At 44.8% G+C, this 71,279-nt stretch overlaps 2 protein-coding genes across 2 annotated transcripts in view; one reads left to right on the top strand and one right to left on the bottom strand.

The window, feature by feature from the left end:
• LOC125085553 (major histocompatibility complex class I-related gene protein) overlaps nucleotides 1-1,700 on the bottom strand; it is a 6,946-nt gene extending 5,246 nt beyond the window's left edge. Inside the window, 1 exon segment of the mRNA XM_047704038.1 lies at nucleotides 1,682-1,700. Coding sequence (XP_047559994.1) covers nucleotides 1,682-1,700 — 19 coding nt within the window.
• Nucleotides 1,701-17,356: 15,656 nt separating this feature from the next.
• On the top strand, nucleotides 17,357-68,220 carry STX6 (syntaxin 6). Its single transcript, XM_047704654.1, has 8 exons — nucleotides 17,357-17,629; nucleotides 37,440-37,609; nucleotides 40,112-40,206; nucleotides 48,253-48,315; nucleotides 52,191-52,316; nucleotides 53,559-53,665; nucleotides 57,734-57,828; nucleotides 62,273-68,220. The coding sequence occupies exons 1-8, from the start codon at nucleotides 17,595-17,597 to the stop codon at nucleotides 62,347-62,349; spliced, it is 768 nt and encodes a 255-aa protein (XP_047560610.1). The 5' UTR covers nucleotides 17,357-17,594; the 3' UTR covers nucleotides 62,350-68,220.
• Nucleotides 68,221-71,279: the final 3,059 nt, after the last annotated feature.

Genomic DNA, 71,279 nt, shown 5'->3' with positions numbered 1-71,279 from the left:
AACCCCAGGAACTGGACCTTGGAAAGGACCTAAGAGCTCCAGCCCAAGACCTGGAGGCTTTTTTGTCCTGGTCTGGAAACCTTAGGATGAAATTTTACAGGTAATCTCAACTCGTAAGTGAAGTGGAAAGCAGTGTGACTCTGGACTTTGTGGGGGAAGGACCTGGGACCACACACTGGTCCCCTGGGGGTTGCTGTCAGAGGGCTTCATAACCCTATTACCCATGCCCTTGTTTTGTTTGTTTGTTTGTTTGTTTGTTTTTAAAGATTTTATTTATTTGACACAGAGAGAGAGAGATCACAAGCAGGCAGAGAGGCAGGCAGAGAGAGAGGGGGAAGCAGACTCCCCGCCAAGCAGAGAGCCCAATGTGGGGCTCAATCTCAGGACCCTGGGATCATGACCTGAGCCGAAGGCAGAGGCTTTAGCCCACTGAGCCACCCCGGCTCCTCCCATGCCCTTGTTTTATGAATGAAGGCTCTTAGTGGGTAAATGAGGGCTCCTACCTTATCCTGTGCAAATACACACATACACACACACCCACACACACACACATACCCCAGATCAGCCAGAGAACCCACATTAGGACTCAGGCCTCCTGAGAAAACGTTTTAAAAGCACAGTGCTTTTCCTTGTCCCATGGGGAAGGCGGTGGATGAGTAGGTGATGGGGGCCCTCTGTCGTGTGGGGACCACGTCCACATCCGGGGACTGTACTAGACACACTCCCCATAGTGTTTCCTGATTGCCCAGCCAAATGCTCTTGACCCTTTGGGAACTCCCCTAGCACTCAGATCGTTTTCGCAAGTGGCCCTTGCCATGGCAGGGAACCCTGGACTGCATCGGGCTCCCATTCCCCAGGCTGAATACTACTTAATGATGTTGACTCCTCCCTCTTTATTTATAAACTTATATTTAAGAAAGAAATATGAAAAAAAATCATCTCACCAAACAGTTCAGTCGGCTTTTGGCTTTGGTGTACACAAGTCTGTCTATACTTCCCTTTTCTCTAAAACTGTTTCTGAAAACATTCATTACGTGGAGATTGTCTTTGGGAATGGGCCACTGCAAGGCCAGGCTACCGTTACCTTAACCTCGAAGGAAGACAGGAGTCCCTGAGACTGAACCAGGTCCTGCCAGGGCCCCTCCTGCCTGACTGTACCAGGTCTATAAAAGCAGAACTGTCCTCTCCTCTCTCCCTGCTCCTCTAGCTGGGGTGGGGGGTGGTGAGGCCAGGTTCAGAGTAGGCACCCAGCCCTGTGGGCCCCTCCATGGAGTGCGGTCCAGCACATCAGCTGCCTCGTTGAGCAAGATGGCGGAGTCTGGTCTTCCCCAGGCTTAGGCAGAACGTAAGGCCTCAAGGCCCTTTTCATTGTTTTCAGCTTTTTTCTTCCCCCTTTTCCTTCCCGGGGCAGGGAGGTGGGGGGATCTGGGTTGGGATAAGGAAGCAACCAGTGGAAGGCTCTCAGTTGGGACATAAGAGGCTCTCATCATGGAAGTGTTGGTTCTTATAAAACTAAGAGTGAGACTGAGCAGCAGTATAAATACTACGCTGAAATCAGTAGTTATCATATTCTGCCTTCCATTCTCTTTATCTTTGCTTACCTTCTACTCCCTTCTGGATCCTAAGGCACTTGAGGACTGGGACTTCACTTCTCTCCTTTGTGGTTCCTGCCAAGGCCTACCGGAGGGAGCTTGGCACATGGTAGGAGCTTTGTAAATATTTGTGAATTAAGTTGTTGGCAAAGCATTTGATTTCTCTGCTTGGAAAGATGCTGAAATGAATATGCATCTATTTAACCTGGAATGTATACTTTTCAAGTTACTTTTCAGAACGTGCAGGCTGGCGAATGGGGAGCAGAGCTGAAATCTCATTTACACCTAGTCTGGAATCTGCACAATGTGTAGATGCTTGGATCTGTAACCAGTTTTGAAATTCTTCCATTTCTCCACATCTGGAAAGGTTTTGTGGCTACTCTGCAGATACCCAACTGTTTTAGAGAGGGAGGCAGAAGGAAGAAAAGTCCTCACGCCTTCTTAGTATCCGTCTGTGTGTTCAACAAACATGTGAGTGCCAGGCACGGTTCTAGGTTCTGAGCACACAGCAGACGAAACAGATAAAAATGTCTGCCCTTGGGGGCTTACACCCTAGTAGATGGAGGGAAGGAAGACAGACAACACAAAAAATGTCTTCTGAAAAGTGCAATGGAGAAAAACAGAGCGGCAAAGGGACAAAGCAAGGCAATTTAAAACAGCAGTGCTTAAGAAAGACCTCTCCTTTCAAGAACCTGCTGGGGATGAGGGAGCCAGGCAGCTATCTGGGGACACCAGTCCAGGCAGGGGGACTATACAAACACTTGGAGGAAAGGACAGGCTTGGCTCCAGGAGCAGCAAGAAGGCTCGTGACTGGAGCTGAGGGAATGAGGGGGAATGAAATAGGTACGAATTGCTACCATATTATTCATAAGGAAAAAACCTCACAGAAATCAAATTCCAGGCAAAGAATGGGAGAGGAGAAGGAAGAAGGGATTTGAAAAGAGACTGTGTTTCTGAGCGAACCTGGATTGGTATAGAATTTCCCTTGGAATCTGGGGTTCTTCTTATGACATCTGAGGTCTACATCCCTAGGACATGCCAACAAGCAAAAAACAAAACAAAACAAAACAAAACAACCCAAAAAAGTATTAATAACTTCTGGCATAACAGTATAATGGGAGGATTTTGTCTAATATGAGTGTCATTGACACTATTTCCACACATAATATTTATAATTGTTATACTGTCAGTTTTTTTTGAATTTTTAAAAAAGATTTTACTTATTTATTTGTCAGAAAGAGAGAGAGAGCATGTGTGAGCATAAGCAGGGTGAGAGGCAGACAGAGGAAGAAGCAGACTCCCCACTGAGCAGGGAGTCCATGTGGGGCTCAATCCCAGGACCCTGGGACCATAACCTGAGCTGAAGGCAGATGCTTAATGGACTGAGCCACCCAGGCATCCCTAATTTCATTTTCTTACCAAAATATAACCTCATAAAAATCTGCATTGTCTGGAGTTCATAGGAGGGAAATAGAAACATGGTCTGTTGACAATACTGTCCAAGTACTGTGTAATGTCCCTTTTGCCAACCTCGATCTCAATCCAGTTCCTGATTTCAGAGCATTTTGTCTCCACCAGCCAGCCCTGACTTCAAAGGCTGCTCAGCCCCTGAAGGCTGGCCTCCATCTGCCCATCATCTGTTGTCTCCCCTCGTGCAGCTGCGACGTGGCTCTGCTCCAGGGGCATCACGGTCCTGTCCCATTGGTTTGCCATGGGCCCACTTATCCATCTGCTGTGTCCACAAGTACAAGTCAAGCTTGCTCCTTAGTTGGGCTTCCAAAATGCTATCTCAGTCGTGATGGGAAGTTGATTGACAGATGTGAAGTCTGTAACGCAGAATGGAGAAGAGGGGAAAATCCATGTACCCTTTCTCTGGTGGCACATTAGTCCTTAGGATGCTTTCTATCCTATCAAAACATAGCCCAGATGATCAGATTTCTAGTATGATTATGCAGGTTGAATCATTTGAAGAAGCCTATCTCTGACCATTTTTGGTTTCATACAATTCAATTTCAGCTTTCGATTCTCTCCTCCTGCTCCAATCATTATGAAATTAAATCTTCATCTCCCTTTTCATGACCAGAGTATCAGCATCAACTCACTTATTGAACTAAAATCTGCAAGTTAGAATTTAGTCTTCTGTCCAGGCCAGTCCAACGGCCTCTTAAGGGACATTGGCTGCCCCATCCCAGCAGCCTCTGATAGACATTGCTGGAAAGTCTGAACAACGCAATCAAACAGCCCTTAGACCAGAGGCAGTGGTTACTTCACATTCTAAATCATGTCCCCTTTAACCTGTAGATGACCCGTTGGGACCATTTTTACAAAAGACTGTGAAAAATCACTGGATTATAAAATAATTGATCAAGGGTTTACAGATATTCATCCGTGGGGCAATTTATATTTATTGGTTATCTGTGATGTACAAGAAATCGTGAGGCAATGTCAGGAACGGTAAAATCAGATACCATCTGATTATTATCGGAGTATTATCAATATCATCGGAGTATTATCGGAGAACTAAAGCATGAAAAATAAATAAATATAACGCACAAGTAAACACATGGCAGCAAGCAGTAGGTGCGATGAAGGAAGTACCAGCCGCGTGCTCTACCAGCTCAGTACATGGAGAGACCCTGTTCTCATACGAAGGAATCCAGAAACGCTCCAAGAAGGAGGTGGCCAACCTTCTGAGAAGCTGGGCCTCCAATGAGGCCTGAAGGGCAGGCGCATTGGAAACATAACCGTCCGAACTGCCATTTGTTTACTGAGTACATGCCCTGTGTTAGTACCAAGCTAAGTCCTCCATAAACAGGAGTCTCGTTTACTTCTCACAGCAGCCCTTCGAGGTAGGTCTTATAATTCCCATCTTGCAGACAGAAAATAGGTGCAGAGAGGCGAAGAAAATTGCTCAAGATCACCCCTAGAATCTGTAAGTGGAAGAGCCAGGAATCACACTCCTGTGGCCTGTGAGGTCTCCCCGCCTGAGCTTACCCAAGTGGCCGGAACAGTCGGGGCACTTTCCCAGCCCAGGTTCTGTTCCGGTCTTCTCCTTGCCTGGTCATCCCTGCTCTCTCCCGCCCCCTTGTGTCACAATGACTCATTATCCCTGATTTCCCAGTCCCTGGGGGCTCAGGCTCCACATCTTCCTACAAGTGGCAGTGCGTCATGATTGGATAACCAGGTCAACACAGTTCTGATTATAACTCGTTACTTCTCCCAAATGGCCCAGTGCCTTAATACCATCAAAATGATTATGATTTCTGGGAACTACTTGTTGGAATTTCAGGCATTGTGGGAATGAGGAGAAGTGGATGGTGATATTTTTAGTTATGAGGCTCTTTGGATGCTTCTCAAACCATGCAGTCGTGTGGACATTTCTATCCCTAACAAGAACCGCTAGTCTCTCTCCTAACCACTCACTTAACTACGGGAACTTATAGCGCTGTGTGTGCTGACTGTGGCAATTTGAATTTTTTAACTACTCTTTTGAGGCTACCCTTTTTGGAGGTTACTGATGTCTACTTTCATATAAATCTTATTCTTTTGTGAATTTCCAGAAGGCACGGTCCTAGCTGCTAGGGATACAGCAATGAACACATCAAAGTCCCTTTCTCTGATCTAATTTCTATGAGGACAACTGACATTAATACATATATTATATTATAAATATAAATATATATATCATATATATATTTATATAAAATATAAATATATAAAACAAGATTAAGTGGTGACCAAGTGTGTGAAGAAAAATAAAGCAGAGGAAGGAGACAGTGTAAAGAGAGCTGATCTTTTAGATAGAGTGACTAGGAAAGGCCTTTCTGAGCAGGTGTCATTTGAGAAGAAATTTGGATCCAGGAAGGAAGGGAGTCATGGGTGGGGAACCTTCCAGAGAGAGCAGCAAGTCCAAGCCTACTAGGAGGGTGTCCACTCCGAGTGTTTGAAGAATAACAAGGAAAACACTGCAGGGACACATAGAGCTCTAGAGAATGAATGACTGAGCTCTGATAGGTTTTTTTCTTAGTATTCTCTGCATACGATGATGACCATATGTCTCATATTTCCCAGAAGAATTCTAATTTATGAGTTTCCTCCTTTTTACATGATTCATTGAAGTTGTAACAAAATGTGATTTGATACCCATACTCATAAAAGGTTTTCCAGAATAAATATACATTTGGACATCGGAAAGAATGTCCTTTGTCACCTGTCTCAATCTGGGTTTCACAAAACTAGTGTGTCAAGAGCCATGTGCTTCATCTTTACCTTAGGCCTCCCCTCCAGTTGCTGGTAACCCCCTCGAGTAAGAGGATTGAGGTCAAGGGGATTTAAGAAAGAATAGGCAGATATTCCAACTAGTCAGAAGAAAAAGCTACAAATGGGTTGAATTTCTCAGATGTAGATAGTCTCAATGTCAACCAGGAAGAAGAGGGCCTTAGGGGAGAGTATCATTGTCTTAGAGAAATGTCTTCGGTTGCACGTACCTTGGCAACAGCTCCATGGAAACAGACTGAAGTCTAATACAGTCTATAGTTAAGGCTCACATTTTCTCATGTTAACTGTTTTTGAACTCTAGGCTTTTTCTAAGCAGATATCTCCAAATCTGCCTTCTAACACCAACCTGGTTGACAACGCAGGGGGCTTCTCCATCATCAGTCCTTGTCTGTGAGGGATTCAACCATTTGTGAAGCAGATTGATATAACAGATTGATATATCCATAGAATTGTGAGTAATACCAAGAGACTGACCTTGGTTATTTCAAGGTTAAACACACAAAGCACATATGGCTGTGCAAGAGGGATCCCATGTATGCCCCCCCACACCAGATCACAAGTTCCCATAAGCTGAAGTGAAGAACAGGATGGGTTGTAAAGTGTGAAACATCTGGTTTTGGTTTTGTTTTTGAGACAAATTCTACAACGACAGTAAACCACCTGTGCAATTGTGTAGTCATTGTTGCTGCCCAAATTCTCTATGGCTCATCGTAGTTGGATAACTTCAGTTGCTTAGGGATATTACCTTTGAACATAGATTCACTTGGCAAGCATTTATTAAGTGCCTGTTGGTCACTAGGTAGTGCCTGGGAAATAAAGAAGAGGGAAATGAGGAGATCTCTCCCTGCCTTCAAGGGAAGAATTTCGCAAGTAGAACCTAGAACTGTGTGTGGGCAGGCACTATGGGACTACAGAGGAGGAGCAGTCTACCTCAGACTATGGAATCAAGGAAAGCAACACAGTGGAGGTGGCATTGAAGTTATCTTGAGAATTCCTGGCCCCAAACACTCTGGTATCTCTTCCCTGTATTTTCCCATCTAGAAGTGCTTACTCAGGGCCTACATTAGGCACAAACATCAAGTAGACCAAGTCTTTTTCATAACCCTGCCTCCCTTCTTTGTCAGCATCCCTCTGTGCTCAAGAATACTCAGTCAGTGTTGGGGCAGGAAACTTCGCCTGAAGGAAGGGACTCTTTGCATAGGCATGGGCAAGTTTAAGGGAATTAATGAGGGATAATGGGGCACGCAGAAACTAGTAATCATGGAAAGCCTGTTACTGCCCCTAGAGTTGCAGAGGTAAGAGTAGCAAACAGTTTTACTGAGGCTCACTGGGAGCTAGAACCATGGGGAAGGGACTGTTTAGGGAAAACTGCATAGCAGAGGCACACAGCTACCACCAGAGGCATTACAGAATGAGGGCAAGGAGGAAGAAGGAAATACTCTAACCTCTCTTTCTTCCCTGCTCTCTAATCTCTCTCCTCTCAGGGCCTCCCATTGGGTGTACCCAAACAGATATCAGCCTACAAGAGCAATGAGGTGATGCAGTCTGTAGCCATCAGCTTCTCAGGGCATAAGATAGGACAGAGAAAGGTTGGAGTCTAAGGAGTCAGAAGGAAAATAGCCAGCGGAAAGCGACCTTTCCTGTCCTTTATGACTGACTGGTTTTATTTCATTTTCTACCAACGATCAGCATGTCAAATATCCACATCCAAAAGTGCTGTGACATTGTGGAAAGCCTGGGACTACGGGCTTGAGGACCTGTGTCAACTTTGGACTTTGTTCATTACGTGAACTGAGTCAGCCTCCCTACTCTAGGCCTCGGTTTCCTTATCTTGAAATGGGGATATATTCTTAGCCTACCACAAAGGGTTGTGAGACTATCACATGAAAGACTATGTGTAGAGTAGGTATTATGTGATATATAAGCTTTGAGCTTCTAGAAATATCACCCGTTTCCTCCTTCCTCCCTTCCTCTTTCCATCATTTGTCTCTTATCCTCACCCCTAGTCTTTCCCCTTTCTGACTTGAATGGTGGGACTTTTCTGGATTAAATTTCTGTAGAAGCAGGAACTATGTCTGCCTTAGTCACTGTCGTATCTCCCAAAGTGTTTTGCATATAGTAGCTCATCAACCAACATTTGTGGAATTAATATACAGATGATGGGAAAGAGCTTTTGACTGTCAAGTACATGAGCCCAGACTGATTTCTAGACATTGCCTGCCAAACCACTCTGGAGGACCAGCCCCTTGCTGGGTGAGCAGTTGCTTAAGACAGAGAAGCCTGGTGCTTCCCACCCGTGGGCCCTCTCATGTACTGCAGACAACAGATGGCATGTGCTTTCCCAGTGACATGGATCCCCTAAAAAATAGAAAAAAGAATCCTCCTACTCAGTTGATATCTCTTTACACCCGATAAACAAGTCCAGAACCATCGTTTTTATCTTTCTGGGATCTTTTGTGACAAGTAGGGCTTATGGTGAAGAGAAAACAAACAAACAAAAAACAGAAATAAACCTGAGCAATGGATCTGCCCCACTATTCAGCACCCATGAAACTCAGGAAAGTGAGGAATTTGCCAGGAGGGTATTTCCAGAATGGCTTCTACCCCTCGGAAGGCTGATGACATCAAAAGTCTCCACTGGCTCCACCAAATCTTGCTCTGCAGCAACTCAACAACCTAGCAACACCCTGGGCCCTCTCCTAATAAAAACAGGGAGAAATACTGAGTGTCATCAGTTGCTAGGTAGAATAGAGAGGCAAAATGGCAGTGCCCACGGCCTTCCAAGGTGACTTTTAACCCTTTATTGGTCTCACACACTGCTTCATCCTTTTAGTGTGCCTGTCTTGACCCTATTCCCAATTTTTAATTATTTTTGGAGCACAGCGATGTGCAAGACGCAGAAAGACCAACAATACCTCGTCCCTTAAGGAGCTCAAAAGAAAATAAGCCTTTGGTTCTTCACTGGAGCTTAGTTATCACCCAGGGTCAAGGTAGAAGATTCACACAAAGCTCCCAGGACTTGGAACTCCCTCCTCTGGCTTCCTGCAATCTTAGACCCCTTTTGTCTGAGACAGTATGTATCACTGACTGTCTGGTTATTTTTAGCTTAGGTCTATCATTCCTTGCTACTTTAGCACCCAGCACAATAAGCTCAAAAAATGCTTGTTGAATAAAGGAGGGCAAGAAAAAGTCCTAAAAGAAGATCCCGAGAGGCAGCCACTTGACTTGCTTGATTAGAAATCCCTACGATCAAGCTGACTCTACCACGGTTGGTTGTCAGGAGAGCATATCAAGTTGGGAAACAGCAGCTTAAGCTTGTCCAGGAAGCTGGGGGATGGGCCCAGATAGGGAAGAGGAAGTAGAGGTGAATGGGAGAGTAGAGTGGAGGCAGGGCCCTGAAGAAGGCTGGTTTGTGCTGGGGTTCGGGTATCTGGGTCTGTGTCCCAGCTGCTTGACCTTGGGCAGACTCCCACATTGCACCAAGGCTCAGTCTCTTCAGCATTAAAAGCAAATCGTGGCATATGTTGCACAAGGTTGTTGAAGTATCAGATGTGGTTCTGTTTATGATGCCCCTTGTAGGCAGCAGAACTGTGAACATTGGCTTCCTTCTGTGGTAGGCGGGATAATGTCCTCCCCCCCATCACCCTAAAGATATCCACATCCTAATCTCCAGAACCTGTGAAAATGTTATCTTACATGGGATTTAACAGATATGATTAAATTAAGAATCTTGAGATAGAAGGTTATCCTGGATTATCTGGTGGGCCCAATGTGATCACAAGAGTCCTTTTAAAAGGAAGGCAAAGGGGTCAGATTCAGAGAAGGTGTTGACAATGGAAGCAAGGGAGGCCATTGTTGAAAGGAGACCTAAGCCAAGGAATGCAGGCAGCCTCTAGAATGATAAAGAGAAGAAACAGATTCTACCCTAAAACCGGAAGAAGGAATGCAACTCTCCCAGCACTTTGATTTTAGCTCATGAAACCCACTTTCAAACTTCTGACCTCCAGATCTGTAAAAGAATACACTGTGTCACTCTAGGTCACTAAGTTTATGATCATTTGTTACAGCAGCAGTGGGAAACTATATGTCTTTCATTTCCCCAAAGAAAAAAGAAGCCAAGTAATGAAATCAATATTTGGGAACCTTTCAGCCCCTCCTAACACTTTCTCTTCTCAGATCTTTATGTTTCTTTCTTTCTTTCCTTCTTCTTTTTCTCCTCTGTTCTTCCCTTTGTTCTTCTTTTAACAGTGGATTTCAAAAAGGAGAATCACAACAATCAATTTGGGAACACTGAAAAAAAATTTAATTTAATTTAAAAAAATAAAAAATAAAAATAAAAAGGAGAATTGCCTTAACGGTCCCTAAATTCTTAAATAAATAGATTTGATGATAATCAAGATCGTAAAGGACAAGTGAAGCCTGCCACACCCGCTAAGCTGGGAATCCCTCCGGTAGGTAAGAGCTCTGTGAATTCTCCTTGGGAAGAACAAGCCCTCCCTCTGAGCAATTGTCTATCCTTAAATCTCAGGCTGTACTTTTCAGTGTCCTGTACTTATCTTGTTCGCTATGGATCCCTTTAATTTTACCTTGGCTTTGTGTGTGTGTGTGTGTGTGTGTCCTGGCTTTTAATATCTATGTATCAAAAAGCCCATCTGAAGAATCTGACGCAAAAGGACAGGTCACCCTCAAAAACCAAAAGACAAATTATCAAATTAGCAGGAGAGTCTGTTTGTTAAATAATGCTGTTTTTCATACAATGTAGTTTATCACAGTCAATAAATAGTTTCCTCTTGGCTATTTTTAAAAACTCAGTAGGTGTGCATGTGCTCAAGCACGTGAGTGCATGGGGGCGTGTGCGTGTGCATGGGTGTGTGTGTGTGTGTGAAGTCTGATCTGAACTATTAGGTACCATTACCTAATCTGAACCATTAGGTGCTTAGGTAAAATCCATTTGCTAATTTTTGGGGAAGACTAGCCCTTGTGCAAATGGGCAGTAGAATACTGTAGCAAAGAACATGGGTTTAGGAATCAGACAAACTTGTATTCCAATGGGGCTCTGCCATTTCCTACCTATAAGACCGGGGGCAAATTATCAACCTCTCAGAGCCTCATATTTCTCATGTGGAAGAGGAGGATAATGACAGTATCCTCCTTGCAGAGTTGTTGTGAGGATTCAGTGAGATCCCTGGTGATGGAACCAAGAGGTGACCAGTTACTTGTTGGGACATTAGAGCACTAGCATCACACACACAATCACCATCGGCCCTCTTGAGCCTTCCCAAATAAACCTGCAGTTTAAGAAAAGACAGTGGGTCTATCTTGTAACCTTAATTCAAGCCTCCTTGCCCTGGCATACAAACAAGTTCTAAAACCTGCCCTATGTAGAAATTCTGGAGCCACTTCTGAAGATTGTGCATGGATTAGCACAATGTCTGCTATATAGTAAGTCAATGTTAGCAATCATTGTTACTATGTTTAGGATTCTCTTGTTTTCCAGGAGAGATTCCCTGTACCCTGACAAATTCAGGAAATTGTCAGAAAATGGTAAAGGTCAACCTGTCCTCCTACAATGATTCAAATTCACTGTTTTGTCAAGGAGGTCACTGAATTCCAATAACACATTTTAACTTTTTTTTTTTTTTAAGATTTTATTTATTTATTTGACAGAGAGAGATCACAAGCAGGCAGAGAGGCAGGCAGAGAGAGAGGAGGAAGCAGGCTCCCTGCCGAGCAGAGAGCCCGACTCGGGGCTCGATCCCAGGACCCTGAGATCATGACCTGAGCCGAAGGCAGCGGCTTAACCCACTGAGCCACCCAGGCGCCCACACATTTTAACTTTTAATAGTATCAATATCCATTCATTCATACATGCTTAACTTGCCTTATTCTAGAAACAATCTGGGGATCGAGTTCCACATGGGGCTCCCTGCTCAGCGGAGAGCCTACTTTGCCCTCTCCCTCTGCCCTTGTGCTCTCTACCTCTCTGTCAAATAAATAAATAAAATCTTAAAAAAAAAAACAAAACTGCTAACTTTTGATGTAGTTTTTGAATATATGGTCACTTGGCTTTCTCACTTCTCTTTTTTAAAATTTTTTTTAACTTTCTGTATTTCTGATTATCCAAGTAAAAATTATGAAATTTTAAATACATTTCCTTTTTTGTACATATAAAATTTTTCTATGTATAAAAACATTTGTATATATGATAAATATGTATATAAAATGAAAGAATGTATATATGTTTAAATGTATACATAAAAATGAACAGTGTATATAAAAATGTATATCATAGGGGCACCTGGGTGGCCCAGTGGGTTAAGCCTCTGCCTTTGGCTCAGGTCATGGTCTCAGGGTCCTGAGAGAGCCTGCTTCCCTCTCTCTCTCTGCCTGCCTCTCTGTGTACTTGTGATCTCTCTCTCTCTGTTACATAAATAAATAAAATCTTTTTTAAAAAAATGTGTATCATATATACAATGTTGTGTCTTGCTGTTTTCCATACTTGTCATTACACACTTTAAAACATCTCTAATAATCATCAAATGTATATTCTATAAATTCTTAAACACTGGGGCACCTGAGTGGCTCAGTCAGTCAAGCATCCAGCTCTTGATCTCAGCTCAGGTCTTGATCTCAGGGTTGTGAGTTCGAGCCCTGCTTTGGGCTCCACACCGGGCCTGGCTCGTACTTAAAAAAAAAATTCTTAATCACTTCTTTTTTTTTTTTTTTAAGATTTTATTCATTTGACAGAGATCACAAGTAGGCAGAGAGGCAGGCAGAGAGAGGAGGAAGCAGGCTTCCCACTGAGCAGAGAGCCCGACGCGGGGCTCGATCCCAGGACCCTGAGATCATGACCTGAGCCGAAGGCAGAGGCTTGAACCCACTGAGCCACCCAGGCGCTCCTCTCAATCACTTCTTAATGTTGGTATATATGAGTTGAATAGAATTCCTCCTTATTTATTTTAAACCAATATGTAGAGAGTAAGAGTGGGAGATGCTGATAACATCCAAGGAGAGGAAAGAAAATAACCACTGTGTGTATATTTCCCGTGTCTGGGACTGGGAAACATAGCCATTGCTGGATCAATGGAAACCAACATAAGTGAATGTTTCCTGGAGTATTCTAGAACACAGGGTTTTTAAAAAATTGGGAAAATGATGAAGAATGTAATACCTAACGTGTATGTAACACTTTTCTCCCTTACTCTGTGCTGTTTCAAAAAGGATTGAGAGTGAACTCAGCAATGAAAAACAACTCAACAAATGAGCAAAGAATTTGAAGGGAGCCTGCTGGCTCAGTTGGTAGAGCATGTGACTCTTGATCTTGGGTCAAGATCCCAAGCCTCACATTGGGTGTAGAGATTACTTAAAAATAAAATCTTTAAAAAAAAAAAAAGAATTTGAATAGACATTTTGCCAAAGAAAATACACAAATGATCAACAAGCACACAAAAAGATGCTCCACATCACTAACCATCAGGGAACTGTAAATCAAAACCACAATGAGATATTGCATCACCCGTTAGGTGATGGGTACCGTTAGGATGGGTACTATTAAAAACAAACAAACAAACAAACAAAATAACAAGTGTTGGAAAGGATGTGGAGAAATCAAAACGCTTGTGCACTGTAAGTGGGATTGTAAAATGGTGCAGCCACTGTGGAGGCACTCTGGTGGTTTCTTGAAAAATTAAAACTAGAATTAACATACAATCCAGGAATTTCATTTCTCGTTATATACCCAAAAGAAATGAAAGCAGGGTCTTGAACCAGTATTTGTGCACCTATGTTCATGCATCATGATTCACGATGGCCAAAAGAGAGAAGGAAGCCAAGTGACTATGGATAAATGAATAGATAAACAAAATATTGTATGTACACACACGAATATTATCCAACATTAAAAAAAAAAAGGAAATTCTGACACATGCTACAACATGAATGAACCTTGGGGACCTTACGCTAAGTGAAATAAGCCAATCATAAGAAGACAAATACTGCATGTTTTTGGTTAGGGGATTCCTACAGTAGTCAAATTCACAGATGCAGAAAGTAGAATGGTGGTTGCCAGGGGATGGGGGGAGGGTAGAAGAGAGTTGTTGAGTTGGTACAGAGTTTTGTTTTTGCAAAGATGAAAAGAGTTCTGGACATTGGTTAAGCCAACACTGTGAGTGTATCTATCACTACCGAATTAAATGCTTAAAAATGGTTAAGATGATAAATTGTTACTTATATTTTATCACAAGGAAAATATTTTTAAATTACTCTTTAAAAAGGATTAGGGGCACTTACAGCAACCCGTTGATCCTTAAAACAATCCAGTGAGGGAACAGGTTGGGTATTTTTATTCCCATTTTAGAGTAGAAGAGATTCCTTTGCAGGGGTGTCATGGAGCCCCCACAGCCTTTAGGGGAAAGCAATGGCCCCGGTCTGCCCTGGAATCCTTAATGATAGGATGTGATTCTATACTTTCTGATTCTCATTCTCATCCAATCCCTGACCTAGTGACCTGTGCTTGGCCCCCAGCAGGCTCCCTCCATCACCCACTCTTCTAACTTTGCAGACTCACGCAGGGACTGGAAGTTCTCCTGGACGCCCTCTCAGGACTGCACAGAAAACTCAGAGGTGGCATGGCAGCCTCTTCCGGTGAAATGAACAGAATCTAAATGTTACAGTTTCATGAGGTCTAACAAAGGCGTTCAACTGTATAAGCCACACTCCTATCAGGATATACAACATCCATCCCTCAGAAAATTTCCTTTCCCAGTCAATACTCCCACGTCAAGGCAACTACTGTTTTTATTTTATTTTTTTTTATTCCATAAGAATTTTTAAGGTTTTTTGTTTGTTTGTTTGTTTGTTTTTGGCAGGGAAATAAGGGGAGATGGTTTTTTGCTGAGATTTTTTTCTGAGTAATTGTGTATGCCAGGACCTGAGGCATGTTAAAGTTAAAAGAAAGAAAGAAAGAAAGAAAGAAAAGAAAAGAAAAGAAAAGAAAAGAAAAGAAAAAAGAAGTAGCTTCCTTTGTTTCTCCCTCATTTTAATTATAGCTTTCCTTTCCATGGGGCCTGTCTGTCCCACCAATCTGAGAGTCCCTTGAAGGCAAGGTCCAAGACTATTTATGTCTGTGTCCTCACTGCCTAGCACACAGTAAGAGCACAGCAGGTGCTGGGCATTGTTAAGCACCTTTCACACATTAATTCATTTAATTCTTGTGATACTCTGTGAGGAAGGTGTTAGGATGCAGTCCATTTCACAGATGAGGACAAAGAGAAATTTAATAGCTTGCCCAGGACACCATAGTGGGGAAGCAGCAGAACTGAAATTTGAACTCGAGCAATGTGGCTCTTAATCAGTATTAAGAGTATGGCTCTTAATCAGTATTCTCATCTGCCCCTCAATGACATGTGTTTGTTGAATGAATGAACAATGATCCTTTTCACCTTCCCATCTCAATATGCCCATAGCCAAATTGAATGGTTCTCTCTCCAAAGTTCTTTTTCCCACATCTGACCTCGCTGTTCCTCCTGGGTCTCAGAAGCATGGAGACCTTCTTTTCTTCCCTCAGATCTTATTTATTTATTTGTCAGAGAGAAAAAGAGAGAGCACAAGCAGGGGGAGCAGCAGACAGAGGGAGAAGCAGCCTTCCCGCTGAGCAAGGAGCCAGATGCAGGATTCAATCCCAGGACTCTGGGATCATGCCCTGAGTAGAAGGTAGACACTTAACTTGACTGGCAGACACTGAGCCATCCAGGCATCCCAGAATGGAGATTTTCACCTCTCTCCTCCCCAACCTCATTGACTGCCTACATGCCTACCTGCTTGTACTCACTAATCTTTGTCTTACATCTTGCCTTAAGCTCTTCTTTCCACTTACCTCTCAACTCAGGCACAGGAAACCCAAAACGACCTCTTAGGTGATGGTGAAGGCCCTGATAAGGCCTCCCACCAGCCCAGACCACCTGTACCCCCACTCATGACTTCGCAGATGGACCATGGAGTGACCTTTGGAATGACCTACACTACCTTTACTTCATTATAATACATCTGCCTGAGGAGGAGACTTAGACTCATTCACATAACGTACAACGCATGTATAGGCATGTTTCCTTAAGGCACTGGGCAAACTTATGCCTGCCTCTACATAGGAACAAGGCTCCCTTATCTAACTATTCATCCTAACCCTAAACAAAAGGTACCCATCCACCCTCTGTTGGGGAGTCAAGGCTTTGGAAGTCATTCCCTATGATCTCCTTATTTGCTGAAAATAAAAGTTTTCTTTGTGCCACGACTCAACATGGTTCAGTTTCTGACTCACCAAAGAGCAAACTCATGTTGGTTTAGTTGCACCTTTGCAATTGCTGCCCCATTGTTTGGGGGCCTTGGGGTTTACATGCATTATTATTTAACCTTCACGATAATCCACAGGCTAAATATTATTATTCATGTTTTGTAGAGGAGAAATCAAATAATAGAATCCAGGTTCATATGGGTTTTGTCTGGCTCTGAGGACTCTTCCATCTCCAAAAGGACTGGTGACCTTGAGCAAGTCACTTAACCTCCAAGAATCTCAGATTTCTCATTCTGAAAATGGGCATAATAATGATAATTATCTCATTATGAGAGCAACTGAGAAAACGGTACAGTGCCTGACACACAGTTAAGTGCTCAGTGGTCATCAGCAGTTAAAGTTCACAAAGCCTATAGCATACATAGCACCAGAGCTGGCTAATTGTTTTGACCAAAATGCTTTCTGGAAGGGCTCTTGAACTACAGCGGGGAAGAAATTGCCATAACTGGTCCCTTCTTAGTCTCTTAAAGGAGCTCTCTCCAGGGAAGCCTGGTGTGCTGTATGAGAAAAATTACCTTACTGCTCACTTGCAGGGTGCACGGCAATAGAAAATACATCCAGTTTAGTGGAGAGCGCATAGAATCTGTGACTCTGCCCGGTCGAGGGTGTGTGACCACAGGCAGTCTTGAAACCTCTGAACTTTTGTCATTTACAAATTGGAAATAATACCTTACCCCCAGGAAAATTGCGATAATGCACATTCAGCCTTGAGGGCATTGCAGGACACATAGTAAGACCTACATAAAGGAGTTGTGCAACATTATCATAGTCAGATAATGTATATGAGCGTGCTTTATTGCATGGACAAGACGAACTTATAAATCTTGTCATCAAAATAAAGTGTTAAAAGTACAGGAAAGGTAAAAGGATCATACAGATCAGGTACTAGGGTATTGCCCTCCGGGAGGGAACAAGCCTGAGTCGGCAAGGGAGTAACTGTAGCCCTCGCCCACCCGCCTCCGAGCCCCGCCTCCAGGGTTGAGTGACGTGGCGCCCAAGCCCCGCCGATGGGGGGCGGGGCTGGCCTTGGTCACGTGAGAGCGGGTACGGAAGTGGTGCAGCGGGCCGCGTCTGTGGTTGGTCGCGGCCGCGGGGCTGGGGGCGGGGTCAAGCCGGCCAGACGCGCTGGGAGGAGCCGGGGGAGGAGGCGGGCGCGGGGGTCGGCGTCAGAGTCGGGGGTTCGGTCTGCGGGGCCATCGAGTGCTGGACCGGCGGCGGTCCCGTGCGACCCGGCCTGCGCGCGCCAGCTGCTCTGGGTTCCTCGGGCCGAGGCCCCGGCGGCTGCGGCAGACTGGTGGGGTGGGCAGGAGGAGGTTCGGAGGGCGCGGGCGCCCTGTGCGCGGAGCGGGCGTGAGGCAGCCGGGCTCCGGGACGCCATGTCCATGGAGGACCCCTTCTTTGTGGTGAAAGGGTGAGTGTCTCCGTGGGCTCCACTGGAGGAGGAGGTGGCCGTGCTGCCAGCCCGCACCTCCCCGCTTTTCTCTCTGGAGGGGGAGGGGAGACAAGTGGAGGCTAGGGAGGGGACAGTGAGGACGGCTTAGCTTGCAGGGCCAGGAGCAAGCGTCCAGAGACCTCCCCTCTCCGTCCTACCTGGACTGTGAAAACCGTACCCCCAACCAAGCCCCTGGGGAAGGGGATCCCTTTTGGGCTGTGCGCGGAGATGTAACTTACTTGGGGTGCGAGGGGATCAGCAGCTCTGCAGGTGGGGAGGGGAACACGCGTCCCAGCCCACACTGGGGCTCTAGTGGAGCACGGGGCCCTACTTCGAAGGAGGGAAAACAGCATCTGGGCAGGAAAAGGGAAATGGCCCTCCTGAGCTTTGTAGTTGGCGTTGATGGGGGTGAGCTCCCATTGTCCATTGAGTTTGGAGCGCCGGCCCGCAGAGTGGTGAGACCACAACACGCCCAGAGGCGTCTGAGCACGTTTGCAGGCTGGGCTGCGGGGGAGCAGGGCTCCGGAAGACAACTCAATTCAGTGGGGGCGTTTTTACTGAGTAATGTGAGGGGAGAAAAGCAGTCGTTCGAACTCGGCGGTGATGTTGGAAGGAAAACAAAATGAAATCAGCCAAACTAAACTTTCCTCAGCTTTCTATTAGCAACTGGGATTTTCCCACAGTGCTAAAGGAAGTGAGTGCTTTCTTTTTAACTCCCTGATTTCATCCAGGCTCTTTGACAGGTTTCCCCCATTTCTTATCCAGCCTTTCAGAACAGAAGAACTGCCTTAACTTATTTTTTTCCTAGGAGCTGTCCTGACTCCATCTTTGATTGCTCGATTGTTTGGAGATAGAAACTTTATTTGCACTTTGTTATATTATCTTTGTAGCCATTAAACAAATCCCCCCCCCCCAAAAAAAAGGTCGATTTTCATGCTGTTGTAACTTGTCAGCTTTATGTTTTAAATGTCAGACATAATAAAATCTGACAACTCCATAGTTCCCAGATCAGGGCTAATAACCACAAAGTGTCCCTTTGCTTCCAACTAGTTGCTGCTAGCTTCTTATTAATGCTGACCAGTTGCTTGAGTGTTTGTGTTTTTTAAGGATTCGTCTAAGAAAATTTACATGGTACTTTAGGTGAAGTACTTTGTTGTCCATGATAAAGTAAAATATGTATTTCTTAACATTTTCCTTAAAGGTCTCTTTCTTCATCCTACTTAAAGGTAGATGGAAAAATGCTGAGTTGCAGTTTGATTAGTAATATGTGGCTCTCTACCTGGAAAATGTGTTATTTGTTAGAAGGATTAGTTTAGGGGTTAATTTTTAAATGTTAAAGCCATGTGTCTTTCCCTCGAATGAAAGTTCTTAATGCTCAGGTTGCAAAGGTTATCATCTCTGGCAGTGGAAACCAGGGATAATCAGAAATTTTTTGTTTGATTTTTAATGGAATCTGTGAAAATGCTGAATTGCGGCACCATCTTGGCTTTTTTTTCCCCTGATAGTATCCTATAGAGTCTACTAGTGCTTGCTCACTGATGAGATATCACTGCTGTATCGGAACATTGGCCTGGATTCTTGGTTGACTTTTTTATCATTTTAGCTTGTGTCCTTAAGGTGTCTGAAGGAAGAGATTGGTGTTACCTTCTGCCATAGAAGGTAAAGTTAGCCATAAGGGTGTATCCAGATTGTGACAGAATATTTGGGGAACTGTGTACCTCTGTTTATTGGAAGTATTGAAAATGCATCGCACAAAGTGGAAAATTAGATGCCTACGTTTTGGCCCTTAGCCTAGCAGCTGATGGTTCTGAGAAACAACTCACCCCAAAATTAAGTAGAAATGACAGGTGATAAATTGAGTGCTAAAACAAATGTTACAGAAGATTAACTGCCCCAGTAGTTCTGAGAAAAGCAACTCATTAGAATTGGTTATGATTGGAAAAGTTTTTAGAAGTAGTAGTAGGTCTTGAATTAGGTTATGAAGATGGGTAGAATTGAGATAATTCAGGCCTGTGTCTCATCTGGACTCTTATTAAAGAGTCTCTTATTTGGTTTGCCTGCTTCTAGTCATCTGCCTTTGGTTCTTTTGGGTTAGTGCTATCTAAAATATAATGTGAGCCATATATGCCATTTTCCTAGTAGCCATCTTATTTATTTATTTATTTATTTATTTGACAGACAGAGAGGCAGGCAGAAACAGGCTTCCTGCGGAGCAGAGAGCCCGATGTGGGGTTTGATCTCAGGACTCTGAGATCATGACCTGAGCTGAAGGCAGAGGCTTAACCCGCTGAGCCACCCAGGCACGCCCTAGTAGCCATCTTAAAAAGTAAAAAGAGGGGCATTTGGCTGGCTTAGTTGGTGGAGCATGTGACTCTTGATCTCCATGGCATGAGTTCAAGCCCCACAGTGGGTGTAGAGCTCACTTCAAAAAAAAAAAAAAAAAAAGTAAAAAGAAACTAGTGAAATTTTAATTTCATCCTTAATGTATTCAAAATATTTCAGCAGATGGCTAATATGAAGATTATAATAGTATATTTTACTTTTTCTGTACTAAGTTTTCAAATTTGGAGTATATTTTACACATATAGAACATCTCAATTTGGACACTAAATTTTCATCAGGAATATTTGCTCTATATTTAGAGTATATTGAATTTACAGTTGAAAGAGTAGATTCACATACCCAAACATCCCAGACATACTTAAAAATTTTCCAGTAACTGAGTTGCATGTCAGTTTTTAAATGTAAGTTAATTGAAATTAAAAAATTAGTTTCTCAGTCACACCAGTGCATTGTAGGCGATCCACTGTCATGTGTGGAGCCCATGGTGGGTAGAAGAGGTGTAGCTCTTCTAGAACCCAAGCAGGGGTTCCGCACTTAACATCATTTCGTGGCTGCCTGTTTAAAGTCCAAACTCTTCATGACCACCATGATGCAGCCGTCCTTTACCCTCCAGCCAGCCTGCCTTTTCTCAGCTCAGAGCTCCAGCAAGGTCAGACTTAGTGATTACAACCACAGTCCTGGCTGCTCTTACTCCACGTACAACCACTCTGCCTGGTTCACCCACTAAGCTTTGAAGATCAGTGTAAGCAACTGCATTGCCTCCAGGAAGTGCTTCCCTTGGCACTTGTAACACGTTATTACACCTCTTCCTCTGGCTGTCTTTCATTATTAGACTATGAGCTCTGAGGTTTTGGGGCTGTTTATTTTTCCTGTATTTCCAGCCCAGCACCTTGAATATATGGTATAAATGTTAAATAAATACTTGTGGTGGTGGTGGTGGTGGTTGAGAAGTAGTGGTTCCTGGGTGGGAACACCGCCAGCAGATGCCCTGAGATGGGCATTATGTATTAGAAATGATCAAGGAGTGTATCCCGGGTGCTATAGGAAGTTTATTTAGGGAAGTAATAATAATAGCTAACATTTAAAGGATGCAGCTCCTGTCCAGGCATTTGAGCTAAGTAAGGACTTTATAAACATTTTCACTTATAGGAACGGCTCTGTGATGTGGGTACCACCCACATTTAGAGATGAGGAACTGAGGGAGCCCAGAGGGGTTATTTGCCTGGGGTCACACAGCTAAGAAATGGTAGACCCAAGATTCAAATTCGAACTGCCTGGTTCTACTCACACTGTTAAAACTTCACAGTACAGGTAGAATAGGGTCAAGGAGAGTCTCATTTTGAAGCCATTGGAGATTTTTCAATCTGGGAAATGGAATGAAATGAGGGTTTTGGGGAATATTGATCTGGTAGTACTGTTGGAGACATCCATGTGAGGAAAGATTTAAAAGGGGACCAGTTAGAAAGCTGTGTTAATTGAAATATGCAGTTCTTAATGCCCAGATGTTTGGGCTAAGTTTGTGAGGGTTTGACACGATCAGTGTCCCATTCAGAGCAGAATCCCAGGACACAGAGGAGAAAACCACCACAGTGGGGCAGCTGAGCTCTCAGGGCATGTGGGGCCCCAACCTGGCCTAGACATTCCCAGTGGTGTTTATAGCACCAGAACTCAGTGTCTGAAACTCCAGGCTCTCCTGAACACCTCCCCCTGCCCTTCGCTCGTAGCCTCTTAGGTGGATCCTGTCCGTGTGCTATCACTGGGGCAGCTTCGTTATTCCCCCTGCATCAGGTATTGCCCGTGATTCTGAGCACATCTGGTCACTCTGGTCCCACTCTCTTCCCTCCCTACAGATGCCTGACCAGATCTTCCTCCTTTTAGCTCTCCACTCCTGACTCCCCATTCTCCTTCAATCCCACATCTACTTGGTCATCATGTCCTATCAGGGCCATCCCTTGGATACTTCTGGAATCTCTTCTCCCTCCCTATTTATGGTTCTTCTACCATAGTGCTTGTCCTTGTTCTCTCCCACCTGGACGTCTGCAAGCAACTTCTTCAGCAAGCTTTGCACTGCTACCAGATGTGTCCACAGAGACACGATTAGGTCACTTCTCTATTCAGCATCCTTTATTCTAACACCCTTATGGAGTGTCTGTTTTTGTGTGCTGGGAGCTGAGGGTACAGCAGAGAGCAAACAAAATCCCATTTTTACGGAGACTACATTCTAGGGACAGGAAACAGACCAATAACGTGGTATGTCAGGTGGTGATAAGTTCTGTAAGAGTAAAGGGGGGTAAAGAGAAAGGAAAATGGATTCTGGGTGTAATTTTTCTTTTTATCTGACTTCAGGAGGCAGTGAAGTTTGGTGAAAAAACTGTTTTTTGGTAGTCGAGCTGACCCAATGTTGGGATCACACCTTTCAATTACTTGGTGTAACTTTGGCTATTGAATTCTCCTCTTTGAACCTGTTTTTACAAAGTGGCTTAGCACTGTACAAAATTGCCTTAACAATACCTGCTTTATTGGTTATAAGGATAAAGTGAGTTAATACATGTAAATGGCCTAGCAGTTGGGGGCACATGTTAAATGCCCAGTAAACATTCTCTTTTAACTGTCTGTTTCTGGGGCACCGGGGTGGCTCTGTGGGTTAAGCCTCTGCCTTCAGCTCAGCTCTGGGTCTCAGGGTCCTGGGATCAATCCCCGCATCAGGCTCTCTCTCTGTTCAGCAGGGAGCCTGCTTCCCACTCTCTCTCTCTGCCTGCCTCTCTGACTACTTGTGATCTCTCCCTCCCTCTCTCTGTCAAATAAATAAATAAAATCTTAAAAAAAAAAGTCTGTTTTTGTGTTTCCAGCCAAATAAGGTGCCCTTTCTGAGAGGAAAGACCACGTCTTACTGGTTTTTGAGTAACATTTAAACTAATGTTAAACTAATATATGCTTATTTTAGAAAATCTAGGAAACAAAAATATAAAAAGAAGAATAAAAATTTCTTGAAATGCCACCATCCAGAAATAATTTGTTAAAATTTTTGTGTGTTTTTGATCTTAACTTCTATTAATAGTTATAGGCAGGGGGCGCCTGGGTAGCTCAGTGGGTTCAAGCCTCTACCTTCGGCTCAGGTCATGGTCCCAGGATCCTGGGATCGAGCCCCACATTGGGCTTTCTGCTTGGCAGGGAGCCTGCTTTCTCCTTTCTCTCTGTCTGCCTCTCTGCCTACTTGTAATCTCTGTCTGTCAAATAAATAAATAAAATCCTTTAAAAAATAGTTAAGGCAATATTTTTCACCAGTTTTTGATCTCTTACTATGTATTAGGCACTGTGCTAAGAGCCTAACAGTAATTATCTTCTTAGTCCTTACAAAGTAAGTACTGGTACTATTATTATCATTTTACAAATGAAGAAAATGAAACTTAGTTAAAAACAGAACAAAACAAACAAACTTCAGGCTTATATACACTTATAAGCAGAAAGGCCAGGATTTATATATGTGTATATTATTACTATTGAATAGTTGTTTTAGAAATTGGGATCATACTGTATTATAATCTTTTCACCTGTATATTTTTTTCTTTTGAGGCATCTTATTTACACATATGTATTATATCCCTAGAAAAAGGATCCCAGGATTTTCCCTCCTGTGTGTTTTCATCTTGCTTCTTCATGGTCCATGAGGCCACTCGTGAGAGGTTGGTTGATCCCAGAGATTGTCCATGCGATGAAACCAAGCTAGTGGTATGGGAGCAGATTATTCTGCCATTTTTCTAGATCTTTGAGTACATCACATCTGGGGCTGATCTCTCCACACATGTTTAACCTGCCTGTGGGGTTCACAGCAATTTTCCCGGCTCTCTGATCTCCAGTGACTTCACATTCACCAGTGGAACCCTGCTTCATCATCACAGTTAGAGACGAGACGAGGACTTTGGAGAATGGCCTAGCAAGAACCTGGCGTTTGCCTCTTCTCAGCGTGGCTGATGCTCTTGAGAGACTCTGCCAGGACATTCGTGTGCACATTATGGCGGCACTGAAAGATGGCAGAAAGGGGACAGGAGGGCCATCCGTATTTTTTTTATATCCTTAAAATGTCTTCAGTGGGGAGGGCTTTTGATGACTACGTTGTATTTTGCCATATAAATGTAATATAAATGATTACCGAGGATGACAGCATGTTTCTAGTTTTTCACTATTATAAGTGCAGTAATGGCAAGGAGAATGAATGCCTGACAGGTCTTTACTGCTGCTTCTGATTATTTCCAGAGCCTGTATTCCTGCGGCAGAATTGCTAATTCAAAGAGTAAGCACATTTTCAAAGTTTTCGATGCATATTACCAGATTGCCCTCCAGAATATACCCTATCTCCACTCTTTCCCCAACCCCCATCCATTTCCCCTGATCTCTTAAGAGTCCTGGGATTCTCATTTTAAGAAATCATTACTCATTCTCAAAGAGAAAAAAAATGCCATGTTTGAATCCTGTTGTTTTCATCTTTGTATTTTGTTAGGGACTCATGTGGTGCTTGTTTGATGAATACATACATTTTGAGTTTTGGGTTCTGTATTTTTCCCTGTCTTTTTGGCAACTTTTTAGAATTTGCAACTTCTAATTTAACTGACCTAGAAAACCACAAAATTGAACATTCGAGTATGAGAGTCTGTTGGTACCAAGTGAGCCTCTCCTGTAGGTAAAAGGCATGAATGTTGTGGCTCTTTAGTATTTTGTTTTGGAGGTTTTGTGTGCCTGAGTAAGGATCATTTCCAGGTTCTTGGCTGTGGATCAATGTTGAAATAATAGCCTGAGTAAGCAGATGAGCAATATGGTGTATGTTATGTTGTATTCTTTTTTTTTTTTTTAAGATTTTATTTATTTATTTGACAAACAGAGATTGCAAGTAGGCAGAGAGCAGGCAGAGAGAGAGGAGGAAGCAGGCTCCCCCCGAGCAGAGAGCCCAATGTGGGGCTCAATCCCAGGACCCTGGGATCATGACCTGAGCCGAAGGCAGAGGCTTTAACCCACTGAGCCACCCAGATGCCCCTGTTATGTTGTATTCTTTAACTGGCATTTGTCTGTATGTGCTGCCTTCTTAACTCTAGATTGTGAGTTTCTTGAAGGTGAGCATTGTGCATTTTATTCACATTGTTGAGAGAACTATTTATTGGTATAATCACTGAAAAATCACTTGCTTGCAAGGAAATCTTAGTGTAATGCAATGAATGTAAGTGAGATCTCACATTCTGCGTTTTAAAATCAGAATCAGATGTTTCACCGTAAAGACTTTGCACACATTTGTTTTAAGTTTATTGAATGCCTAATACTATATTTGGCTGAAATTGTAGTCTAGTTGGACAACTGTGCAGATATGCAGAGTGTAGGCAAAAGACAATGTGCATTGTGTGTAAGATTTCAGAGTAGAATTGAGATGTTATGGAGACTTGAAAAAAGGAAAGACCCCAGTAGGACTGTTGGTCAAGGACATTTTAGTGAAGCAAGTATAGGGTCTCATTCTAGCCCTTAAAGGAAATGTGTGCTTTTCATTTGCAGAGATGTAGGGACTCTTTCTTTGCTGGGGAAGCAGCCAGCAGAGGTCTAGAGCCAGAAATGAGAAAGAGGAGGATGGGAAGGAGACATGCCAACTGACACAGATTTTGTTTTAGTGAAAAAAATCAGGTTGGATATTAAAGTCGGCCAGTTTGGGGGAGGAAGATGTGGAATACCCAGCTGAGGAGTTTAAATTTAATCTGTTTCCTATTGTAAGTTCTTAATCAGGAGGCAGTTTTAACTAGCAGTTACTGTTTACTTGCCTATGGGCAAACAGCTGTTAAGGGTTCAGACCCAGGTCTTCTGATTCCACAAAGAAAATAGATTTGTCCGAAGGTTTAGCAAAGATGGGATTGAGTAGTCTTGGTACTAGAAGGCACCTCATAGTCAGGGTCAGAAGCGTATGACGCGATGCTCAAGATGCCTGGGCCCAGTTCTGTGTGTTTAGCGAGTGCAGACTAGTTATCTGGAAGGTTTCTTCCAGATCTAAAATCCAGTGACTGCACTTAAGTAGAAGTTGTGCAAGGTGAGAAGAGGAAGAGTGTCTAGACAAGTTTGAAATCTTGGAAGATAGAGGCGCTGTTGACTGAAAAGGGGAAGTTAGAGAAGGAAGCAGACTTTTTTTTCTGCTTTATCTTTTTGTTTGAATGCTTGCTTTTTATTTATTTGTTTGTAGGCGGGATAAGATCAGTTTGGTTTTAGGCAAATGGAATGGTCCCGCAGGCAGCCAAAAATCCAGGAGTTAATCCTGGGTGAGTGACTGGGGTTGGTAATGCTGTTGGGGAGTTTTCAGCTGAAAGGGATCATTTGAACCTCTGAGTATTCATGAGCACCTAGAAGTTCTAAAAAGTGCTGAGAAACACTAGGACCAAGTGGAAGAAAAGGAAAGAGAAAACTGCTAGAAACTAAAAGAGCACAATGTCACAAAAACAAAGGAAGTGAGGGTTTCAAGAAAACAGCTATGAAGGCTGTAGTGGCAAGTACAGTGAAAGTGAAGACGAGTTCAAGCCAGTCATGACTTTGACCTGCGGTGTCATTGGTAGTAGTGGTACTATCCCAGGGGGGTTGTGGAAGCAGCAGCAAATTGAGGTCAAAACTGTATATAACCGTAGGTAACTAAGTAGAGTCAGTTTTTCCCCCACAAGAGTAATTGCAAAAGGTATCACAGTACAGTTGAATTCAGAAATGACAGGTCAAGTGAAAGGAGTGTGTGTGGTTTTCCCCTCAAATACAGAAGATGTGAGTACGGAAGCCAAGCAGCAACAAGAGCTCCTCCCTTACCTAGCACGAGGGATTGCTGGTGGAAGGAGGTTGGTAGGATATGGGGCAGGAGGGGGATATGGTTACAGAGGCTCGCAGAGCCTGAGTTTTTCAGATTTCATTACTAGAATGGACACCATCTGCCTTTCTTAGCCTCTCAGTATATTGATGAAACAGGAACCTCTCAGTAGAGTTGTGCAGAACGAGCGCTGCCTGCCCCAGATACTGGTCTTGTGGCCGATTGTCTTTTTCTACAGGTGGCCACCCCAGTATATATCCTGCCCCGTTTGCTTTTCTGAAATTGTGAAGCTGACATTCTCCTGCCAAGCTGGGATCCTAGTTCCTTTCCCTGGGACCTGACTGCCTCCCCTGACAGAATGAGGCAGAGGGGACATTGCTTGGCTCCCGAAGCTTAAGTCCTAAAAGATAGCCAAGCCCGTACAGCTTCCACCTGCTTCTTCCTGACTCAGGACGGAAGGTAGGGGTGTCCAGAGCGAACATGTGAGAAGTCCAGCTATACTGCAGCTGCTCTGCTAGGGACATCATGTGCAGAGACACAGAGTCCCCACTGGGGAGCCCATGTGTTTGCAGCCCCAGACACTGGAGCAGGGACCAGCCATCTGGTTTCCTGACCTGCAGAATCCATGAGCATAATAAATGCTTGTTTTACTCCCACTAAGTTTTGGGATGGTTGTTATGTAGCCACAGGAACCGGAACAGACGCCGGTTTGGAGTCTGTCAGCATGATGAAAGAAGAAAGGAGAAATGAGAAGGCTAACGGAGGTCGCAGCTACAGTTACTCTGCACCTTGTGGGCATGGCCCAGTGGCGGATTCTGCAAAATCAAAGCTCCCTAATGGCTGAGATACTCCTTCCTCCAACTTTTCTGAGAAACTTGGCAAGAGCTAGAGAAGAAAACTTGGTGATTTTTATGGACATCTAGATGTATTGCCTTTAGTCCTAGAGGTTGGTTGGGATATTGGGCCCTTCCCCATGGTGGAACAGACTAGAATGTTGTACGGGAGAGGCTCAGCTAGCAATGACAGAGGGTTAGTGTTTGGCTTCGGAAACAAACTAGGTTAGTTCTGACAGTGTCAACTTTTTATGTGTAATGAGTGGAAGAATCTGGTTTTGAAAGCTTTGATGACTTCATTTTGGTCCAAAAGATTCTTCAAAGATGTGGACTGTGTTTTCACTTTTGACAGTTGCCTGGCATTAGCTCTCTGGGCATTGATGTGGACTGCAGTGAGGGACCTTCATTCTGGTGTTCATGGAGTTTAACCCATGAGGATATGACAGGTTCCTTGATTTTGATAGACCATTTGGTAGACAGCAAGGTGGAAGATCTTCGTCCCTGGCATTTTCCAACACTGTGACTCCTGTTGCCCATGAACTGGGTAAGACAGAAATGACTTTGGAAACATCTGTAATAGATGTGGCAGCAGGAAATCTGTTTGACTGTTGTGGGGACCTTCTCTGGGTCAGGTGCTAACCCTGTACTTCTAGGAAAGCAGTCAGCAAGTTTTTGGTGACATGGTGCCAGACAGGATTCCCAGAGCTGTCGGTGAGCAGATGGTTAACCTAGAAGTTTGCTCAGCCAAAGAGATCCAAAAAGTCATGGTATCCCTGGCCCCTCATGGAAAGTTCTGGGCATCAGACTTCAGTCATTCCCTTCACATAGTTGAAAGAAAAACCTCAAATAAGTAAACCGCACTTCACAGGAAAAGGAAAGCAGTGTTTTGTGATTTTAACCTTTCTGGAGACTACACAAAATTGGATCTCTGTTGCCCAAGGAGTCAGCCACTGCTGCTGTCTGGTCAGGGTGCTGGGCTCACATGGGCTGTGCAGAGCCACCCATGCTGGGCATGTACGTGGGCGGGAAGATGGGGGGCTGCCTAACCCGCCACTTCTTAGAGAGACGACTCCGTTGCCCTTCCTGAGAGAGTAGTGTGAAGAAAACTCAGTGGGCTCTTCTTCCCTTGTTAAAACCCTCACAAATCTCAAACAGATCACGCTATTATATACTCCTCTGTCTTTTTGTTGTTGTTTTCCTCTGTCCTGATTGATTTCCTTGGAATGCCTAGTGATTGTAAATATTTAGCTCCAGATATTTACAAATGGTTCCTAATTGAATGAGTTGTCTCACTAGAGTCTCACACATTATTAGGTGTGGCTTGGGGGCTCTTGAAACTGACCAGAAATCCCAAGTTCTCTTGAAAATTCTGGTTACCATAAATATCTGGCTTAAAAAAGGATTTGTTTGTGACACATGATGTTTTCTACTCTCCTTTCATGCCTTCTTTTTTCAGGCTAGCACTAAACTGAAATGAAATTGGGAGGTGTTTTAAACTTTGAGGGACCCCACAAGCTGCTGTTAAAATAGGATTCCATGACACATTACAGGTTCTGGCTCTTCAAGACTTGAACAATTGATAGTTTTCACCTTTGTAATTCCTTGAAACGTTTGTCTTAGAACTGCAAAATAATCACCACTTTCCCTTTCTTGTGTCACTAACTGAAAACCTCTTGAAAAAATAAGAGATTGAGAGTGGAATAAGCCAGGTCACTGGCCAGGCCTGTGGGTGTTGAATGTTATCCTGGGATTGTTTTGTGGCATTTATCTGATTCCTGCCATTTCTCTGATGTCTTCTTCAGAACATGCTTAAGGACTCCTTGATTTCACTCTGTGCTACTAGAATTGACTCCATCTGTGTGCCCCCTCCTTCCCATCAAGTCCGACTATCAGTGTCTTAGGAGTTGCAGTTATGAAAGTGTGGTCCTTGGATCTCAAGGGGTTCTTGACCCTTTCACGGAAGACTCCCTTAACCTAAAACGCTTCTCATAATAACTCAGATGTCATTTGCTTTTTCCATTGTACTGACATTTACACCAATGATGCAAAAAACTGTGGCAGGTAAAACTGCCCTGCCTTAGCCTAGGTCAAGGCAGTGGCACCAAACTGTACTAGTAGTTACTGTGTTCCTCCCTTGCAGTGAAAAAGAAAAAAAGGTATATTCCCTTAAAAATGTTCTTCATTAAAAAGTTAAAAATTATTAATTGTATCAAATCTTGATCCTTAAAGACACTTCCATTTTTGGGGCGCCTGGGTGGCTCAGTGGGTTAGGCCACTGCCTTCGGCTCGGGTCATGATCCCAGGTCCTGGGTTCAAGCCCCGCATCGGGCTTTCTGCTCAGCGGGGAGCCTGCTTCCTCCTCTCTCTCTGCCTGCTTGTGATTTCTCTCTGTCAAATAAATAAGTAAAATCTTAAAAAAAAAAAAAAAGACACTTCCATTTTTTTAAAATTTTATTTATTTATTTGACAGAGAAGAGATAGGAAGAGCAGAAACACAAGCAGGGGGAGTGGGAGAGGGAGAAGCAGGCTTCTTCACTGAGCAGGGAGCCTGATGTGGGGCTCGATCCCAGGACCTTGGAATCATGACCTGAGCTGAAGGCAGGTGCTTAACAACGGAACCATCCAGATTTTAAAGTTCTAATTTGCCTACCATAAAATTGATCTTAATTTTTAGTGTACATTTCTTCACAATTTGACAAATGGATATAGTTGTACGCAATCACCACCTCCACAAATAAGATATAGGACAGACCCATCCCCACTAAAGGTTTCTCTGTGTCCCATTGTAGCCGAACTAATATGAGTTTGCTCCTTGGTGAGTCACAGATAAAACTACACCAGGTGGTGTAACGAGCACTGGGTGTTCTATACAACTGATGAATCACTGAACTCTACCTCTGAAACTAATAATACACTGTATGTTAATTAATTGAATTTAAATAAAATTAAATAAAAAATACTGTGCCAGGTGAGTTGTTGCACAAAGGAAACTTTATTTGCAGCAAATAAGGAGATCACAGGGAATAACTTTCAAAGCTGTGATTCCCTGAGCAAGTGTAGATGGGTTCCTTTCATTTAGGATTAGGATGATTATTTTAAAAGGGGAAGCTTGTCATATGTAGAGGTGGGTGGAAGGTCGCACATGTGCCTTCAGGAAACATGCCTGTGTGTACATTGTATGGTAGGTAAATGAGGCCTATGTTCCTCTTTGGGTGGAGAATTTAATATTATAATGTGGTAAAGGTAGTTGTCGGTCATTCTAGAAGTCACTCCATGATCTGTCTGCACAGGCTTGAGTTGGGGCTTACACTCAAACTGGTCTGGGTGGTCTGGGCTGGCTGGAGGTCTTGTCAGGTCAGTTGCTATTGCTTGAGGGGTGGTTGTTTTCAGTTTTTGACAATTATAACTAAAGCTACTATAAGAATTTCCAGGTGGTTGTGTGAATGTACGTTTTCATGTCCCCTAGAAGTGAGATTGTTGGGTCATATGATAAACATGTTTGTTTGTTTGCTTTTTAAGATTTTATTTATTTATTTGACAGAGAGAGGGAACACAAGCAAGGATAATGGGAGAGGGAGAAGCAGGCCTCCCGCAGAGCAGGGAGCCTGATGCGGGGCTCAATCCCAGGACCCTGGGATCATGATCCGAGCCAAAGGCAGAGGCTTAACTACCTTTGCTTACCAGGCACCCCGATAAACCTGTTTAATTTAAGAAAGGCACGTTATTTTCCAAAGTGGTTGTACCATTTTGTATTCCTACTAGAAATGCACAGGAGTTCCAGTTACTCCACTACCTGGTCAGCCCTTTGGTGGTGTCAGTCATTTATTTTAAACCATTCTCAGTTAGTAGTGGTATCTCATTGTGGATTTAATTTGCATTTTTCTAATAACTAACGTTATTGGACATCTTGTGTGCTTAACTATCATCTATATGTCGTCTTTGGTGAAGTGACTATTCACATCTTTTGCTCATTTCCTACCACCCCCTCCCCCATTTCTTAATTAAAAGGTTTGTTTTTCTTGTTACGTTTTGAGAATTTTTTTTAAAAAAGATCTTATTTATTTATTTGACAGAGATCACAAGTAGACAGAGAGGCAGGCAGAGAGGGAGGGGAAAGCAGGCTCCCTGCTGAGCGGAGAGCCTGATGCGGGGCTCGATCCCAGGACCCTGAGATCATGACCTGAGCCGAAGGCAGAGGCTCAACCCACTGAGCCACCCAGGCACCCCAGTTTTGAGAATTTTTAAAAAATTATATTCTAGATAAAAAGACATTGATCAGTTATGTCACATAAATGTTTTCCCCCAGCCTTTGTACACATTTTACTATTCTATGTGACAAACTGAGAGTATGGCAAAGCACTTTTGCTATATTATGGTATAAGATGGTTGTCTCTGGGAAAAGCAATTTGTGATTGAGTTGCTAGCTGAAATAGCTCGTTTTTTTTTTTTCCTCCACAGACTCTCGTTTTTACTTGAAAGTATGCCTGGCAAACTGGCTATTAAGACTTGCATATGTTCTCAAACTTGAAAATTACCTAAAAAGTACTTGAGATATTTTCTCAAAAATGAAGAAAGTGAACCTGTCACTTAATAGACAATTGACAGGTTTTATTGCAGATGATAAAATTAGAGCCTTTTTTTAAAAAAAAAAAAAAAACAGGATTTTGGAAAGTTTCTATCAATTCCTATTATCTTACAGGTTCCCAGTAGTTAACTTTTTCTGATGAGATTGGTGGTGGTGTTATATGATTTGGGATATTGTTTAATGAAAAGAGTCAGCATTTTCAAGACCTGTGGTACTCAGCAAACTAATACTTTCCAGATGACCAGTATATGTGATAAAAATCAAACATGGGTAGGTAAAGGATCCATTCAAAATACAATGGATGGTAATATACGAAGAGTTGAAAAAGTCTTTGATACAGTTTCAGGTTCCACATTGCAAATAACCTTTAAGAAACTGCCACTTTGTTAAGTTTTGGTATGGGGTCAAAAAAGAATATCCACAATTAACTAAACAGGCTATTAAAATACTCCTCCCTTTTCCATCTGTCTATCTATATGAGGCTGCATTTCCCTGTATACTTCAACAAAACATGTCAACAGACTGAATGTAGAAGGAGATATGAGAATCCAGCTGTTTTCTGTTAAACTAGATATTAAAGAGATCTGCGAACATGTGAAACAGGGTAATTTTTGTTTGTTTGTTTTAGAAGTTTTATTTTGCAAAAAACATTATATTAACATGTAGCAAGTTTAGTATGTTTGATTACTTGATAAATACTTTTTAAACATCTGTTTGAAATTCTAATATGGTGAATGGCAATAGATAAATAACCCACACCAATCTAAGTTTTTTTTTTTTTTAATGTTACGTTAGTCACCATACAGTGACTAACACTATTCACTGTTTGCATATGACACCCAGTGCTCCATGATCCATGCCCTCCTTAAGACCCATCACTTGGCTCACCCTTCCCCTCAACCCCTCCCCTCTAAAACCTTCAGTTTGTTTCGGGGAGTCCATAGTCTCTCATAGTTCACTCCCACTCTGTTTCCCTCCCCGCCCCTTCATTTTTCCCGTCCTTCTCCTAATGTCCTCAATGCTATGTCTTATGTTCCACAAGTAAGTGAAACCATATGATAATTGACTTTCTCTGCTTGACTTATTTCATTTAGCATAATCTCCAGTTCTGTCCATGTTGATGCAAAAGTTGGGTATTCATCCTTTCTGATGCCTGAGTAATATTCCATTGTACAATCCAAGTTCTTTGGGGTCTTCAGTAATTCTGAGCTCTGAGGAGCCCTGAGATTAAAGGAGCCCTGAGATTAAAAAAGTGTATGGAGGGATGTCTGGGTGGCTCAGTTGGTTAAGCATCTGCCTTGGTTCAGGTCATGATCCCAGGGTCCTGGGATCGAATCACCTGTCAGTCTCCCTGCCCAGTAAGAAGCCTGCTTCTTCCTCTCCTCCCTGCTCGTGCTGTCTCTCACTTTCTCTGTCTGTTTCTCTCTCTCAAATAAATAAAACCTTAAAAAGAAAGTGTATGGATTGCTACCATAGAGAATTTAATTTGAGCATATAGTCATGTTCTGGGGTTGGAGAGTATGGTATGCCCTGCCTGGCCTCAGGCTTCTTTGGTTTAAGGCTTCTTAGTTCTCAAAAAGGAATTTATATGTACGTTACAGAACTGCTAATTTTTATATTCTTTAAAATGAGATGTCATGATCGATGCCTTTTTAACTCTGTCTTCTAGTACCATAGGTGATATTCAACACCTAAAAATAAACCCAAATACCCAGTATTATGGGGAAATGTGTACCTCTTTCTCCACCAAACCAGACAGAAACCATAGGAAAAAGTAAAAAACGCATGCTTAGTCCCTCCCCTTTTTATGTTAAATAGAGTTTCTCATTAACACAGAAAGTATAAGACTGATGTGGGAGGAACAATGAGAGGACCCTCCTAACCTTAAACTGGGTGTTGAACAGACCTGGGGAGATGTTACTGTTGGCCATACAGCTCAGTGATGTATTCAGCCTGGCCCCATAGCTCTATTCTCTGTTTTAAGACTCTTTTTAGCTCTCATGAGTATTCTCAAACCGAAATATTATTGTAAGGCACCTTTGTTCATTTTGCTAGTGCTTTATCTTCGGACTAAACTGTCAGAGGGACTAGGGTGCATGCAGTTTCTGTCTTAAAGCTATAGGCAGCAAACACCCTGAGTGAACCCCCAGAAGTACCAGTTAAGAAATCATTGAAGGATCAAAACAGATCTCTTAGTTTAGGTGTGTGAAGATTATAATATTTGATACAAGAGACCATATAATTAATTATAAAATGATTCCTTGTTGGCTTTTATATGCAGTAATATTCAATTATAACATTTACATTGTGGGTATTGGCCCATTGTTAGGTGGCTAAACTTTATTGTTGTTTTTTCTTTTCTCTTCGTATCTTTATTTGCATGTCCGAAAAGTTACAGTGTCATTCTCACTACACTAATACAGAATGTTGCCTCAAAAGTGGTTGGTCTTTTTTTTTTTTTTTAACCCTTTATCAGATAGATCACTTGTGAATATCTCTTCCCATGAAGGAGGCTACCTTTTAGTTCCGTTGATTGTTTCATTTGCTGTGCAGAAGCTTTTTATTTTGATAAAGTCCCAGTAGTTTATTTTTGCTTTTGCTTCTCTTGCCTTAGGAGACATGTCTAGTAAGAAGTTGCTATGGCCCGTGTCAAAGACGTTGCTGCTTGTGTTCTCCTGTAGGATTTTGATGGCTTCCTGTTTCCAATTGAGGTCTTTCATCCATTTTGGATTTATTTTTGTGTATAGTGTAAGAAAGTGGTCCAGTTGCATTCTTCTGCGTGTAGATGTCCAGTTTTCCCATTTGTTGTCCAGTTACCATTTGTTGAAGAGACTTTTTTCCATTGGATTTTCTTTCTTGCGTTGTCAAAGATTAGTTGGCCTTATGCTTGTGGGTCTGTTCTGGGTTTTCTATTGTGTTCCATTGATCTTTGTGTCTGTTTTTGTGTCAGTACCATACTGTTCTGATGATGACAACTTTGTTATAAAGTCTGAAATTGTGTGGACTGTAGCTTTCCTTTTTCTTTTTCAAGATTGCTTTTGCTTATGGGGTCTTTTGTGGTTCCAGATACATTTTAGGATTATTCTAGCTCTAAAAAGTGCTGTTGGTATTTTGATAAGGTTGCATTAAATGTGTAGATTGCTTTGGGTAGTATAAACATTTTAACAATATTTGTTCTTCTAATCCATGAGAATGGAAGTGGGAAAATTTTTACAACTTTGTGACTTTATCTAATTTGAAAGCATTCTAAATCATAGAACTTAATGACCTAGTTTCACTCTCTAAACAAGAAACTCACTTGTCTGCTACGTGTATGTTTAATACATATTTAAATAATAATACATATTTATATTTAAAGCTAATAATACTAGGAAATCTTCTAATGAGATTTTGGATTTAAAAATGTCTCAGATTAAAGACAAGCTACTGAATGGGAAAAGATATTTCCAGATGACAACTCTGATAAAAGAGTTAGTATCCAAAATATAAAAGAACGGATACAGCTCAACACCTGAGAAACAAATAATCCAATTTAAAAATGGGCAGAAGACATGAGTAGGCATTTCTCCAAAGAAGAGATATGGATGGCCAACAGACACATGAAAAGATATTTAACATCACTCATCATCAGGGAAATCCAAATCAAAACTACAATGAGTTATCGCTTCACACCTGTCAAAAATGTCTAAAACCAAAAATGTAAGAAATGACAAGTGTTGGTGAGGATGCAAAGAAATAAGAACTCTCCCGTGCAGTATTGGTGGGAGTGCAAATTGGTGCAACCACTGTGGGAAACAGTATAGATGTCCTGCAAAAAGTTAAAAATAGAGCTACCCTATGATCCAGGAGTCATACTACTGGGTATTTACCCCCAAAATACAAATATACTAATTTAAAGGGATACATGCACCCCTATGTTTATAGCAGCATTATTTACAATAGCCAGAATATGAAAGCAGCCGAGTGGCCATTGATAGATGAATGGATAAAGAAGCTGAGGTGCATATATATATAAACAATGGAATATTAATGTAACCGTAAAAAGAAATTAAATCTTGCCATGTGGAACAACATGAATGGAGTTAGAGGGTATAATGCTAGATGAAATAAGTCAGTCAGAGAAAGACAAATATATGATTTCACTCATGTGGAATTTAAGAAATAAAACAAATGAGAAAAAAAAAGAAACCAAGAAACAGACTCTTAACTATAGAGAACAAACTGATGATTACCAGAGGGGATGGGGTGGGGGGCTGGGGAAAATAGGTAAAGAGAATTAAGAGTACACTTACCACGATGAGCACTGAGCAGTGTATGAAATTATTGAATTGCTGTATTGTATATCTGAAACGCACCTAACGCTGTATGTTAACAATACTGGAATTAAAACAATTTTTTTTAAGTCTCAGATTAAAATAATTCCCTTCTAAAAGGCTAGTTGCATGAATATAACCCTTCCTCAACCCTTTTTTCCCTCACCTCCCACTCTATCCCCACCCCCCAAGAAAAGGAAAGCTTAGGACTTGTTTTTGTGAATACAGGTTACTAGCACACAAAATGGCTGCATGTGTGAATGTTAATGGCACTTTAGTTAATTTGTAGGATTCTTACACGGCTTTTAAGGATAGGCTCTTCAGAGAAAAACTTGCCTTCTCAAATAATTCTCAAAAAATTGTCCTTCTCAAATAAACCTGATATAGATTTAAATAATGACCATTTTATTCCAAAATCAGCTGAGAACGTAATACTGTTATTCTTAAAGTTTTGAATTTTGGTATTTGTTCGTGAAGATCCTTCCATAAAGGTCTAAAAACACTTCTGGGGATGGTAGTCGCTGAAGATGGTATGTGATCACGGTGTTAACTAGGTCAGGCAGTAGTTAACTTGTTCATGGAACACATCTGTGATTTCTTTTTTTTTTTTTTTTTAATCTGTGATTTCTTTTTTTTTTTTTTTTTAAACAACAACAACGATTTTTTTTAAAGGATTTTATTTATTTATTTGACAGAGAGAGATCACAAGTAGATGGAGAGGAAGGCAGAGAGAGAGAGAGAGAGAGAGGGAAGCAGGCTTCTTGGTGAGCAGAGAGCCCGATGTGGGACTCGATCCCAGGACCCTGAGATCATGACCTGAGCCGAAGGCAGCGGCTTAACCCACTGAGCCACCCAGGCGCCCCACATCTGTGATTTCTGTCCTTTCCCTTCACCTTGATTACAGAGAGGTACAGAAAGCAGTCAACACCGCCCAGGGATTATTTCAGAGATGGACAGAGCTCCTCCAGGACCCCTCTACGGCAACAAGGGAGGAAATCGACTGGACCACCAATGAGCTGAGGAACAACCTCCGGAGCATAGAGTGGGATCTCGAGGACCTTGACGAGACCATCAATATCCTTTTCCATGGTGCCTGTGCCTTTGGGGTCAACAGAAAAGTGAACATGTTTTTATCCTGATGTCTCAAGTACATTGATTAGATTCTTTCTTTATAATCGATTGATAGTACTTTTTTTTTTTTTTAAGATTTTATTTATTTATTTGACAGAGAGAGATCACAAGTAGGCAGAGAGGCAGGCAGAGAGAGAGGAGGAAGCAGGTCCCTGCCGCGCAGAGAGCCTGATGCGGGGCTTGATCCCAGGACCCTGAGATCATGACCTGAGCCGAAGGCAGAGGCTTAACCCACTGAGCCACCCAGGTGCCCCGATAGTACTCTTATTTGTAAGAGTAAATAATTGCCCAGTAAGCTAAGGTATAGGGCCACCTTCTTCTACAGTGCGTGATAAATCTGGCCACGTGGAGACAGTGTGGTGCAGTGGTTCAGAGCTCAGTCCCTCGAGGCAGACCGTGTGTTCAAGTCCTGGCCACACCAGTTACTAGCCATGTGACTTTGGGCGCCTTGCTCTCTGCTTCAGTTTCCTTTTCAGTAGAAGGTTCGGGTAACAGTGGTACCTATCTCATAGGGTTGGTGTAAGCTGAGCAGATAAGTGGAGGGCCTGCCATGCAGTGAGCCTCTGGGAGTGTTAGTCATTATTCCGTAGACCAGTGTCCTACAATGTTAATTAGAAACCAAAAGAAAATGCTTTTGTGGACTTTTTCCTGTTCAAGAAGTGATGTGTTACAGTGCTAGTGTCCAAGAGAGGCATTTTGTGCCATGAGACTGCATTTAGTAAAAGCAGATCTATTAAGTCATGCAGTTGTTGGGAAATCCACTGACCTGACTGACGAACCAGAGAATGATGGCCTTTTTTCAGCTGGAAAAATTCCAGTTAATCAAAAATTTTGAAGATATGCCAGTTGCATGTTCTCACTTCTCTCTTGTTCTCTCTGTGTGGTCTAGGAAACCAGCTTTTCAGGTTCATATGAAGTTAATAAGTGGAGGGCATTATCTGTTCATATTTCTATTTATCATATGACCCTGGGTACCTTTTAAATTATTTTTAAAAGTATATTGTTAAAAATTAGTGGAACAAAACTTGAGAAGGTGGGATTAAAAACACAGGTACAGGGAGATACCTTGAGATAGAGGGAAGATAAGAAGATTGATGAGACCGAGAAATTGTGAGAAAAAGAGGACAGAAGTGTTAACAGGTACATGCACACTTGGAGATACTGTGGGTTCGTTCCAGACCACCACAGTAAGGTGAGTATCGTGGTCGCAGTAGAGGGACACAAGTGAATTTTTAGGATTTCCTTGTGCATATAAAAGTTATGTTGACACTCTACTGTAGTCTATTCAGTGCACGACAGTATTTTGTCTAAAAACAATGTATATACCTTGATTTAAAAGTACTTTATTGCTGGGGCACCTGGCTGGCTCAGGCAGTAGAACATGTGACTCTTGATCTCAGGATTTTAAGTTCAAACCCCTGCTGGGTGTAGAGATTACTTTAAAAAAAAAGTCTTTTAAAAAATACTGTATTGCAAAAAAAGTCTAATCATTATCTGAGCTTTCAGTGAGTCACAATCACAGATCATTATAACAAATATAATAATAAGAAAGCTTAAAATATTGTAAGAGTTACCAAAATGTGCAGAGACATGAAGTGAGCGAATGCTCTTGGAAAATGGCGCCCATAGACTTGCTCGACATACGGTTGCCAGAAGCCTTCCATTTGTAAAACACAGTGTCTGCTAAGTGCAGTAAAACAAGGCACAATAAAATGAGGTATGCCTGTGTTTTCATCATTCCTTCAGCAAATAATCGTTGAGTGTACCCTAAGCTGGGTATTTTGTTAGTCTGAGATTGGAGTGATAAAACAGAACAGTATACCAGCCCTCGTGGAATTCATGGTGGGGAGTAGTGAGTGAAGGGCTCAGCGGACGGGGGGACAGACATTAATCAAATAACAGCACTGTGTATTTGCAGGCAGTAAGAGAAAAGACCAGAGAGCCATGTGAGCGTCTGACACGGGGCAGCGGGACCAGGCTAGGAACGAGATGATTAGGTGAAGCTTCACTGAAGAAACCTTGACCTCTAGAGGAATAAGGAGGGTTAGCTCCCTGACATAAATGAGATGGTCTGGAACAGCAGGTGGAAAAGGCTTGCAAAGTGGTCATGGGAAAGCTGGTCTGGAGTCAGAAAAGAGTCAACAAAGAGTGCTGGCAGGCATCTGGGAGAGCCTGGCTCAGCCATGGTCCGCCCACCATGGATTTGTAACGAACTCAGCAAGGGCTGTTGTTTCTTCAACTGGGTGGGTCTTCTCCACTCCGAGGCACAGAGACCCTCACAGCTGTGGCAGGAGAAGGTTTGAGAATGATTTGTGTCAAGTTGACAGTGCTTTAAGAAACACTGAGACAAATTTTATTGCTTACCTGTGAGAGATTTTGTGGTTTAACATGATGTTTGTTAGGTTTTTAATGATGAAATTGCTTTCCCTTGACTTTTTGACCCACGCATAGTTGAAGCAAATCCTAGAAAATTCAACCTCGATGCAACTGAATTGAGTATAAGAAAAACCTTCATCACAAGTACTCGGCAAGTTGTCAGGGTAAGGAATATCTTGCTGTGTTATTTGTGCAAGAAATAGCCACACTTCTCAAAACTCTTTTTCTTAATTGTAAACTAATAGGTCAACTTTAAAACGACTTTTTAGTATGAATTAAATGTCAGTGTCCCACCTAATTTCTCTGATTCAAATAAAGAAATTTGTTTTAGTATTGTCTGGTTTATTTTCTTGGAGCAAAAATGAGAGTAGGTAACTGGCTTTGGGAGGTTACTTGTCCATAGCTCCCGTTTCTCCAAACCAGTTATCTTTTTGCCTCTTAATTTCTCGGTATACTGTATTTTTGGACAAAAGGAAGAACTACTATTATAGAAACCATTTGGTTTCTTGATTGATTGGTAATCACTTTGCATTGTGAAGAATGACTCTTACCAGGTTTGGATAGCGGCCTCTTCCACCATCTGAATTGCTTCTGGAACTTTTGCAACCCATGTTACTGACATTTCCATATACAACGGCTTGACAGCCTTCCGGGAGCTGTCCAGAGCAAGCATCCATTAGAGTGTAAAACACCAATCCAAGTGAACAAGTCTCTAGTCTCAAATTATAGAGCTAATAGCCTATTGTTTAAAAAAAAAAAAAAAAAAAAGAAAAGAAAAACAAGGAGAAAATACCATTTCAGTCAAATTTTGTCTTCTTGAGATATGTTTGTATTTTGAAACTATATGGCTAAGCCATTTGATTAGCATAACTAGATGTAAGAGAACCAGCTGTCTTTAACATATGTACTAGAAAGCAGCTTCCTTGAATAAAGAAACTTGGTATCATACCAGTGCTAACATATGGCTTTTTAGGAGTCATCTCAGGCAGGAACCTTGCTATGTGTTTGCCAAAGACTTTATGTCATGTGATTTCCTTTTGAAATTATTTCAAATCGTAGGTTATCACTGAACTTTAACTAATTCTTGTGTCTTCTTTTATTCAGTAGTTGCCTTTCTCTGTGTGTGTGTATATGTGTATGTAAATTATTGTTAAATAAACCCATAGTTTATGGGCCAGTAACCTTTTGGGACGTGGGTACATCATTGATATACACTGAGCATTTGTATTAGTCCTAATTTCTAGCCAATTCAGAATGCTGTTCTGATAAGAAAGCCCCTTTTTCCGATAAGGTAAGTCCCCAATTATTTATTTTATAAATATAGTTTGCTTTTTTATTTTTTGTAGTAGATTTTCTGAATGACTCTTCTGTAGAGGCTGGTATTTAAGTGGCCCCAGGCAGTGAAACACAAATTCCTGAACTCGGTCATTGTGTTTGTTCTTTTTGCAAGATAGTACTTGCAAGTTTTGCACATTGAGATTCAGAGGTGAATATATTGAAAGTTAAGTTAGTTGGTATAATTGCAAGTAGAAACTGAAGTTCATTTTCTAATACTTGAAAAAGGTTTTTAAAGTACACTCTTTGAAAGGAGTATTTTTTTTTTTTCTTAAATTGTATTTATTAGAGAGAGTGAGAGAGAGCATGAGAGGAGGGTCAGAAGGAGAAGCAGACTCCCGGCTGACTGGGCAGCCTGACTTGGGGCTCGATCCTGGGACTCCAGGATCATGACCTGAGCCGAAGGCAGCTGCTTAACCCACTGAGCCACCCCAGCGCCCCGGAAAGACGTATTCTAAATCACGTCCATATTTCATATGTAGTGTTGCAGTCCTTCTAGAGTTGAGGTCTAAATCATACTTAACTATATAATCCAACTGAGTATTTTAGAGTTTCTAATCATTCTTGTTTTAGTTATGACCCATTTTGGGGAAGCTGTTACTGTTACTGTTTACTAGTTGTAGGTTAGCAGTACCTAACTGAGCTTTTGCTGATCTAATTTCGATAAATAAGAAGAGAAGGAGGTAGTCATGGTGCTAACTTGGATTTTTTTTTTTTAAGCACCTTGTGTTGACTGAACATTATTGCATTTAGTTAAGCAACATTTGTAAACAGAGATCCCTGGGTTCTAATTGGAGGAGAAGGAGTGGAGTCAGAGAGTTCGCCGATTTGGGAAATGAGACCTACGACCACGCTTCAATTTGGGATTTGTCTTTCACAAGCTCATGTAAACTCCTCTGTTAACCATTATCAGTAGGTTTTCATTTAGTTGCTGTGAAAGGAATACGTTTGGATCCGCAGCTGATGCCCGCAGTGCTTTCTTCTTCTCAGGCGGGAGAGTCAGTGATATACTGTACATTTGTGACTGTGGTTGTTCTCTCTGAAGAATCACATCTTTCTTTTTTTTTCTTTTCACTTAATGTCCATTGGTTTTGCTTTTAGAAGCCTTCCTTGTTTTAAGCGTCTTGTTTTCCCAAGTGTCTTTTAAGGTTGTACAGTTTAGTAAGTTTTGCTGGCAGTTTTTACTGAAGAAAGCAAAATATTCTTTTGTGTGCATAAATAGCCTTTGATAATTTTGAAGTAATCATTTGTACATTTGTGGGGTTATCGCCACATCAGTGATTTTGCATGGGGAATTTTTCTGTTGCGGAAATCTGTTCCAGGAGTGACCACATTTTCACCTCGTAGGAGAAGGTTTTGCAGTGTGTGGCAGAGGAACTCAGGGAAGGAGCTGTTAGGAGAATGGAGTTCTAGGCTCATCTGTGACCTTAACAAATTTTCATCGTGGCTTTGGCTTCTTTGGCTCTGTGTTTTCTTTATCAATTAAAAGATCCTCTTAGACATTTTCTTTTCTTTTTTTTTTTTAAAGATTTTATTTATTTATTTGACAGACAGAGATCACACGTAGGCAGAGAGGCAGGCAGAGAGAGAGGAGGAAGCAGGATCCCCGCTGAGCAGAGAGCCGGATGCGGGGCTTGATCCCAGGACCCTGAGATCATGACCTGAGCTGAAGGCCACCCAGGCGCCCCCTCTTAGACATTTTCTAATGTTAGCTTTCAAAGGAATGAGAATCGTACATCCCTGTGGGGAAAGAAACCCAACTTGTTCCAACCCAAGAATTGTTCACTTTTCATTCTAAGTCAAGACAGACATGGTTAACCAACAACGATGAGGTGTGCAGGGTGGGCAGAGAGGACATTGGGATATGAGACCTCTTAGTGGGAAGCACTGGGATATATGTAGTGTCCCATTCACTCAGTCTGGAAGATACCATGACATGGGAACAGGAGCGTAAATAACCAGGACTTGTGTTGGTCTTTTGGCAGATGAACCAAATCATATTGGTAATGCTTCTTGACTGCTGGTTCTAAACTTCATGTGTTAGAAAGATGATTGAGTATGTTTTTGGCCTGATGGGTTATTACAGAATGCTTAAAACTGTTTAGTGACTAAGCTTAAAATTCTTAAATCCTAATTAATCATACCAGAATGTAATCTGTTGCATAGTGTCTCACAACTTTTAGCATCTGTAGAAACACTGCCATCCTGGAAGTGAAAGCCTAGTGCTTTACCTGCTGCCATGGCCACACACAGGGTGCACACCACACAGCTGTTGGAGAAGTCACTGCCATGGGGACTAACCGCCCCTCCCCACTACATATATTTTATTAAAGTAATGCATGTTCATTAAAGAAAATTAGAAAAATGTTAATAAGAGAAAAAACAGAAAAAGAAACCTAAGCTCAAAATAATAAATACAAAACTTTGTTATGTTTTCTCATAGTCATTTTCTTAACACATGGCAGTTGTGTTTTACATAATTGTGATCATACTGTTAAGCAATCATAAGCATTTTTTAAATTTTACTTTTAAAAATTAAAGGTAATCCATACTTGCTGTTTTTAAAATGCAAGTAATTTTGCTGTATGAGAACGGTGAAAATGCCCCCTGCCCATTCTGTAATTCCACTTCCTAGGAATAATCACTGTTAACAGTTTCATGTATTGTCTGTAGCCATTATATGACCCTGAAATAGACTCTTAAAAGTAATGACATGTTATTCTGGGTTTACTCTAAGTTTCTACTCTCTGGTTTGGATCTGCTGCTTATTTCTGTTTTTCCTTCATATTATAAATAATACTGCTGTGTACCTCTTTCCTTTTTTTTTTTTAATTTGGTATATATTTTACTTTTTTTTTTAAAGATTTTATTTTTTAAGTAATCTCCACACCCAATGTGGGCTTCTAACTCACAACCCTGAGATCAAGAGTTGCATGTTCTACCAACTCAGCCAGCCAAACACCACATTTGTTTTCTTAAAATAAATCCTAGTAGTGGAATTGCTAGGTCAAGGTCATGAATATTTAATACAAATATCATAGCTCTTGATACAGAATGTCAAGTTTTCTCAGAGTCCAGTTTACCTTCCAACCATTGTTGAAGAACAGTAGTGTTTTGTTTTGTTTTCCATTTTTATTGAAGTATGACAATGGAGAAAAGTACATGTATCCCAAGTACACAGCGTGAAGAGTTTATAAACTGATCCCAGCCATGGAAATAGCACCTCGAAGCATTCCAGAGCAGTCCGGGCACCCCCTGGAAGCTTCCTTTTGCCCCTTTACAGTCTTTAATTCCTGCTCATTGTCCTGACTTCTAACAGCAAAAACACATTCTACAGCTGAAGTTCAAAGTTTACTTGAACTTTGGTTACTTTTTCCATACACATGTGTTGATATTTTCATTATGCAAATAATGTTCATTGTTTTGAAAAAAGGTTTATAAAATGTATTAAGTGCATTTTTATTTTTCTATTTTATTTTATTTTTTAAAAGATTTTATTTATTTGACAGAGAGATCACAAGTAGCCAGAGAGGCAGGCCGAGAGAGAGAGAGAGAGAGAGAGAGAGGAAGGGAAGCAAGCTCCCTGCTGAGCAGAGAGCCCAATGCGGAGCTCGATCCCAGGACCTTGGGATCATGACCTGAGCCGAAGGCAGAGGTTTTAACCCACTGAGCCACTCAGGTGCCCCTTAAGTGCATTTTTTTTTTTAAAGATTTTATTTATTTATTTGACAGAGAGAGATCACAAGTAGGCAGAGAGAGAGAGGAGGAAGCAGGCTCCCTGCTTAGCAGAGAGCCCCATGCGGGGCTCGATCCCAGGACCCCGGGATCATGACCTGAGCCGAAGGCAGAGGCTTTAACCCACTGAGCCACCCAGGCGCCCCCGTTAAGTGCATTTTTAAAGCATCTGTTATCCAAGCCAATAAACATTTCAGATATTTGCTCTGCAAAGTTAGTAATACATATAGGATTGTACTGTTATTATTATTTGACTAATTCAGAATGTCATCTTAAACTCTAGTTGGTTATTGGGAGCATGCAGTCTAGGAGATACTTACTAGGTGACAGGCTCACTTCCGGGCTTCTAGAATCTAGACCAGAGCAGCTCCGACTTCATAAGACTCACCCAGAGACTTGCTAGCTGACTTTAGAGTCTGCCTGAATAGATCTGGGTGGGGTCCAGGGACCTGGATTTTTTCTTTTTTTTAAGATTGTATTTATTTGAGAGAGAGTGCCGTCGCAAGCGGGGTGGGGGTGGCAGAGGGAGAGGAAGGGAAAGAATCTCAAGCAGACTCTGAGCGCAGAGCCCTTGGGGCTCAGTGTCACGACCCTGAGATCATGTCCTGAGCCAAAACCAAGAGTCCGACACTTAACCAGCTGGGCCACGCAGGCGCCCAAGAGACCTGCGTTTCACCTCCTGTGACTGAATCAAGCAAATCTCACACATTTAAGAACTCTGGCTTGTATAACTGATTTCCCTTTGTTTTCAATATGCCAGTATCTAGGGCGCCTGGGTGGCTCAGTGGGTTAAGCCTCTGCCTTCAGCTCAGGTCATGATCTCAGGGTTCTGGGATCGAGCCCCGAATCGGAAGCTCTGCTCAGCAGGGGGCCTGCTCCTCCCCCCCCCCCCCCCGCCCCGCGCCGGCAACCCCCCCCCACCTGCCTCTCTGCCTACTTGTGTACTCTGTCAAATAAATAAATTAAAAATATATATATTTAAAAAATATATACCAGTATCTATTTCTTTGTTTTTACAATGAATACTTTCTTTTACTAAGTATATTTTTCTCGGTGTCTGTGGATGGGCTTTTATTTTTTGTCTTTTGAAGTTTGAATGAATGAAATAGGGAGAGAATCCTGTTTCTGGGTCAGTTGGACCTTAGACAGAGCAACCCTCAGATGCGCTGCCCACCCAGGGTCATTTTCAAGCGCTCAGGCACCCTCTTGTTGAAGGCCCCCAACCGCAGGGAGCTCGCTCCTCCGGCAGGCGGCCTTTCTTACCTGGGGCGGCACTGGTACTTTGCGGCAGGTTATAGGAAAATGATCGCTCTACCTTTGCTCTGCTTGATTAACACTTTTTTCTACAGAAACACCAAAGTGAGCTTCTAAAAACGTGAACCAGAATACTCCATGGCCCTGCTTAAAATGCCTTAAGGCCTTCCCATTGCCTTTGCACAGGGCCTGCGATCCATGTAATATTTACATTTTTTGAAGGATGATTAGAAAATACACAGGAGTATATGACAGGGACTGAACACTTAATATCTACTCCTTTACAAATAAAGTTTGCCAGCCCCTGCCTCAGGATAAAATCTAAGCCTCCTGAAGCCTCCTCCCCACCGCCCCCCATGTGTTTGGCCAACCTTCCCTTCTTCCTCCACCCCTGAACACACAGTTGGCTCCTTCAGCCTTTCTGGCCTGCCTTCTCCAGAGCTAAAGGCACTGAGCTTTTTCCTGCCTCTGGGCTTTTGTACTTGCTGTTCCCTTTGCCTGGAATTCTCAGCCTTTAGCTCTTTTTGTTGCTGGCTCATTCTTGCCCTTCAGATCTCCATTCCAGTGTAACCCCCAACCTTCTAAAGTGGTGTCCATCACCCATGCAATTCAGCCCTTGTCTATTCCCTTCCTTCCCAGCACCTTGTTGACGTGTCTGTGGGATTACTGTTTGCCCCTTGTCCACGGCAGTACCTGCTCCGCGCGGGCAGACGCCTTCCCTTGCTCATGGTACCATGTGGGTGCGTAGTAGGCTTTAGTGAGCATTTGCCAAACATAGAAATGGGCGCTTGGAAAGCTGAAGCAAGGTGGTCGTGATTCAGACTCACCACAGTAGGAATCACGAAAACTGGCACTGTTCGATCTGCTGTTCACCTGTCACGGGGCTTGGAAGAAGTTTCTAAGAGCCTAATACCTCAACATTTGCATCTATAAAATAGCCTACTTGCCAACAGAAAATTATAAAGTATTTTGGCAGCCTTTCTTTTTTTTTTTTCCAAAGAAAATTTGTATTACAGTAATCATGTATTCAGTTCTAATCATTTTAAAGTATATTGGGTTGGGGTTAAATATAAGGAAAAGGGTTCATATTTAATAAAGTGTTTTGCTTCAGGTTAAGTAATGGGTCCATTCATTTCTTTCCATACAAGATTATTTTTGGTACTGCTCTAGAAATCCACTCTTGTGTTAGAAATAGTCTATACTGGGGGTGTCTGGCTGCCCCAGTCTGTAAAGCATATGACTTTTATTCTTGGGATTGTGAGTATGAGCCTTGGGTGTAGAGATTATGGGAGGAAAGAAGGAAGGGAGGGAGGAGGGGAGGGGAGGGGAGTCTATACTGCACATGAATCCAACTCAGAAATAAATAAAGTAAGAATACTAGAAAGTGTCCTCTGATGTTTAATGGTAAAAAGACTTGATCCAAAGTGTGTGGTTTTCACGTGTATTCTGTTTGTGAAGAAGCTAGCCCTTGAACACAGACTTCTGTGTTTGTGTCCCAGGATTGCCATTTACTGACTGTGTGACCTTAAGAAAATACCTTAGCCTTTTTAGATCTAAGTCTCCTTACCTGTAAAATGGAAATAATAGCAGCTTCACAGGGTCATTGTGAAAATTCAGTGACAACATGTGTAAGTGCACAACGGTGTTGCAGCCTCTGGCAGGTACCCAGGAAATAGGAGTTCCCTTCCTCTTTCTTGCTGTTTGAGTTCAGTGTCCAGGAATGTGAGTTTCTCTATTCCCTTTGTTTCTGAGACTTAGAAGCTAAAGAATGTTGTCTTTTTGTTTAAAAAAATTCATAATAATCTATGTGTATTTTGTTAGCCTATAAAACGTTAACCATGATTTTATTTTCACTCGTTTTCTGGTCTTCTCCTCGTCTCGTTTAGGACATGAAGGATCAGATGTCGGCTTCATCTGTGCAGGCATTAGCGGAACGAAAAAATAGACAGGTGAGTAAACTTCTGAACACACAGTATCAACCAAAGAAAATAGCATGGTTAGATATTTGGAATTGAAAAATGCTGACGTCTGTGTACCGTGTGTTCACACAGAAGACCTGTACGTGCTGAGTCTGGCGTGAGGCTGGCAGGTGTTGTAAAAGTCTGGTCAGCTTGCCCTGTGCCACGGTGTTGTTTCCCTCCCTCCTCCCTCACACCCTCTGCTTCTCCCGTCTGGGCCCCCATAGCTCCCTCTGCTTATCCCTATGGGCCTTGCACACAGCCATTCTCTCTGGAAGGTGCTCTGATTGCTTGTCTCCTTTTTCTCTGCTGGACCCCAAGCAGTGGGGGGCAGTTATGTGATGAGCTGGTTTTAAATCTCTAGCTGCTGTTCCATTGCCCGGAGAACTTACTAAACATCTACCGAGTGAAATTTTATGTAAAGACATTGACGGCACCTTCAGTTTGTGTTAAATGAGACCTTTCATTGTTTTAAGTACTTTTTAAAGGTGAGGTCCAGTTTTTGTTATTACAGATAAATTATGAAACCTGATTTTAGAAACCCCAGGGCAGATAATGTCATATCAAAAATAAAAGCTACAGGAGACCAGTCCTTGAATTTAAGTGTCTTTTTAAAATTTTTTTTAATTTTTAAATTTTTTTAAAAAGATTTTATTTATTTTAGAGAGAGAGAGAGAGAGAACGTGAGCAGGGTGGAGAGATGGAGGCAGAGGGAGGAGCAGATTCCCTGCTGAGCAGGGAGCCTGATGTGGGGCTCGATCCCAGGACTCTGAGATCGTGACCTGACCCGAAACCAAGAGTCGGATGCTTAACTGAGTGAGCCACCCAGGCGCCCCTTAAGTATCTTTTTAAAATTAGACACTTTGGATAGAAATTCCCTTCTGACTGATAAAAATGCTTTTTTAAAAAAATACAACAGTTGCCTAAAATTTAGATTTAACTTCAGGTCTGTTCAGACTCCATCAAGTTACTGATAACCCTTTTAATAGACTATTAAGAAACAGCTCATCGTTCTTAAGGAGGAATCAGTACATCCTTAATTCAGACCTGCAGGTGTTGACCCATCGCATCCGAAAACAAGTAAGAGATCAAAGAAAGGGAGGGGGTCTCAGGATATCACCTACTTAGTTTTCCTGTTTCCTTTCCCTGCATTTCATTCTTCAAGTCACTGTTGGGGTTTTTCCTTCCTGTCTCCCTCCCTTCCTCTCAGCATTGCAGCAGGGGAAACCCAGGCGCTGCCCCAGCGTATCAGGCACTAACTTTTTTTTTCTTTTTTAAAGATTTTATTTATTTATTTGACAGAGATCACAAGTAGGCAGAGAGGCAGGCAGAGAGAGGGGAAAGCAGGCTCCCTGCCGAGTGGAGAGCCCGATGTGGGGCTCAATCCCAGGATCCTGAGATCATGACCTGAGCCGAAGGCAGAGGCTTAACCCACTAAGCCACCCAGGTGCCCCTTGGGCATTAACTCTTGAAAGGAGCGAGGGCATGGCCACGGCCAGCAGCTCCCTTCTCGTGTCTACTCTCAAAGCAGTTGTGACAGTGACATGGGGAATACCAGGCCTCCGTCACGCTGAACTTGAGTTGTTTTATTCTCCAGATAGTGAAAGTTGAACTACCATAAATAAAAAATGTACTTACACCCTGCCTCTCTGAGTATGGCTTGGGATTTTGTTTTTGGCGTGGAGTGAAAGGACAGATTCCCAGGGAATGGCAGGGCCAGTTTTCTGTGTCCCATGCAAGCAGGCCAAGTCGGCCTCGCTGCTCCGTGCCAGGACGAGGCCCTGTGCTCCAGCCTCTGCTACGTCAGGACTTTCCGCTCCGGCACCTGCACCCAGGCCCTCTCCCTCATTCTATGAAGATAGATTCCCGAAGTCAGACTGGTGATGCCTAGTCTGTTTTATGGTAAAGCATAGATAGCTCTTACCGGCGTGACCTATGTCCGCCTAAGTGCAGACCACAGATAGACTAGAAAGAAGAGCCCCGACTATGACCCCAGGAGCGCACAAGGCTGATAGAGCCCCCAGTTCTCTGTGGGTAGCCTTTTGATGCACTGTACATAGACTTTGTGACCTTGAAAACATGGTCACTAGGCCTCTGTGTCCTCCACAGAGATTCTTAGAGTCTCTGCCACGGAATGAGCAGGATCTTTTAAACTTGACAGCCTGGTGATCAGGTTGGGCAGAGCCATCTACAAAAGGCCTTGGGTCTGCTTTATGCCAGAGACCATTCCCATCCAGGTTCTTGGCTGGACTGAGGTCCTAGGCTGCTGGCAGCTCTCCGAACTCCCTCAGAACTTGGGCTCTGCATCCTGAACTTTGCCGAACCCGACCCTGAAGTGTGGCTATTTGACTGAAGTCACCTCCGAATGTCAGACCAGGAGGTCCGTGTCAGTATCGAGGGGCTGTTGAATAGCTTTGCAGACAGAAAACCGAGTAACCCGTGAGGCCTTTGACAGTTCCAGGGATAAGAAGTACCTGCTAAGGGGCGCCTCGGTGGCTCAGTGGGTTAGGCCGCTGCCTTTGGCTCAGGTCATGATCTCAGGGTCCTGGGATCGAGTCCCGCATCGGGCTCTCTGCTCGGCGGGGAGCCTGCTTCCCTCTCTCTCTCTCTCTCTCTGCCTGCCTCTCCATCTACTTGTGATCTCTCTCTGTCAAATAAATAAATAAATAAATAAATAAATAAATAAATAAAAGAAGTACCTGCTAAGAAGATTCGGCTCCTCCACATGGAAGAAGAGTTGTAGCAGCAGCGTCTCTGGTTCTCTGTGCAGGGCTGGCGGGAGCGCTGACCTTGACCACCTGGTCAGACGGGCTCGAGGGGCTCCCGGTCAGAGCCCGCTACTGAGAATGAGCTCTCACATTCCTGGCCGGCCTCTTCATGTAAGGGAGACTTATCCTTTTTCCAGACTTATCCTGTTCTGGCTGCAAACTTCCTTGAATTCATAGTGGGAAACCTGACTCTGGGGAAGAGCTCTGACATGGGAACCCGTGCTTGCTTGGGTCGTGAGGGCCAGGTGCTCGTTTGCAGCCCTGCCTGCCTCCTAAGCAGCCCCGGCTCCTGTCTGGGACGCCTGCAGCCTTTTAGACCAGCCGACGGGCACTGGGATTGACTCATGGGTTCAGGTGAACAGACATTGGTGATTCTGGCGCCTTCTGGTAAGTGAGGGGCTGTGACTTGGCTCGTCATTCCAGGGAGCTCTTCCCACCTCCTTCCAAAGAAATGCAGAAACTTTCCCGGCTTATACTTGAATGAAAAGGGCTCTTGATCTGTGGAGTCAGATTAGAACCTCTGGATCTCTGATGAACCTCCGAGGGTGGTAGGAGAGCTGGCCTGGGGGCGCCTGGGTGGCTCAGTAGGTTAAGCCTCTGACTTCAGCTCAGGTCATGATCCCAGGGTCCTGGGATCGAGTCCTGAGGTCAGGCTCTCTGCTCAGCAGGGAACCTGCTTCCCTTCCTTTCTCTCTGCCTGCCTCTCTGCCTGCTTGTGATCTGTCAAATAAAAAATAAAATCTTAAAAAAAAAAAAACTTAGAGCTGGCCTGAAGAGACCAAGAGCTTTTAGATCGTAAAGCAGTATACAGATGGGTGTTTGTTGATTTTACGTTGATCTTTATCCGTGTTTGCACGGGACAAAGCCCATTTCTGAGTCTCCCTGGGAGAGCTGGGAGGCAGCGGGTGCCCTTCCTGGCATTCCTGAGATTGCGCCACGCAGGCAGCAGCCCACACCACTCACTGCACAAGGGCCGACCCGGTGGAAAGTGCGCCGTGAGCAGCGTGTGAACTCGTCGAGTCCCTGTGCCAGAGCGTTGGTTCAGAAAGTAATGGCTTGTTTTCCTGGCCCCGGCTGCCCCCTGCTCCACTCTCGCAGGCACTCCTTGGGGACAGTGGTGGCCAGAACTGGAGCACGGGAACGACAGACAAATACGGGCGCCTCGACCGCGAGCTCCAGTTAGCCAACTCCCATTTCATCGAGGAGCAGCAGGCACAGCAACAGGTACCCAAGAAGCCGAGGGCGGGGGGCGGGGCACTCCCCTCTGTCCCCCCAGCCTGGGGGCTTTGTGACCAGTGCCAGTCAGGGGGACCGCGCTCGCCCTGCAGCTGCCTGTTTCCATGTGCACAGCGGTTTTGTAGATGAAGGGTTTTTAAAACCTCCTTCAGAGCACGACCTTTTCAAGAGAACCAAGCTTGATTAGATCTCTTCGGGAAGGCAGACCAGACATCCAAACCTCCAGACAAGGCCATTGACTTAAAAACAAAAACAAGAACACAGAAAGCACCCCAGCAGCCTCTTCCCCTGCCTCCACTTGTATGCTCAGTTTTTTGTTCATCTCAACAAAGGCACTTTCAGAAAAACTGAGTCCTTGTTTTTTCATTGCAAATTATTGTTGGTTCCATTTTATGTAGAAATAGATTGCGTTGGTGGAGGTTATAGGGTAGAAGGAAAGGAAGGTTGATTATGTTTACATCGTGGCTTTTGATTTGTGTTGTGGTTTAAAAAGGAAGCTGATAATAATGTATCTGGGGATTTGAGGATTATCCATTGAAGCTACTCATTCTTAAATATTACGTTTTACCTATACACCTACGTTTGTGTGTTCTTTTTCCTTTAGCGTGTCTGTGTAACCAGTTGTCTACTTAAACTGCTATTAATCAAGCAGATTTTTTTTAATAAAAAATGAGGAGGCTACACCACAACTAAAAGTAATTATTTATCACTCAGTAGTTGTCCTTGACGCAGCTTACTGCCACGGGGCTTCCCTAGTTTGTCCTTGTGGAGGAGGGAAAGGACTGTGTATGCAGTTCTCCTGCATTCACAGATTAGCCGGCCTCTCTCTTGTAGTCAGGCTGAGGTAGTCTGTTGTGGTTGAGACCTTGACCCTGGCGGTGGGCTTCCTCTCCCCAGCATCCCATGTCTCAGTGGTCACTGCACAGGTGCTTCTGACCCTGGCTTATTCCTGCATCGGACTTGAGCCAACCAGAGTAACTCGCTCTTGGTGGTTTCCGGGCCTGCTGACTGCTCACAAGTTGGATCAGCAGGAAATATCAGTAGCTTGACAACCCAGCCTTTGGAGCAGTGTGTTCTCAGAGGCGATGGTCTGGTCCTTCGATTTCTGGGCTTTGCTTCTGAATGAGAATTGTCCCAAGTTGGCAAAGAAGCTAGCAGCTGCTAGAGTACTGGGCTTGGAACCAGGTAAGATGGATTTTAATTGCTTCTTTCCTATTTCTCTGGCACCAGTTGATCGTGGAACAGCAGGATGAGCAGTTGGAGCTGGTCTCTGGCAGCATCGGGGTGCTGAAGAACATGTCCCAGCGCATTGGAGGGGAGCTGGAGGAGCAGGCCGTGTGAGTGTGACACGCCCCCTCTCGCTGCAGTGAAATGGAGGGGCAGAGCCGTCTTAGGAGACCCCTAAAAAGCCTGACAGTTACATGGCTAGTAAACCCAAAAGCTGTTTTAATTATCTAGCAGCATCTTTACTCTGTCTTCCAGACTAGCCTCCCCCAAAGAAGCACATTTATCAGATAAAATTTTCAACAGGGTTTGGGCAAAGTTATTTTCATGATGATTTTTACACCCTGCAAAAGCAGATACAGCTTCCTCTGAGCAGATTCTCAGGGTGTTGTGACGGATGGGAACACGAGACAGATAGGGCTGTGTAACCTCCCTGGAGATTTGGATCCCGAAGAGGATAGGACAGGAGCTCACTTCCCTCTGTCATCCTGTGACTCTCCTCCTCTGTCAAACATCTTAAACTTTAACTTAACGAAGAAAAGTTTTTAAATTTAACTTTGATTAATAAAAAAAACTTCCCTCTCAAAAATAAAAAGTAAAAACAAAGCAGATGAAAACATAGCTGAATTTCTTTGTTTTTTCCTTCAGCACAGTCCCCTTCTGTGCTCAGAAGTAGGACACCAAAAGCATCCTTAAATGCTTTCATTCCACAAATTTCTTTCTGGAAAAATAAGACCATCTACGAAGAAGATACTGCAGAACCTCCCCTATCACAGTCTTGAATTCAGCCTTACACATTCATTCTTCAGAAATTCAGACTGGTATCTGTTCTGCTGGGAGGTCCTGGGTACCCACGGAGGAGGGAACAGAACAGACTGTGTCTGCCGTCAGAGGTGACCAGTTACTGCACAGAACAGACATTCTGCAGACGGTGCAGGTCATCAAGAGGCGCAGAGATGGAAGGGGGAAGGGTGTGGTGCCTTACGAGCCCTCTCTCAGCTCAAGCTGCAGACCTGACTTAGCCCAGGTCCTGGAGAAAACGTTTGGAACTGGAACCTGAAGGATGAGTGGAAGGTGGCTGGGGGAGGGGCGGGGGAGGGTCGCCCGGGGGTTAGAGAGTCAGAGAGTGCATGGGATGGAAAGGTCTGGTGTGTGTAGACAAAGGGAGGTTGCAGAAGTCAGGACAGGGTGGCTGAGCACAGAGCAGGGAGGCCTTTGAAGCCCCATGAAGGGGTTGGGTTAGAACTGTCTCTCCTGAGGGTGATGGGAAACCAGGAAGGTTATGTTGGGACTAATGCCACGGACAGGTTTACATTTGGAGCAGACCCATCTAGCTGTGGTTTGGATGACAAGACGGCAGTGGAGCCAGACCGGAGGCAGGGAGACCAGGGGGAAGCTCTAAGAGTGGGAGTCTAGGCATGCGTGTTGAATTTCTAAAATGCATTGTTCCCCTAAAATTTCAGTTTGTGGGTGGAGAAGGACTAGTTGCCTGACTCCTCCTTGAGGTTCAGTAGATGGTAGAGAAGCCTGGCAGACTTCAGTTAAAGATGGTGACTTGAACACCGAACACACCCTTGATGTCGCTCCTTCCCGACAGCCCGCTAAGGCACTAACAGAGGGAGCTTTTTAAAAACCTGTCATAAGACCTGTGGGGACATAGGGTATGAAATAAGAAACAGTAACCATAACATTTTAGGTCCTGGAAAGTAGGAAAATGAATGGCTACTGACTCAACAGACCAGAGAAAGCTGAATCCTCCGCCAGCCACAGGGGGCGCCAAGGAGCAGACAGTTCCTGCCTCGTGGCAGTGTGAGCCGTGAAGGGCGCGTTCATCACGTGGTGACACGGTCCTACTAGAAGGAAGGGGGATGAGTGGTGGGATGGATGCAGAGATGAGGAAGGAGGTGGGCTCAGAGCTAAGCCCTAGCTTTTCTAGAGTCGAGTCGGTAGGACAGGATTCTGGTGTGAGTGTGTTACTTGAACGCATGGAGAAAGCACCCCAGGGGATAGTGGGAGGGGTTAGCAGTAGTTGTCCAAGGGGACGGGAAACAGCCGTTTTTTTTTTTGTTTTTTTTTTTTTATAAAAAGCCTGAACATGCTATTTAGCTCTTTAAACTGTGTCTCACTTTGGTAAAAATAATAGATAAATTAAAAGGAAAGCCCCTGAGTCTTGGATTTTGACCTCTGTCCTCCAGCACGGTGGCCACTGGCAGCTGTGGCCAGTGATGACATAAAATGTGGCCAGTCTGAACACAGATGTGCCCTGAGTATAAAGGGACATCAAGTTTTGAAGACGTCCTGTGGAAAAAAAGTAGCATAGCTTGTGATAGATTTTTCTTAATATTAATTACATGTTGGAAATGATAATATTTGGGATATATGAGCAAAAAAACCAGATTATTAAAATTAATTTCATTTGTTGGTTCAAATGTGGCTACTAGCAAATATTAAATAGCCTATCGGACTTACAGTCTGTTTCTTTCGGACAGCACCAAGTCAGATCTGGGCTAGAAACCTAGTTTAGTGGGTGTCCTCGGGCTGGAGGTTGGGTGACTGGCCTTTTTGTCCTCAGTAGGAAAAGTCGTGCCCAGCATACAAGGGTGGCTCTTGTTTTTCAGTATTTGGCCCTGCCTGGGTATGTCTGCAGCTGCAGCCAAGATGCTACCAGGATCTTAGATGAGCTAATAGTGTGTTAATTTGAAATTTCAGGTAAGGGACAAAGATCTGTTTATTTAGTTGTCAACATGGAGTTTATTTAATAATTGACTTAATGAGGAGTTGGTTGTCCCGAGTCCTGCGGGCACTCAGGTGCCTCATGTGGGCACAGACCAAGCCCAGTCATTTCTAGCTGCCACTGATGCTCCTAGGGTAATAAGGCCTTTTTAATAAGACCTCTGCTACTAACTGGTGTGTTCGGTTCCATACTCGGAATAATCATATGTTCACCACAAGTTGAAAAGTCTGGAATGTTTTGTTTTTTTAAATTAACATATAATGTATTATTAGCCCCAGGGGTACAGGTGTGTGAATCGCCAGGTTTACACACTTCACAGCACTCACCATAGCACATACCTTACCCAGTGTCCATAACCCACCACCCTCTCCCTACCCTCCTCCCCCCGGCAACCCTCAGTTTGTTTTGTGAGATTAAGAGTCTCTTATGGTTTGTCTCCCTCCCGATCCCATCTTATTTCATTTATTCTTTTCCTATCCCCCAAATCCCCCATGTGGCATCTCCACTTCCTCATATCAGGGAGATCACATGATAGTTGTTTTTCTCCAATTGGAAAAGTCTGGAATGTTTTGTCATTTATGAAACACCGCTGGAGTTAGAGTATTCTGGTGTTTTCTTTCCCAGCTGCAGCTTGGACAGCCAATAGTATTTGCTTCCTGGAGCCACTTCTCTTAGCGGGCAAACACTGACTCCTCTGTGGGTATAGATGAGGAGGGCGCACCTGCAGGAGTGTCAGTCCCAGGGCCTCCCAGCTCTGTGACAAAGCACAGAGCACGGTTAGGGAGATGATTATGTGATTAAAGCGTGTTTAACTCATTGCCATAAAGTGCTTTGTGTTACGCCCTGGTCCCCACAAGACCCTGGCAGGGAAGCTGCCCCATTTTACAGATGCGAAACAGTCCCAGAGTGGGGTCCCTTGTCAGGGCAGTGAGGTAAGCAAGTGGCAAAGCCTGCCTGTTGGGCTTGGCTTAGCCTCCTCCGCGTATGCTGCCCTGCCCCTGAGTTTGTGTTACTCTGTGGTTCGTGCTGCCTGATCTCCGATCATGAAGTCGAGAGGGTGTTAAAAAAAGAAGTCTTTTAAAAAAAGTTTTCAGCAAGTTCCAACTACGAAGAACCTGACCTGAACTGACTGCAGCTATGATCCCTCATGGTTTGCTCTGAGGTGATATTACTGTGTTTGATGACGAGGTCTGCCCCCGATCCTGCTTGAGGTTGTTGGCTAATACTCAGCACGTGCAACTTAGTACCTTTTTTTTTAATTCCCCCAAATTCAAAAACCTATCTTGTGCTAAGGATTTTGGATAATCGATTGCGGGCTTGAATCCCAAAGTTCCCGGTTTTAGGTTTGCCAAAACGGAGGCATAGATCCTGTTTTAATTCCGTGGCCAATGCACTGCCAAGCCTTTGTGCTGACCTGCTACCCTTTTGGGTCTGCTTCTCTTTCTAGTATGCTGGATGACTTTTCTCATGAGTTGGAGAGCACTCAGTCTCGGCTGGACAATGTGATGAAGAAACTTGCAAAAGTATCTCACATGACCAGTGGTATGTATGGTATTTAAAGCTTAAGAATTCCTACTGAAATCTAGAAACACCGTCTACAGGGTTCTCGTAGGCATGCCCCTTTGGATCTCTCCTGTGGGACATTTTTGGTTCTGCTCTTCGGTCGGAGAAGGAAGACTAGTTTGCACAGGCCTTGTCTGCTGCTTGTGGCTTGAGAAGTGGTCTTTGCGCACCTCCACTGCACGAGGCTGGTGGTGTTGGGTGGCTTTTCTCCTGGCAGATCAACTCTCTTTAGAAAATCCTTTCTTATTTAATTTTTTTTCTATTTCCTTGCCAAAATAGGGAACTTATTATAAAATTACTCTTATAAGTAAGCCAGTTACTGTTTTCTTCTGGACTGACTTTCTTTCATTGAGAAACTCCTACCATTTCAGAATAAGGTGGCCTTACAGATCTAATTTAATGGTTTTCATTTAAATCCACAGTGAAATACTCCATCGGGTTTGCAGCAGGATGGGGTGAAGAAATAACAGTTTTCAAATCCGTCACTGTGTAGGAAAATATGTTCCAATGACTCTATTTTTTTTTTATCGTAACAACCCTTGCTTTCCCTAGCATATTAGAAATAATATGCTTTATTTATTCTTTTTTGAAGATTTTATTTATTTGAGAGAAAGCGAGTGAACGAGATGGAGAGCATGAGCAGGGGGGAGAGGCAAAGGGAGAAGCACACTCCCCAATGTGGGGCTCCATTCCAAGACCCCAGGATCATGCCCTGAGCCGAAGGCAGATGCTAAACCAACTGAGCCACCCAGGCATCCCAGAAATAGTGTATTTTAAATTAAAGAAAATCCAGTATCTCCTTTCTTCTTTCGTTGGCTGGAGTGGCCTGGTGAAGGGGGGACCTGAGCTGCTCCTTGAGCTGATGTAGCTGTTTTTGAACCAGAGCTCCCAGCTCCCCCACCGGAATCCCCCCACCTCTTTCTTGACACGTCTTTCTTTGGGTTTCCTCCCCTCAGGTCTGTGCTATGGGGTCTGATAGTTTGGACTTCTGAGCTGAGACTTAAATACAAATGTGTATTTGCTTTCCAGCACTTCAACTCATAGTCAGGTTATAGAACAGTCGTCTGGGGCTCAGCTTCTTATCTATAAAATAATAGGTTGATGCCTTCATCTCAAGATCACTGTGAAGATTAAATGAAGTAACAGTTGTTAATCTGCAGGTGTTTAACAGTGTCTCCCATGTATTAGTACTTACCAAATGTTTGTGTTTTAAAAAAATACCTAGGCAGGTGGAATAAGGCCCTGCAGGGCAAAAGACCTGTTAGAGACAAAACAGAGGAAAGCTGGTGGCCAGACTTCCTTCTTTCTTTCTCTCCAGGGACAAATACCTTTATGCTTCTAGCAAGTCATTGCCGGAAGCAGGCGCCCCCTTAGTTCATCATTCACACACTTCAGAGAAAGTTTCGCAAAGCTGCCTTCCTTACTGCTCCGTGTTCTCTCCTCTCCCACCTTCACCCCTCTACTTAAAAAAAAAAAAAAAAAAGTTAATGAACTATTATATAACCAGTTGCAACACCAGACCTCTCACTAGTGTATGTATTAGTCACAAAGTCAAGTAGCTACTTCAGCACCAGTTTTGTTTGGGGAAGAGCAAAGAACAAAGATGCACTGTGTCTTTGTTTCACAGCATTCCGGGTATGAATAATTTAGAAAAGTACTTGCATTGTGATAAGCTGTTCAGTGTGTATAAATAGCACTGAGCCTTGTTTATGCTTTATTCTACTTTATCCCGAAAGAAAAGTTTGGGGAGCAAAGTGGGGACTTCAATTATGTTTGTCTAAGAGAAAGAGCCAGAAAACAGAGCATTCAGCCTGAAAGGCCCTTCAGTTTGGACAGCTCGCCTGGGGTTTTCATTTTAATCTTTGCTCGCTCCCAAAAGAAAGCTTGCTCAGGGACCTTCTGCACGGTGGTGCTGGCTTCAGTTTGACAACAAGGCAGTTTGTATTTGTCTCTTGTTCTCCAAAACTTTGGGGCAGGTTGACTACCTTTTCATCTGTCCTTGAAGTGTAGTAAGACGCACGGACGTTCGACGAGGCGGTCACTGAGCACGCACAGGGCAGCAGCTGCCCTCCCCGTGGCTGGCTGTTCCACGGGCCGAGGACAGCCAAGATGCCGCACCTGCCTTTCCAAGTGACCCAAGGAAAGTCTATTCTTTTGAGTAGATACGGAGGTTTTCTTCCCCTCACATTCCAAAATTCCGTTATCTTTTCTCTTTAGGGGAGGAAAATATTCTGGAAGGGGGGGAAAAAAAACCCCTGCCGTTGGAGTTCTCTTTGTTCCTCTCTGACTTTTTGAGGCAGGTCTTGAACTTGCCAAGCTGGTTAGGCTTTTCACTTGAAAGAACAGAAGCCTTTGTGGTTAGGACTCACCCCTTCTGGGGAGAAGTCAGCTGGAGTAATGGGTCCCAAAGCTTTCCTGGTTCAGGCTAACCCAGCAGCAGCTTTCCACTACAGAGGGGAAGGTGGCTTGGAACAGAGTTCTGGGTTGTGCTGGCTCATGTGACCCAACTTCTTGATGAAAACCCCCGGTTCAATGCAGTTGTGGAAGAGAAAATGATTGGGGGTGGGAGGGGATTGGGTAGAGGCTGGTGGAGAGCCAGAAAGTGGAAAACTGGTTCAGTATCGGGAATCTGGGTTTGAGATGCAGGATGGGGAGCGGTGCAGGGATCAGTATGAGGCTGGGGGGTAGGAGTGGTGAGGAAGCAGTTACCTTGACTGTTTTGTCCTGGAGGAATACTGACTAATCATTTTAATGAGAGGGTTTTTAAAACATCATAAACATTTTTAAATAGATGAAAAAATGCTAGATACTCAAGTTTTCTTGGCCAGTGAAGCGATAAACAGATTAAAAATATTTTCTGAGGGACGCCTGGGTGGCTCAGTTGGTTAAGCGGCTGCCTTCGGCTCAGGTCATGATCCCAGTATCCTGGGATTGAGTCCCGCATCGGGCTCCTTGCTCAGCGGGGAGCCTGCTTCTCCCTCTGCCTGCCACTCTGCCTGCCTGTGCTCGCTCTCTCTCTCTCTCTGACAAATAAATGAATAAATAAAATCTTTAAAAAAAATTTTTTTTCTGAGTAGGCTGATTCTGCCTCCCATGCCCATTCGACTAGCCCCTGTCAGGTAAGGAACCGACAGACTTGGGGTCTTTGCCCTGATCACACTTACTAGTGAGTTTGTAGCACGTCTGAAGTAGAACAAGGTGGTTGGCACTGAGATGATACTTGCTTTGCTTACTGCCACTTGGTGGCTGGCTGTTGGCTGGTTCTAAGAGTCTGCTCTCCATGACATTTAAATAATTTAAGTGCTCGGTCTGTGGACTTAGCAATGCTTTGTAGCAAGTTTGGCAATTTGTTTTCCTAGATTCAGACCTTTGTATAATGTGATTCTTGATAACTAGGGTGTGCCACAGTCTGCAGGCTCTCCAGTAACCTTCTGATGAATCAGTATGACTTTATGTTTCTGTTTAAACCGAGTGATCTTTTCTAGCTGTTGAACTGCATTTTCATAGGCCCATGAAATCCTGTTCTCTCAGTTTGACCCTTCGTGGAAAATGCAGGACTCGTCTGCAGAAAGACCGTGTGTTCTTTCTACACCTGCACAAGCGAACGAGGCATCCTGGCAATGGCAGCATCTTGGGCCCCACGCCCGGCCCGGTCCAGAGTGTGTGAGGCTGTTCGTGTTCACACTCATAGAGCCCAGCCAGGCAGCTGCTGTGCAGTGTGAGGGCCCCGCACCCAGGGTTGTGGGTGCAGCTGGGGCTCCCCTGGGGTTTCCCTGTGGCTCTCCTGCCCCTTCCTGCCCCTCGAGCCTCCTTGCTCTTGCCGTTTAGTTGGACTCCAGCCACTTAGCTTCCAGTGCTTGTCTTCAGGCGTCGATAGGGCAGAATGTTTCAGGGAAGACATTCCGCTTTCATTGTCAGGCAGGCTGTGCCGGTTGTTGAAGTGATCTTACTCCTTTCCTGACCGGCTGTGGGGCAATGTGGATCCTACTCTTGATCCCAGAGTTTGCTTTCTCAGCTCCTCATTTCCTGAAGTGACCAGCAGGCGCTTCTGTCCTCTGTCCACCCTCCCCTAGTGCTCACTGAACAAAGAACATGATTCCTGTTGAATGAAATGATTTCACTTCGGTGGGAGATGAAAGCAGACGGGCTTTGGTCTGTAAGGCCGATGCCAGCCGCCTCCCGCGGACACAGTGCCCCCGAGCAGCAGCAAACCGAGAGCCAGAGTCTAACTCACGGCTTGAGATGCGAAGCACGCACTTAGAGGCCCGTTTTCAGGAGACGGGCCGAGCCGTGGATGCACACGCGGGCAGGCCCCCCAGGCAGGCTCCAGAGCCTCAGTGCGCTCTGCCGCGGGGCCTTGCCTGTGGCTGTACCTTGGGGAGTGTAGCGTCACGAGCGCTAATCCTCCTGTCCTGCCTTCCAGATCGGCGCCAGTGGTGTGCCATTGCCGTCCTCTTCGTGGTCCTGCTGGTCGTGCTGGTCTTCTTTTTAGTGCTGTGACGGAAGCCCTGCGCGGCTCCTGCGGCTCCTGCGCACGGACCCCAGGGGAGGCGGGCAGCAGCGCCCCGCGTTGCCGTCTCCTCACACTCCTGTCTGGAAAACACAGCCTGCACTGACCTCCCTCCTCGCGACCCTGCCGTGGAGACAGCGGCGCTGCCCCGGCGCTGGCAGGGCACTGGGAAGAGGAGGCAGACGACTGTGCGCGCCTGGCACCGCCTGTCCTGAGGACGGCTCGCCGCTGCTTTGCCTCCGGGGCCCGGGCCCCCAGGACAGCCTCTGAGGAATCCAGGAAAGTTCGCGACTCAACTAGTGCTTGCTGTTGCTCATTCCATCCATCTCTGACCACTCCTTCCCCCGCCCAGACAGCACACCTGTGCCCTCCGGGACCGCGCTGGCCGCACCGGCTCCTGGGCGGGTCTCCTCTCCCGTGGCGGCAGCGGCCCCGCGGCCCGTGACCCCCCCCCCCCCCAGAGCTGGTTGCTATTGGGGACAGAAGGCCCAGAAGCAGTTTGTGACAGAAAACGCAGTGGTCCATTTTTCAGGGATAAGTGCTGGGATAAAATTGCTTTTCCAGGCTCATTATTCTGTGGTAGAAACAACTAATGGAAAATAATGGAAAGAAAGCACAAGGCTTTGGGGGTGCCGACAGCTGGTGGCCTGAACCAAAGGGAGGAGGGGGCAGCGGGACCCAGGGTTTGCACAGCTGAGGGGAGGGTGGACGAGGTTACTGGAGGCCAGAGCCTTGCCAGATTCGTGTCACTACCCTGGGGCTGCTTGTGTTTCTAGGATGCCCCTTACCTGTACGGCTGCTGCACAGCTCAGCCGCTCACTTGGATGGTCTGGACCCAGGGCCGGTCTGGCGGCCGGTCAGGTCATTGCTGTGGCACTCTGCGTGGGGGGGGAGGGGCGGTTAGTACACTGGCAGGTACAGCGACACTCACTCAGAAACCGTAATGACCAAAAAGGCTAGTTCTGGACCAGATTTCTCTTGACCTGGGAGGAATGGCAAGAATGGCTGTAGGTGAACTTGGGTGGGGTTTTTTCCCCCCGAGATGACAACTCAGTTTTTTTTATTACCCATTCAAATAACTGAGCCAATTCAAATTTGAAGAACGGATGCTTTAATTGAGTTTTAGTAGCTGAAACTGCTGAGATGCTAAACTTCAAGCTTCCGATGACTTCTTAAACGCCTCCAGCGTCCTGGCGTCTGTAGGATATTTTTATCACCTCCCCGATGCCGTCACCGGTGTAGAGCGCCAGCCGACCCGGAGCCCGGCGGCAGAGGCCACGCTCTCCCCACCACCTTCTGCACTTGGAAAGCACGGCAATGTCTGGATAGAGCTCTAGCTTTGACTTCCTGTTTCCTCATTTTATTGGGGCCCATTCCTTGGCACACTTTTTTTTTTTTTTCCTTTTTCCCTTTTTTCATGTTTTGTCTATATTTCTTGGGGGTATTTTTGCTTATTTGCTTTGGGCTTTTCCCGCCCTTTTTTGTGATTTGCAATGATGTACTTGCCCAGCTGACTTATGAATTGCACTTTTTAATAAATATTTGTAACAGTTTTTTAAAGAAGGGTATTTTCTCATGGTTAGGATCACGGTAGGTAAGGAAATCTGCCTCTTGCTGAAAGCTAAAAGCAGATTTTTAAAACCAAAAGGGTGGCTGACATCCACGTTTACACTCTATTTGATATATAAATAAGTTATTTTTTTCAAATTAGCAAAAAAAAACCCAAGATTACTACAAAGGGCTTCAGACATAGGCTACTAGATTATTTGTTTTACAAGTTTTGAGACTCATTCAAATAGTTTTCTCTAAACTTAGAACAGGGATGGTCCTTAGATTTGCATTAAAATGAACAGGTCTTTGTCCACCGTACATGGGGACCTTGTCTCAGTACTGTAATCCACACTCCGCGCTACAAGAGGCGGCTGGCAGCCTAATGACCTGTATGATCATGCCATCCAAAAGCCGTGCTCTTCTCCTGCTATTACCAGGTTTACTGTGCCCCGCACCACTGTCGCGGGTGTCCTTGGGGCCTGTCGGGAGCGTGCCTGGTCATTAATGGGTAAGATGCTTCCTGAGGTCGGCGGGTCAAGTGTTGTGACCCGGGTAATTACTAAATGTCCGGAGAGATTTGGAATTGGCGCGAGGACCTCACCTAATTTCACATGTTTGCTAAGCAGTGGCTATTGTAGACCAGACTCCCGCTGAAGCTGGCCAGGGAGTTCCTTAGGAGGAGAAGGTTTACTTCAAGATGCGAGCAGTGCCTGCGTTCCCCCGCGGGCGCCCCGTCTCTGGCCTCGCAGGAACCGCTCTTGGACGGGCAGCCCCTTACCGTGATCGTCCACGTTGGCTCTGCTCCCAACAGAGCTTCCGGCCCCGCCAGCGTGATCCAGGGTCTGACCCTGTTGTGCCCGAACTGGGCATCGCTGCAGACGTCTCCGCTCAGAATGCAAACGGGGCAGCCCGAGGGAACAAGCCAGGGGCTTAGGTTGATTTTTGAGAACAATGTTTCTTCATCAGCGATCCTCACACTGCCGGGCTTTGGGGGGGGGGGGGCACCTGCGTGGTCCCCGTGCCTGTAAAACGGGGAGAGAAGTAGACCCCGGTGACCCTCTGCCCTGCTCAGAGGCACATGCTGTAGCGTGCGGGCTTCTCCCCACAGCCTCGGCGCCCCGACACATGTCATTTCTAAGGAACTGGCGGGATGTGATGGATACAAGAGAGCTCGGCTTACATTTATCGGTTTATTGGAAGAAGGTTTTTCTAATCAGCTGATTTGGGGGGACAGGTGGGGGGAATGAAGCATCGAGAGAGTTTGCCAGAGTGGGGATCCAGCTGGAAAACCAAAATACCTTTCGTTTTCAGTCCCGAGTTTCCATCTCGCCTTTGTGCGGACCACGCGCCCCGGCGCTGGGTGGTGCCCGCTGCGGGGGGCCGCTGGGAGTCGCAGCCGCGTGTGCCGCACGAGGATCCTCACGCCAGAGCCCAAGGGAGGAAACTTGGGAGCTTGCCCATTATCCTCCGCTTCTAGCCAGAGTTAAACAGACTGATGGGTCTGGTAGCCAACCGCTTGGCAACTCCCACTCCTTCTCACCTCGTGAGATTCGGGGCTGTGAAGAGAAATCTAGTCTGACTGCAACAGAAATCTGTCTCTGCGAAGTGTGGTACCTTCTGTAAGCGACGGTGGCAGAGCCAAGATCTTTCTCTTGATAATTTCCCTGGCTATAAAGTGAGACCGTTACCTTTCTAGAGAATTCATCGCGTTTGAGGATCTGCGACCGGCGTGACACGCGGGAGCGGCTCTGAGGCGCGGCGGGCTCCGGCGCGCGGCTTCTCCTCGGGTCGCGGGATGAACTCGGAAGCGGAACTGCCGCTGGCCGGCCCGAGGGCGGAAGTTGGAAGCCACGGAGTGCGCGACCCGCCCCTTTGTCTTCCTCTCGCGGGCATTTCTTTCCCTCCCAGGTTTTTTTCTTTTTTAAGAATAACGTTTGTGAAAAGCATGTTTTTTCACCAAGAGCAGAGAGAGGTGAAACCAGAGGGCTCGCAGACCTCCAGCCCCTCCGACACGCCGCGCTGTCGCCGACCAGTCCGGGCGGGAAGACGGCGCCCCCGTGAGCGGCCCGGCGGGGGCACAGCCACGGGCTTCTCCCAGGGCCTCTGCTTCTGAGCGGGGACAGCTGCGTCACCAGGCGAGCCTGTCCTGCTGTCCTTACCGCCCCCCTCCACCCCGCCTTCACAGACATGCTTACGCTTCAAGGGAGAAGGTCTTACTCTTGCAAGGCCCACAGCAGTCCGCTGTAGGGGAGCGTGGACACCGGCCTCGCCGAGGTCCCTCGCTGTGACACTCTGAAGCTGCCGTCAGGTGTCAGGTCCAGAAAATCAAGAGAATTCTGCGTAGAACAGCCGTTCAGACAGACTGGGAGAGCCGTGCAATGAACCTCCGAGGCTCCTGCTCTTAAGGCTCAGGGCCGGGTCCCTCACGGCAGGGCTGAACCCCGGGCTGGCTGGCTTCTGGGGTCAGCGTCCCCGACGGCGCCATTGGAAGGGCTCAGACCACTCAGCTCAGCCGTCTTGTTTTAGGCCGAGCCTAGCACGGCTCCCCACACAGACACGGAGATCGTTTGTTGCACTGCGTTCTGGACTTGGACCCCAGGGAGCTCGTGCACAGCTTGGGACAAGTGACCTCGGTGACATAACAAGGTAGGCCGGTAGTGACCTGTCGTGCGCATCCCTCACCCCAACCATCTGATGTTTTTTGCTTTTGGATAAACACTGAAGCTTTGAAAGCCCCGGCGGGGCCTGGGCCGTGTTGCTGCCCTCTAGCTGTAGGCGGGAGTTCGTTATGTTCTGGTCTCTTTGCCCATACAGGTGTGTGGCAAGGCGGAAAGAAAGAAGAACTTGGTTTCCCTGCGACATAAGCTAATGTGTTGGTGCTGTTTTCCTTCCCATGTGACCTTTGTCCAGAAATGCCCTTCCCCAAGGCTGTGTAGAGGGGAACTCTGCTGAGACAGTGATTGTCCCAGTCACCTGCCCGGCTGCTTGGCATGGACCTGTGAGAAAGTGTATTTTATCCTTTTCTTTTCTTTTCTTTTCTTTTTAAGGTTAGGAGTTCTTGAACCCAGAAGCCACTCGATTATCCAGGGGGTGTTAGAAATAAGACCCCCAGCCTCACTGTTCGCTGAGCTCTTGGACCTTGTTGTGTAGCTCGGTGTCAGCCCAACGTGCCACACAGGCCAGGCTTTCCAGGCTGAGACCACGTTAACCATTGTTCTTTCTGCTCCGCAGAAAGTGGGTTTTAGCTGAAACCCTGCTCCAGGCTGGAAATCGCAACCCTGTAGGTGAAGTCTGCCCTGGGAGTGGCAGACGTCCTAGTCCTCGGGAAAAGAAAGTATCCGTGCGGGGTGAGGACAGGCCAGCCAGGTGCCTCCCAGTAGAATAAGTTACTGGAACTTGCTTGTAAGCTTGATGTGCTTCCGTCCTAGGTTGACCCAGGCTGGGAGAACGCCCGGGTGAGGGTGGCCTGGAAACCAGGAAAGGGCCAAAGACAGCAAGCTGTAAATGATTGTGGATTCGTTTTTTTTTTAAGTGGAAAAATACGCTTTCACTAGCTCATATGCAATCAGAAATTAGTGTAATGAAAAAATGAAATGTGTAATACCTGGCAGTACTCAGCCAGATTAAACCATGGAATCTTCTTTTGAAAGATAAATAACCTACAGTGTTTCATTTTTAAATAACTAGAAGGTACAAACTAAAGAAGTGAGATCAAAGATTAGAATTGCAGATGCCCAGGTGACTTCCAGGTGGTGCCCCCCATTCCCCTGCTAGTCCCCATGAGAAGAGCCCGGTGGTCCTGGTGCCAGTCAACACTCCTCACCACAGGTAGATGCGTCTTGCTTTTTCTACAGGCCGGGTCTCTAAGTGCGGTGTGGGACCAGCCTCAGCAGCCATCGCCCAGGAGCTTGGTAGAAATGCAGGTTCTTAGGCACCCTCCCTGGCCCTGCTGTATCACAGGCTCTGGGGCGTTCACAAGCCCTCCAAGGGGGTTCTGACGCCCCGTCTAGTTTCAGAATCACTGCTACTGCGTCGTGGAATTTAGGCTACAGTAAACCATCCCTGCATAATAAAACCTCTTCTGCAGCTTTGTGTGTAATTCTGACATTAAACAAACTGATGACACTACACACTTGAAAACTTTTTAAAAATACTGTGTAAGAAAAATCTCAACTAGCCGTCTTTCAAAGTGGTATTTTTACACCCTGGAGTCTATCAGTAATGTTTCTTACTTCTGCTCTTGAAATCATGTTAAAGCTGTACAAAGAATACTACTGTTCAGTATTAAAAGAGAAATGGAAAGACCATGACCTTTGTCTTGGGCTGTTGTTTTGTTTGTTCTTGTCTTTGTTTTGTTGGGTTTTGTCTCTGTTTTTATTTCCTTTCATACCTACACACAGCACCCCCCTTCTGCCCCCATTAATAAACACGGACATATGCATACGCCTGGGGCTGGGAAAGTGTGTGGCTGTTGAAAGGTCTGAATTACAAATTGTGATTTCCTTGGCTGGACAAGTCACATGAATTATGAAACCCCCAAATAACCACACTGTATATTCAAAATGTCATACAGCACAGTTTCAGTTGGGACAAGGAGTGTGGGGAGTAGAGAAACAAGACCTGAGTCTTATTTCCCCCTCACCGAAGTGTTGGCCAACAACAATATGGGCCATCCCAGTTGGCAGTTGACAGAACCTGCCTTCAGTTCTGTGTGGGGACAAGGTCACGAGGCTACATGAGTGCCTTAAGGACACAGACCTTCATCATTCCATCTGTCATCATCATCCTCACTCCTATTAACCAAATACCTTCCGTGTGCCTGGCACTGTTCTAGGTATTCTGTCTGCAGAGACTTAAAACAGCTGCATGAAATAGTGAGGTTTCCTCATCTAATAACCATCTCAGGTGCCGAAACTGGGACACAAGTAATTTCTCAAGGTCACACAGCTGATGAGAGGCAAAGCCACTTACCGTGCCCCCAGCACTGAGCACAGAAATTGGGACATCAGCGCTTCATGAGTCTTTTGACTTCCCCCAAAGGTAATAGTGAGGAGGGTTGACGCAAACCAACCTATAACCAGCCTTGTTAGGGAAATGACTTATTTTGAGAGTTCTAGTTAATAGTTGAGGAGGATGGGATTTAGGAGGAAGACATGGTTATATGTGCCCCTAATGAAAGCAACTCATTCCCCCACCCCAGCCCGAGGAAACGTGGACTGTGGTGTGGACAAGGGGGAAAAGCAACACCCCCCCACACAAGGCTGAGGGCTCTGGACCGACCAGCACCTTGACTGCACTGTTGGCTCTGCTGTGCAGCGAAAGAGTGATTTGCTGTCTTTCAAAAGGTCCCCACTGGCTACAGATCTTACGTAAAATTCTGAAAATACAAGACAAGACATGAGGCAAAAATTAAACTCATAGGAAGAGAAGGCCATGCTGCCATAATGTTGCACCATCCAAGAGAACATAGTTCAGATCCATAAACCTTGATCTGTGGCACGTCTGAGGGGTCATTCGTCTGGAAACACCTCCACAAATGACGCTGATGACAGAATATTATTGACCCCTCCGTTTGGTGTAGATGCAGGCAGGGTCTGAGCACAGATACCCCACAAACCTGTCTCCCAGCAGGGGATGGGTTCCAGAAGCTTGGATGTGAGAAATCCAGATCCAACCTTTCTGACCTCTGTGATGGCCTTCCCTTTCTCCACCACACCATCAGACGTGTCCTGTCTGCTTTCACAGAGGTCCACACAAGGATTGGTCACCCTCTGGGAAGGGATCATCAACTCCTAGAAAAAAGTTTCTCAAATTTTATATTGAATTAGCAGCTGAAATTCTAACCAACATTTGATGAGAATCTGATGGGTTGTCAGAAGGCATCTGGGATGCGGTGAGGAGTGAAATTTATGTCTTCATTTAATTCCCACAACCCCGCGAAGGAAAACCTGTCGAGGCCCACTTTATACCTGAAAAAAGGTACGAAACAATTAAGAATTTGCCCCAGGGTTCCAAGAGGAAGTGGTAGTCAGGATGAGAACCCAGGTCTGACCGTACCCTTAAGAGGCCAACCTCCATTCAGACAAAAAAGGCACCATTCAGATCTGAGGGGAGGCAAGCATCTCGGGAAGGCGTCTTTCTGACCTGAGAAGAGGTAAAGTAGAGGCGAGGACAAGGACTCAAAAAAGCTGTAGTATGAGTCCATGGTGGGTTAAAGTTCTGAACCAGAAGTACCTCGACACCGGGTGCCCTGGCTTGACCATGTCTCTGACCCTATGCGCCCGCCGTGCAGTCCACAAAGTCTACTCGCCAAGGACCTCAAGCAGGTTGGCCTTGCTGATAAAAAGTTTCAGAGCTCTTATCTGGCTGGAAATGTGCAAAAAGTAAATGAGCCAAACTCATTAATGAACTCAGAAAAGTCTGGAGACGCGATCGGAGGCGCCCGGGGGGAGAAGCAGCGTTGTGGCATCCGAACGCCGCTGTGAGCGCCCGTGGCTGCCAGCATTCCTTGCTCCTGAGGTAACAGCACAGCTCAGATGGAGGCCGGTGAGCCCACGGTGGGCTCTTCTGGGAAGCCTCTCTGCTTACCAGGTGGAGCGGGGCCTCCTGCCTGGGGCTTCCATTGTAGCCCTTGGCACACTGGTTTGTCTCTGCAGCTGTGGCTGTCTCCACCCCGGGGACATGGGCATCCCAAGGCAGGGCAGGCCTCTCTCCAGCACCTGGCACCTGGCCAGACCCCTAATGTCAGCCCCACACTGTGAGTCAGGGCCTGAGCCCAGATTGCAGAAGGACAAGACAAAGGCAGGCCCAGCGGGCAGCCGGGCAGCCACAGGAGAGCCCCGGATGTCCTCCAGGCCTGGCAGGACAGCTGTTGAAGCTTGGCTCTGTGGGCAGAGACTTGGAGCCAACGCCGGCAGTCCCTTCCTCAGGGCCCAGGACTCCGACCTGGCCAAGCCCACAGCCTGAGAAAGCTGGGCAGAGCTCCTTGCCAAGGAAGGCTATTGCCATTTCTAAGCAGGTGCTCTGGCTCTATGGGAAGGAGGGAAAGTTCAGAGAGGATGCTGGGGAGGGAGAGAGGGAGGGGAGGAAGGGGATCGGGTGACAGCAGGGCCCTCTGAATAGCACCAGAACCAGCCTGGGGACTTGGGGTGGGAAGTGGGTTAAGAGGACGGACCAGGGAAGTCCAGTTGTTGCCAGGTGAGTTTGGCGGAGAATAAGCAAGAAATTCTATTTGAAAAGAGCCACAATAAAGAGCGCTTGTACCTGATTATATGGGAGCTAAGAAAGGGGGCCCAAGTCAGCATGCAGGTGTCCTGGAGCGCCTTCCAGGATAGGCACCTCTGACGTTTCTGAAGGCTACCGAGGAGTC

Source organism: Lutra lutra, chromosome 15 (genome assembly GCF_902655055.1).
Source record: "Lutra lutra chromosome 15, mLutLut1.2, whole genome shotgun sequence".
NCBI classification, from domain to species: Eukaryota; Metazoa; Chordata; class Mammalia; order Carnivora; family Mustelidae; genus Lutra; species Lutra lutra.
The sequence above is the reverse complement of the archived record's forward strand: the minus strand, read 5'-3'. Positions and strand labels throughout refer to the sequence as shown.

Bases quoted from the DNA above. Each gene is read 5' to 3' on its own strand.
- STX6 (XM_047704654.1), top strand. From the start codon at position 17,595: ATGTCCATGGAGGACCCCTTCTTTGTGGTGAAAGG. The intron at 40,207-48,252 runs GTAAGGAATATC...CGTCTCGTTTAG, and splicing joins GTACTCGGCAAGTTGTCAGG to GACATGAAGGATCAGATGTC. The intron at 52,317-53,558 runs GTACCCAAGAAG...CTCTGGCACCAG, and splicing joins AGCAGCAGGCACAGCAACAG to TTGATCGTGGAACAGCAGGA.